This window comes from Perca fluviatilis, chromosome 4 (assembly GCF_010015445.1).
Source record: "Perca fluviatilis chromosome 4, GENO_Pfluv_1.0, whole genome shotgun sequence".
Taxonomy (NCBI): domain Eukaryota; kingdom Metazoa; phylum Chordata; class Actinopteri; order Perciformes; family Percidae; genus Perca; species Perca fluviatilis.
The window spans coordinates 12,690,499-12,754,163 of record NC_053115.1 but is presented as its reverse complement, the minus strand read 5'-3'; the positions used below and the strand labels follow the sequence as shown (position 1 = coordinate 12,754,163).

The 63,665-nt window shown below is 40.7% G+C and overlaps 8 protein-coding genes across 15 annotated transcripts; 4 read left to right on the top strand and 4 right to left on the bottom strand.

Moving 5' to 3' along the window:
* Positions 1–1,878: 1,878 nt before the first annotated feature.
* On the bottom strand, positions 1,879–4,956 carry tmem167b (transmembrane protein 167B). The gene is made up of 3 exons (XM_039799078.1): positions 4,784–4,956; positions 3,542–3,673; positions 1,879–3,017 (listed from the first exon to the last, which is right to left on the bottom strand). Exons 1-3 carry the CDS (start codon positions 4,791–4,793, stop codon positions 2,935–2,937), a joined length of 225 nt encoding a protein of 74 aa, XP_039655012.1. The 5' UTR covers positions 4,794–4,956; the 3' UTR covers positions 1,879–2,934.
* A 4,469-nt stretch (positions 4,957–9,425) lies between these two features.
* Positions 9,426–13,386, top strand: LOC120557249 (protein FAM107B). Its single transcript, XM_039797396.1, has 5 exons — positions 9,426–9,656; positions 11,734–11,767; positions 12,019–12,178; positions 12,844–12,988; positions 13,150–13,386. The coding sequence occupies exons 3-5, from the start codon at positions 12,036–12,038 to the stop codon at positions 13,246–13,248; spliced, it is 387 nt and encodes a 128-aa protein (XP_039653330.1). The 5' UTR covers positions 9,426–9,656; positions 11,734–11,767; positions 12,019–12,035; the 3' UTR covers positions 13,249–13,386.
* On the bottom strand, positions 13,116–19,638 carry b3galt6 (UDP-Gal:betaGal beta 1,3-galactosyltransferase polypeptide 6). Of its 6 annotated transcripts, XR_005638946.1 has the most exons (3): positions 17,712–18,297; positions 16,116–17,217; positions 13,116–13,244 (listed from the first exon to the last, which is right to left on the bottom strand). XR_005638946.1 is itself a non-coding variant. In XM_039797394.1 (2 exons), exons 1-2 carry the CDS (start codon positions 19,621–19,623, stop codon positions 16,188–16,190), a joined length of 1,095 nt encoding a protein of 364 aa, XP_039653328.1. In that variant the 5' UTR covers positions 19,624–19,638; the 3' UTR covers positions 15,630–16,187. The 6 variants fall into 6 exon arrangements, 5 of the variants coding, with proteins under 5 accessions (XP_039653328.1, XP_039653324.1, XP_039653325.1 ...); XM_039797394.1 differs by lacking the exons at positions 13,116–13,244; positions 17,712–18,297 and adding an exon at positions 19,559–19,638 and having other exon boundaries at positions 15,630–17,217; XM_039797390.1 differs by lacking the exon at positions 13,116–13,244 and having other exon boundaries at positions 15,630–17,217; positions 17,712–18,296.
* Positions 19,124–34,546, top strand: dnajc16l (DnaJ (Hsp40) homolog, subfamily C, member 16 like). The gene is made up of 15 exons (XM_039797389.1): positions 19,124–19,578; positions 19,770–19,836; positions 20,238–20,383; positions 24,037–24,212; positions 25,481–25,665; positions 25,953–26,057; positions 26,743–26,901; positions 27,097–27,227; positions 27,762–27,939; positions 28,249–28,431; positions 28,567–28,643; positions 28,784–28,864; positions 30,348–30,437; positions 31,271–31,441; positions 32,696–34,546. The coding sequence occupies exons 1-15, from the start codon at positions 19,385–19,387 to the stop codon at positions 33,189–33,191; spliced, it is 2,439 nt and encodes an 812-aa protein (XP_039653323.1). The 5' UTR covers positions 19,124–19,384; the 3' UTR covers positions 33,192–34,546.
* A 124-nt stretch (positions 34,547–34,670) lies between these two features.
* On the bottom strand, positions 34,671–37,986 carry cdab (cytidine deaminase b). Its single transcript, XM_039797395.1, has 4 exons — positions 37,734–37,986; positions 36,469–36,580; positions 35,227–35,284; positions 34,671–35,037 (listed from the first exon to the last, which is right to left on the bottom strand). The coding sequence occupies exons 1-4, from the start codon at positions 37,921–37,923 to the stop codon at positions 34,897–34,899; spliced, it is 501 nt and encodes a 166-aa protein (XP_039653329.1). The 5' UTR covers positions 37,924–37,986; the 3' UTR covers positions 34,671–34,896.
* Positions 37,987–38,673: 687 nt separating this feature from the next.
* LOC120557860 (anionic trypsin-like) lies at positions 38,674–42,679 on the bottom strand. Its single transcript, XM_039798509.1, has 5 exons — positions 42,619–42,679; positions 42,287–42,437; positions 41,557–41,698; positions 39,691–39,948; positions 38,674–38,823 (listed from the first exon to the last, which is right to left on the bottom strand). The coding sequence occupies exons 1-5, from the start codon at positions 42,677–42,679 to the stop codon at positions 38,674–38,676; spliced, it is 762 nt and encodes a 253-aa protein (XP_039654443.1).
* Positions 42,680–45,887: 3,208 nt separating this feature from the next.
* Positions 45,888–51,897, top strand: LOC120558158 (trypsin-like). Of its 3 annotated transcripts, none has more exons than XM_039799084.1 (5): positions 45,888–46,051; positions 46,182–46,361; positions 48,918–48,978; positions 49,960–50,226; positions 51,373–51,897. In XM_039799084.1, the coding sequence occupies exons 2-5, from the start codon at positions 46,192–46,194 to the stop codon at positions 51,541–51,543; spliced, it is 669 nt and encodes a 222-aa protein (XP_039655018.1). In that variant the 5' UTR covers positions 45,888–46,051; positions 46,182–46,191; the 3' UTR covers positions 51,544–51,897. The 3 variants fall into 3 exon arrangements, with proteins under 3 accessions (XP_039655018.1, XP_039655017.1, XP_039655016.1); XM_039799083.1 differs by lacking the exon at positions 45,888–46,051 and adding an exon at positions 47,654–47,813 and having other exon boundaries at positions 46,240–46,361; XM_039799082.1 differs by lacking the exon at positions 45,888–46,051 and adding an exon at positions 47,654–47,813 and having other exon boundaries at positions 46,240–46,361; positions 48,837–48,978.
* Positions 51,898–53,544: 1,647 nt separating this feature from the next.
* camk2n1 (calcium/calmodulin dependent protein kinase II inhibitor 1) lies at positions 53,545–56,487 on the top strand. The gene is made up of 2 exons (XM_039799081.1): positions 53,545–54,310; positions 55,212–56,487. Exons 1-2 carry the CDS (start codon positions 54,142–54,144, stop codon positions 55,283–55,285), a joined length of 243 nt encoding a protein of 80 aa, XP_039655015.1. The 5' UTR covers positions 53,545–54,141; the 3' UTR covers positions 55,286–56,487.
* Positions 56,488–63,665: the final 7,178 nt, after the last annotated feature.

The following is a 63,665-nucleotide window of genomic DNA, read 5'->3' as shown; positions in this document are numbered from 1 at the left end:
ACTAAATCACAATGATGCAATTAGGATTTAACAACACTTAAGACTATGTAATGCCAAAATAACAATATATATAACATAATTGATTGCACAAGTATCATTATTCACCCATGTATTATGGCACACAGCTAAATATGGCCAAGTGCAGTCATTTGTTTTTATTAGCTAAACAATTAGAATAAAAATCACCTGTGTAATGAAGGTGTTGCAAGCCACTGTGAGTTGATTACGAGAAGGTCCAACAGCTAATTAGCCAATTTGTAAAACTCCATCTTAAGGACAAAGGAACATGACAAAAAGGCATTTTTCCTGAGATACTTTATGGTATATCACAGTAGGAAAAGCACAGGTGTAAATAATAGATGCATGATGGCTGAATTGCATTTAGCTGCTTCCATTTCAAGGTCCTGGCATTGTGCTTACTGTGACACTTGAATGGAACAGAGCCATTGTTAATGTTATTATAACACCTGGGCTTTTTCTAATGTGATGGGTCAAAATGTGTGCTGTGAAAAATGTATATCCTAAGACAATTTCCAAAGCAGTGAAGTACAGAGTACAGTAAGGCAAAAAAATGAAATGTGAAAGTAGTTTTGTTTGTGCAGGTTTGTTTAAACTACATATGTGTTATGCAAAAATAATTTTTAAAGGGGTAGAGAAGCCAAGACATTTCCCCACCGATGGAGCCCAGACACTGGTGATGGTGGAGAAGGAACCCAAAGACCAAACAAAGGAGCTGTCTGCCAGAAGGGGACTCAGGTTGCCGTGGTTGACGATGACCAGAGGTGGAAGGGGAGGAGGAGGGTTGAACGTTTGCCTGAAAAGACAGTTGACAGCAACGGAGAGAGGACATTTAAAGCAGGATGTCATGCTGTGATTGGATCATGAATTTTGTGGCCAATTCTGGTTGGTTTACTGAAAAGTGAAGGCCTCTAAACAGCTGAATAGTTTTAGGAAGAGAGAGCAGTGATTGAAGTTATTAGAAGTCTTCCTGAAACAATTTACGCTGAGCTTCTTTAGTGGCAGAAGCCACCAAGAGGCTTGGATGTCTGGCAAGTGTAACGGAGGTACAGGGTTCATTGGGTGAGATGAGAGACACTGCATACACATACAGTTGGCTGTGCATTTCTGCGGGCACAGTTGGTCAGAAAACAACTTGAATTGACATCTGTTCTGTTTGCAAAAAGTATGTGGAAGAATGAAGAAAGAATATGGAATAAAGTTTTATGGCCTGATGGGACCAAAAAAATAAGAATAGACTATTATGCTACATGCTGTGTTCCATAGAAGTCCGAAATCAGAAATATTGAATGGCCACCATGATGCATGGTGGGGACAGCCTTATTGCTGTGGCTATTTCTATGGATTTCTCTGCAGCAGAAATACAGAGATATATTGGAGGAAAACCTGAGAGGAGTTATTCTACAGCAAGACAACAACCCCAATCATGGAGTAAACTCTGCACATAGATGGCTTTAAAAAGAACTACATCAATGACCAGGAATGACTCAGTACTAATGTGACTAGACGGAGCCTCAGCAGTTTTGCAAAGAAGCAGACAACATTTAGGGGCCATATTGGAATACAAGTACAATTCTGATGCAGATCTATCCAAAATACGAGAGACTCAAAGCTGACTCAACTAAATATTAACTTGAATAATGTGAATATGTATACATTCCATTATTTCATTTGTATTTAATTTCAATTGATTTGTGTCCTGTTGATTTGAGCAAAACAAAAAAAACAATTACACCCACTGATTAAATTTATTTTTAAACATGAAAAACATCCAAATTGACTGGGGTGAATACATTAGGCACTGAATGTTACTTGAGATGTTTTTTTTTTTTTTTTTTTAAAAGACAACAAACACAGAAATTGTGTGGTTAATGTTTTACTGAAAATTGCATTGCATCCCCTATCAAAACAATGTCTTCTTTTAAAAATATGAAATAAGGTGGCAGAATTAAACTCAGAATAACAGTATGTAATTTATAGACATGAGAAGCACCGTCCCTATTTGGCATTGCATTTAAATATTCAGGCGGGTCTGATATAGCTATTATATTTTTTTAACAGTATGTTGAGATACGACTCTTCGAAAAATTATTCTCTCTGCGATACTCTACAGTTGTGGTAGAACTTTGAATCCTACGTGTCTTACAGTTCAATTTGTAACAATTTGTGACATGTTAACTATTATTAGATGGCAATGTCGTAAATACAACATACACCTGTGCAAAATGTGTATTTCAAACCTAAAACAAAGCTTAAGAGATGCCAAACAGCACTGTTGAGGAAAAGTAAGAGATCCCAAAAAAAAGTAAAGTAGTACACAAGAACATCTTTATATATTAGCTTTGTTTATCTTCCCCTCACCCTTGACACAAGAGGTGATACAGAAAAAACAGCATAGCTGGGAGCAAGCAGAATAGATCATTTTCAGTTTGATCACACATAACCTCTGGCAAATCTCTATTGGTCATATCTTTTTCCAAATATATACAGCTAGGCTAATTTTAGGTTGTATACAGGTATACGGTACAATGCACACACTGCCCTTCAATCTTCTGCATCCTTTAATATAAATATGCATGGGGTGTGGATGGAGACAACCAACAGTGTTACCCTACAATACAATGATAAAAAGAGACCGAACTGGCTCTCTCCTCTGTAACAACTGTGGAGTTGATTCCGGATGCCCGTCATGTCTGTAGTGCAGTGTGCACACACATCAAGGGAGGAATTATGTACCCAGTCACCAGAAGGGGGAAGCACTGGCTAGTCTTTCACATGGATCCACAGGGCCAATGGGGTTTCATCAGTCACGTAATCCAAGAGGTTTCTCCCCAACAAGGATTAGTACATGACCACAGAGAGGAGTCCATCCCCCGCCTGCACCCGTCTGGTCCTTTTTAGTCCAGTCTGACTCTATCATTTCAAGAAGACAATGTAGAACGCCATGCCCAAACAGGAAATTGCCACGGCAATGTGAAGCCGCGTCCCAATTACCGCAGCTGAGAAGAGAGATGGAGGATGAAGAGGATAAGTGAATACAAGTTCAGGTCAACTACAAACATACAGAACAAGGACAATATAGCAAACCATGTAAACAGAGGTGTTATCAGTGAGGCAGGTGTTGTAGACAAAGACAAGAGTTTAACATTACAGGGTGGTCTGTAAATATTTGGGCAGTGCCACATTATCTGTTGTTTTGACAGAACACTATATTTGAAATGAAACAACGATTGAGATTAAAGTTCTGACCTAGGCCTTTTCCCAGTGTACATTCATACTTGTTATAGCAAGAAGAGCACGTGGAACTGACATTGATGATGGCTTGGTTCCATTAAAGTATCCCAGTAAGCAAGTATGCCAGTTAGACAGCTCTACCCAGAAATATACACCAACGATGTGAAAGACACCATTGACATCTTTCGCCCTTTCAGATTTCATTTTGATGAAACGACTCATTAAAGAACGAGTTCTCAAGTTTTAGGTATTCCCATAGGGAAATTTTCTGTAGAAATCATATATCTACCTTTATAGAAGACGCCCCACACTCCTTTCTTCTCTGATAGCAGCCAGTTGTTGAGGCGAGGCACCTTTTTGAGGTATGCACAAGTGCAGATGAACAGCAGGCCGAACACCAGGATGCCATCAAAAGAGTACACTATGGAAGAGGGGGAAGATAATATCACACAGTCTGCCTTACCTGCCAGTTAGCTGAATGCATTACTTGTTCACACATTACAAAACAAAATATGTTAGCTAAATTAAATTAGACAAAACAATCGCAAAAATAGAATACTCTTGAATATGAAAAAAGCATGAGATATCACCAGTCCACATTAATTTAGCATCATATAATCTAAATGTACCCTGACTACAACCAGTTGCCAAGTAATCCACTTACAATTAAATTCACTCCTTCTTGCACAGGTTAGTTTTAATTTGTGAATGTCTTACTCTTTGTAAGAAGAACAGCAAAGAGACAAACTGAAGAGAGGGTGTAAGGTAACATATACTGCTGCTCCATAAACAGTAAAAACGGTGATTTTACAAAGATATGAGTACACGTATTCTTTTTATTGTAATATCCCAAACAAACAACCTGTCACCTGACCTGATTACATCTTCGATGTACAGTGTGTCTGTGCTCTTACGTTGTTATGTCGCTGCTGCTTTATACGTCTGATATGGTCTCCACAATTGAAAGTAATTCAAACAGTAACATATAAGCCCAGTCTAGTGGTGGATTTTCACTACATGTACATTAAGTTACGTTACAAGCGGTGTTGTTGACTGGTAAAGTCCAGAGTTGCTTGCAGCCACGTTCAAAATCTCGTGTAGCCAAATCAGCGTTGAACGAGAACAGAAAAGGGTTGTTTTATTAAGGACTGACGTCAGGTTGCTTACATACTAACAATTTTTCTTGCCTATTTGAATTAGTGTTGTGGTCTAGCTAGCTATCTGGATTTTTTAGCACTGGCTAACGTTACCGATAGGCTAGCGTTAGCTAGTCAAAGCAAGTTAGCAAGAAACCTTGTAGCCTGAAGAAGAGATAACATAAGAAAAAAAAAGCTGTTCACAAACGATGGCACAACTATGCAATACATATATAACGTTAATTGTAACAAACAAGTTACGTGTTAAAATCCGTACAGACAGTGTTGTCCAGGGCCACGTCTACAGCTGACCTAACGTTAGCTAGCTTTCATGTTAGCCTTCCGTCCTAGAAGTAAAGTTAGCTAACGTTAGTTGCATAACTCAGTAAACCTACCATTTGTCATATTCGCAGTTTGCTCTCTGACGATTTATTATGACTGCTTCTTCCTTTAAATTAGCAATCCATCATGTTATATAAAGTAGCTAGAGTTATAATAATGCAGTCTCTTATTCGCTTCGCAGTCACTCGGTTGACATTTCCGGTTTCACTGGCTTCTTCTTCTTCTTCTTGTAGGATTCCGGCAGTGTAGACGCTGCTATGCGTTTTACTGCCCTCCACAGGTCAAATAATAAATAAATAAAATAAAAGTAGTTCAACTATATTCTTACATACAGTCAAATAATTTCTAACAAGGACCGGCTTTGATACAGTCCTGTATCATGCAGGAATTAATTGAAGAACTGCCTTGGATAACAGTTGATGTTTCTCACTGTGTCCAAACAAAGATAAAACAGAAAATGCTTCAACTCCAAGTCCTGTCAGTCTAACAAACAATAGCCTACTTTCTATTCTGCCTTATACTAAATTTTTACATTCTAGGAAAAAAAGCTTCACTGTCTCAAGACTCCCACATTCACACAAGCCAGAGACATGTTTTCCTAAATGCGTTTCACTGGCTTACTTCTTCTTTTACTTTTTAAAAGGTGTGTTGTTGCCATCTACTGGAATGTACGAGCGATATTCTCCCTGTACGGCAGCCTGCTGAAATGTGTCCATAAATCGCTTTATTGATAAACAATAAAAATGCACATTTTATATCTAAGTCATCTGATAGTACTTTTATTTTATGCACTCTTCCTGTAAATTTACGTTACCATTTTAACTCAGGGCAATCTTTATCTCGGTTTCTACAGTATGCTTTAGGGCGGTGGCTCCCAAAGTGGGGTCCCCAGCAAAGAGGGGAATCATTTATTTTCACTATAATTCCATCCATAAGTAACACAATGACATAATGAATGACTATTAAGGCCATAGGTTTCATACGCACACTTTCTGTAATAAAGCACTGGAACAAAATGTTATCAAATGGAAGTCTGTGATCTAATTAGTGTCAGTTTAGGGATCCTTGATGTGAAAAAGTTTGGGAACCACTGCTTCAGTGTACAGAATTAGATTTGTTGTTGGGGAAAAAAGAGAAATTGAATTGTAGCATGTTTGCATATTATATTTCTCAAAGTAAATATGACCATGGTCATCATCTATAATGAATGCATTTATATTGTTTGGGGTATGTATTGCTAAAAAATGGACAGGTAATATCAACATACTACACATTGCTCATTTTTTACAGGATGTGGCCAGCATACTGAATTCTGCCATATGACATGGAGGCAGCACCTACAGTAGAAGGGGGACAAGAGCTGGATTAACAAAGTGCTGCAGCTCTGAACCTGGACACACCTGTGCGGTACAGAGGGAAGGATGAAGATTAAACTGAGTTTACGCCCCCAATGAGCTAACACCACTGTACAGCCACCTCCACCTTATTCCCTGTGGTCCACAATGGGGGGATTTGTGCTGACAGCCATCAGTCATTCCAGAGTGCTTTCTGTCCACATAACCTCAGTCTCATCCAGTCAAAAGGGTTCTGAATCAGGGTACTGCATGTAAGACCCATTCAAACCACCTTTTGCTAATTTGCTAGAATAACGACCCCATACAGCTGCATCAACACCAGGTCAGAACCATCCTACGCAGAGTCAACGCGAGGAAAGCAGCTGGCCCAGATGGCATCACAGGAAGGATTCTCAAGGCCTGTGCAGACCAACTAGCAGAAGTATTTACCACCATCTTTAAATTCTCGCTACTACAGTCTGCAGTCCCCATCTGTCTTAAGTCAGCCACAATCATCCCAGTACCCAAGAAAACAGTGAACTGCCTTAAACCCCCATCATCCCCAAATGTTTTGAGAGACTCATCCTTTCTCACATCAAATCTGCCATCCCTGCTGACCTGGACCAACACCAGTTTGCATATCGAGCAAACAGGTCGACAGAGGATGCAGTCATCACTGCTCTCTGCACAGCCCTGACACACGAGGTGCACACCAAGGAACTTAAAGCTCTCCGCTGTCTCTACCTTCTCCCTGTGAATGTGGAGGCAGAGTGCTCGGTGCTGTCTCATTATTGTCCGTTATCAGTCCTACTATGGTGGTATCATCAGCAAATTTAACAATGGTGTTGGTAGGATGGATGGGGGAGCAGTCATGAAGAGGGAGTAGAGGAGGGGGCTAAGGACACTCCCCTGTGGTTTGCAAATGTTCAGGATGAGAGTGGATGATGTGAGATCTCCCATCCTGACGTTCTGGGGTCTGTTGCTCAGAAAGTCCAGTATGTACACAGTGAACTGCCTAAACTCAGGTTACTCAGCTTCTGAACCAGTTTGTGGGGGATAACTGTATTAAATGCTGAGCTGAAATCCACAAACAGCACTCTGGCATAGGTGTTCGCCTGATCCAAGCGGGCTGACCTCACCTGGACCACACACATCTCCCATCAGGTGAGGAAGGCCCAACAGAGGTTTTACTTCCTCAGCAAGCGGAGGCACGCTCACCTCCCTCAACACCTGCTGACCAACTTCTATCGGTCAGCAACAGAGAGCCTCCTGACCTTCTGCTGTACGGTGTGGTTCTCCAGCTGTACAGAGGAGAACAGTTGGTGAAGGCAGCAGAGCGTGTCATCGGGACAACACTATCCCCCCCCTCAGAGACATATACTGGCCGACTCCAAAAGAAAGCCAGGTGTATCATAAAGGACCCCACTCACCCTGGACATTACCTGTTCTCCCCTCTGCCTTCTGGAAAAAGACATAGGACAATCAGATCCAGAACCAACAGACTGAAAACCAGCTTTTCCCCCCAGGCAGTCAAAAGCACAAACCCTCCTCTCCATCTCCTCCCTCTATAAAGACCCCCAAAATTGAAAGTGCAGTAACATTATGTATATATGTGCCACCTCATCGTCTTTATTTATTTTGATTGTTATATTTTACTATTAAAATTTTCTATTTTTGTTGTTATTTTCTATTTTGCTATTTAAATGTTCTATTTTGTTATTTTATATTTTACTATTTATATTTTATATTTCTGTTTGTCTGTGATTTAACTGTCATATTGAGAGCTGCTGAACTGTGTTTCGTTGTTGAAAACAATGACAATAATGATCTATTCTATTCTATATTCTATTTACAATTTTCTCCAGACTAACCCATAAACCCTTTACAATTCATAGCATGTTTCAGTATATCTACCAGTTTATCTGTTATACTGGGCACATGCTCCTGTGATAAACTCACACGGGCATTGTGGTCAGTCTGAAAAAAAGGAACTGTTTCTAGAACAATATGATCCTGCATGTTCAAATGTATCGGCATTCTGTACACACTCAAATTGAGTTGTGTAATGCATATGTAATATAACATGCCAAAATCTAATAACTGAATCTATACTTTTTCTTTTTTTTGCATGTCAACATCTGTTATACATCACATATGAATGTATTAGTCTCAATATACTTATTTATTTTCACTTGTTTAATTCTGCACATATTTTGCACCACTGCCAATATTTGGAACATCCTCTTATCTTTATCATCTGCATTTACATAGTCTTTCATTGTTTCAGCGCTGCATTTACTTAATCCCTACATCTAGTAAGTAAGTAAGTAAAGTTTATTTATATAGCACCTTTCACAGATAAAAATCACAAAGTGCTTCACAATAAAATGCAATACAACACAAGAAGTCACAATACAAGCAAATTGAAATACAAATAGAAAACATAACAAACAACCATAAAACCCACTTGACTAAGTAAAAGCCTGCTTTAGTTTTAATTTTGTCACCTATTTTTAATTTAGTCTTATTCTTAGTCTTGTGCCAAAACATTTTGTTAGTCAAGTTTTAGTCGACTAAAAGTCTCATCATTTTAGTCTAGTTTTAGTCAAAAGAGAACTCAAGGTATCTTAGTCAAGTTTTAGTCGACTAAAAGTCTCGCCATTTTAGTCAAGTTTTAGTCAAAACATTTTAGTCTTTTTTTAAATAAATTATTTCTGATAACCATTTCAGACAAATAGTTATAAAAATAAATAAATGCTATATATATATATATATATATATATAGTTATATACATATTGAGCCTCTTCCTTAACGACAAAAACAACTGCATGAGGAAAGGATATTTTACAATAAAATAAATGCAGCACGAAACTGGCGAGGCGTATTTCAAGTGAACGCAACATGTGTTGTTTTTCAGACAACGGCAGCTGCAGACTGTCGTACGTCTCGTGTTGGAAATAGAGACAAACTTTTACACCGTTTAGCTGTCAGCATTTTAACTGTGTTAAATCCAACTGCTAGCTAACGGTGGGCTAACGTTACTTGCTGCCAAGTGTTAACTAGCGCCTCGTGCAGCGATGTTTCGATTGACTCTAACGTCCGTTTAGGAGCATCAGAGAGAAGCGCAGGCTATTCGGTCCGGTAGATAACGGTCGTTAGGGCACCTGTCGGTGTAGTAGCACCGGGTCTCAGTAACACCTGAATATTCTATCTCATGATGAAAAAGTAGACGATTGTAGACGAAAATGAAGAGAGATTTTATCTTAGTTTTTATTTTATGCAAAACATTTTAGTCTCGTCTTTTTTCGTCAACAATAATGCATGTTAATTTAGTCTTAGTCAGCGTTTTTGGACATTGGCGCAGTCTCGTCATCGTCTCGTCTTAGTCATGGAAAAAAAGGTCGTTGACGACCATATTTAGTCTCGTCTCGTCTGACGAAATTAACACTAGATCAGCCACACTGCAGCTTGCTGTGCACCCTGAGAACAACAGTTAGCTTATGCTCCTTCTTTTTTTCTGCATTTGCTTCTGCAAGAACAGATTTTAGCACATCTATCTTTTCAGCAATGCATCTCTGCCATAGCACAAAGGTAAGAGTGTTGTTTTACCGTGGTAAAGTTGGTTTTATATTGGACGTTGGATATTCGACACATTCGAAAAATCTATTATGCAGCTTACCCTTTCAACCTATTCATGTCAAACCACTTGTGATGAACTCAGCTAACCCCCCTACACATTGCACAAAGCTTCTTCTTTCAAAAAACCCATTCTTTAATTTTTGTTATATTTTTTTTAATGTAAATAAATGCTTTAAATCTATTATGCGGCCTGACCTTTTGACCTATTCACGTCAAACCACTTGTGATTAACTCAGCTAACCCCCCTACACATTGCACAAAGCTTCTTTTTTCAAAAAACTCATCCTTTTAATTTTTTAAATATTTTTTAATGTAAAAAAATGCCATAAATATATTATGTGGCCTCACCTCTTGACCTATTCATGTCAAACCACTTGTGATGAACTCAATTAACCCCCCTACACATTGCACAAAGCTTCTTTTTTCAAAAAACTCATCCTTTAAATAATATTAAAAAAATTAATGTAAAAAAATGCCATAAATATATTATGTGGCCTCACCTCTTGACCTATTCATGTCAAACCACTTGTGATTAACTCAGCTAACCCCCCTACACATTGCACAAAGCTTCTTTTTTCAAAAAACTCATCCTTTTAATTTTTTTAAATATTTTTTAATGTAAAAAAATGCCATAAATATATTATTGCGGCCTCACTTCCTGACTCCACTATAAATGTCAAACCTTGTGATGAACTTAATTTAACCCCTACACATTGCAGAAAGCTTTCTTTTTCAAAAAACTCATCCTTTAATTTTTTAAATATTATTTAATGTAAAAAAATGCCATAAATATATTATGTGGCCTCACCTCTTGACCTATTCATGTCAAACCACTTGTGATGAATTCAGCTAACCCCCCTACACATTGCACAAAGCTTCTTTAAAAAAAACAGGTCAAAAGGTCAGGCCACATAATAGATTTATAAAACAAAATTATATTTAAAAATATAAAAAAAATTAAAGAATGGGTTTCTTGAAAAAAAAATAGCTTTGTGCAATGTGTAGGGGGGTTAGCTGAGTTCATCACAAGTGGTTTGACGTGAATAGGTCAAAAGGTCAGGCCGCATAATAGATTTAAAGCATTTTTTTACATTAAAAAATATTTAAAAAATTAAAGGATGTTTTTTTTGAAAATAGAAGCTTCGTGCAATGTGTAGGGGGGTTAGCTGAGTTCATCACAAGTGGTTTGACGTGAATAGGTCAAAAGGTCAGGCCGCATAATAGATTTAAAGCATTTTTTTACATTAAAAAATATTAAAAAATTAAAGGATGTTTTTTTTGAAAATAGAAGCTTCGTGCAATGTGTAGTGGGGTTAGCTGAGTTCATCACAAGTGGTTTGACATGAATAGGTTGAAAGGGTAAGCTGCATAATAGATTTTTCGAATGTGTCGAATATCCAACGTCCAATATAAAACCAACTTTACCACGGTTGTTTTTTATCATTACTTCTGTGTTTTCATCGTAAGCTGAGAGGGAAAACGTTGCCTATTTAGTCATATTTGAGTTGGGTAGTGTTTTTTTTTTCTGAAGAATGGAAGAAGCGCATTGGGACTTCAGAAACCATAATAAAGTTGGAATTAAAATAATTTCCAAAACAGGAAGCTCACAATATATCCTTTGTATGTATGGCTGTAAATAGTCACAAACCATGTTGACTTTGCTTCTGGTATGGCTGTAGATAAGAGAAGTAGAATAACAAACCTCATCATTTTTATCCATTAAACATATCATAGCTTCTTGTTTTAGAAAATATTCATCATTGGGCATATATTTTAATGTAATGCTCAACTCCCTGCAGCAACTCAATGTGATACTGCTGTGTCATTTTGACGATTACTTGTCTTTGTGTGGATGTGAGCATGTCTGTTTGACAGAGTTCAATTTGATGCTTACAGTATGCTGACGAAGGGCAGAATGGTCTGTGATTGCCATTGTGATTTGCATTTTGCGTGCTAAAAAACAATCTTTGCATTATTTCATTATTACATTTAAAGGAATTTACTTGCTTGCCTGCTGTTTTTCATTCAGGAATAACAAAAAGCGGGTCTTTGAAGAAAAAGAGGTGAGATAAAATCAAATAAAAGTCAAGTTTAAAGTCAAATTTCCATTGCTTTTGGTTTCATGGTCTTCACATTTGCTCCGAAATTGTAGCCCATCACTTTAAAAGTCACTCTTATGGCAACACATATCACTTTAAAATCAGCAGCATCATTACTTAACATTTAGCTACCAACAGAAGCTCTACTCATACTGGAATGGAAGACTGCCAAAGATAAGTGACTGTGTGTGCTGGCTTGTATTAATGTGTGTCAGAGAGACATCACTGCTGGATGGTCCCACCACGCCAGCAGGTCACTGAGAGTTCACAACAGGAGGGCAGTGATGTCATCACAACCAGGAAGCAGCCAAATCCCATCCTGGCTCCTCACCAACACAGAGCCCTTCACCGAGAGCTGCTATTATGCCACAGAAGGTGAGAAAACACTGAGCTCTGTACCTGCTGTCTATGATTAGGCAGCAGGAGTCAATATTTAGAAAGTTATTTAGAGAAATATTTATCAGTTTTGTACCATAAATCGATGCACGTGAGGGGGGATTCATTTTTCCATGGGACATTTTTCAGGACTTGTTCAGGTTGTGACTTCTCTCAGAAAGCAGTAGCTGTTAGGCTTCCTCTGTTCAGCTGACGCTGCGGCCGGGGATGAGCAACATGTTTAGGTGTTGTTTATCACCGATCAAGTCAAAGGTACACCTTTGACTGAGATTACTGCTAATCTCTCTCAGAGAACCAGTGCTCTCAGTGCCTCGGCCACAGTGTATCAATGTGTGTGAATGGTTCCTGTACTATGTTAAAGCGCTTTGAGTAGTAGTAAAGGGGAAATTACAATGTTGTTATTACACACAGGTCTGAATTACACACACATGCTCAGTACCTATACATGCACTAATGGAGAGATGTCAGAGTGAGGGGGGCTGCCCACGGAAAGGCGCCCCGAGCAGTTGGTAACGGTGTCATTTCAAACTATCCGCATTGATGATTAAATAGCACTCCAGGGAAGAAGGTATGTTATTTTTGGGGTTGCTTATCTCCATCTATTGATCCATCACGTTATCAGTATTTTTTCCATGTGTCCTCAGTGGTCTACTGCCCAGAGAGAAGCCGGAGCTGCAGTGTGTGCTGGAACACAGACAGAGAGAGCAGCACAAGCAGAAGGAGGTGGCCCTCTGTCCTCCCTCCGACTTGGAAGTGAAGCTACGCACAAGACTGCAGAAAATACAAGTTGTGAGTATGCTAGTTCAGAAGAAAGACGGAAAACCACACAGCCGGAGGAATACAGCATTTATAATGATCTATTTCCTTTTTGGGCATGTGTGAGAAGCCTGCAGACATTGGTAAATCTTATTAGGGAGGATGTCCAAACACAGATGTATCCTGTCTTGCAGTACGAGCTGGAGGAGGAGAAGAAGAGCGAGAGCCTGCAGAATGTTCCGGAGTTTGTTCTTGTGAGAGGAACCCTGAAACGCATCCAAACTTTTTCCTAGTGATGAGAGAAAAGGGACAAATACGGTTACTGTGGAGTCCAGACAAGTTCCTGCTTTATGATACTGTCACTTAAAAAGGATCCTTGATTGACAACTGCATATATTTCAGATTGGAATAATAAAAATTCATCAGTATTATTTTGAGAATAATGTTTAAAAGGTCCCATGGCATGAAAATGTCACTTTACGAGGTTTTTTAACATTAATATGCGTTCCCCCAGCCTGCCTATGGTCCCCCAGTGGCTAGAAATGGTGATAGGTGTAAACCGAGCCCTGGGTATCCTGCTCTGCCTTTGAGAAAATGAAAGCTCAGATGGACCGATCTGGAATCTTGCTCCTTATGAGGTCATAAGGAGAAAGGTTACCTCCCCTTTCTCTGCTTTGCCCGCCCAGAGAATTTGGCCCACCCATGAGAGAGAGAGAGAGATATAATGGCTTTCAAACGCTCCTCAATAGCTACCGACACAGAAATGGCACATACTAAGGAAAGCTCATTGTGGGACGGGCTCTAGTGACTGTAATTCTGCACCAAGGCTGAATTTCGGGAAAGAGACTTCAGATACAGTATTAGGGGACCACTAAGGCCTATATAAAAGCATCCAAAGAGCACCATGTCATGGGACCTTTAAGTGCATTTCCTCTAAAATCTGAATTGTGTAGAGATACATAGAAAGTAGGTTATTATATCGTAGTACTGTTAAAAAACATTTGAAGACCTCTTGGTAGCAATTCTGCATATTGTAGAAGATCTTAAAACATGTATGCATTTGACTTATGTATCCTTTCAAACACTGAATATATAAGAATAGAAGTGACAAGAATACACTTAGAATTTTTAATAAAACATCCAGGGAGGCGGACCATGTACGTAAAAACAAACACTGATATTGAATCGTAATCTGCTAGTGACAACAGTGAGAAAATAGTCATGTCATTGTTCACAAAAACGTAACAGACACATAAAAACGAGAATGGACGTACAGTAGCTCTTTTTGCAGCATTCCTCAACTGTTGGTGCTCCAACATATCGCACCCTTAAATCAACACTGTAGTGTATTTCACAAGTTTCGGGACACAGCTACTGACATCACACGGTAAGTTCAGAGAGCTTAACATCAGAAAACAAAAACAAGTAATCACTGAATAATGGTTTCTGGTTTACCAAAGTGAACAAGTGGCAGCTGGTATTCTATATCAAGTTTCTCAATCTGAATCTGTGGTGTGCTGAAAACAAACATTCACAAATAACTTGATATCTGACCTAAACTTTAAAGTGTGACTGTTTCCTTGGAAATGTAATTATCCTCACATAGGCTCCAGTGTAAGGAATAAGAAGGCCTGCTGAATACACCACAATCATTTTCTCTCACACATTCTTTGCGCCTCCGAACACATGAAACCTTGTCGTACCAACGACAGTAAACACACGTTTTACATTTAAAAAGTGAACATTTCTTGCCCATTAATTCTGTGAATTATACATGACTTCTCCCAACACGTTTATAAATACAAATTTCCCTTGCAAGCAGCAACCACGGCCACTGTTCTTCTATCCCAATACCAGTGTGTTGTGTTTGCTGCAGAATAAATTAACAATAAATAAAATACAAATTAAAAAAATGCTTTCACAAATAAAATTCAGACATCACGGCAGGTTAAGATTCTCCCGTCTGCGGTTCCCTGTATTATCTACTACACTGAAATAAGCGTAAAATAAAGAGGTACAGCAGAAGAAGCACAGACAGAGGAGAGACATTGGCCACCGATGTGGTAAACTGGTGGTGACATGAGCACGGGTCCGAACAAGGCGGCAAAAGGAGTTTAATGCTAGAAGAGGACACAAGGCTGAAGTTAGCTTCCTGTTGTAGAGTTAAGGGGTAATATTTTTCAGCCCATTAAGTTACACCACTTAAAGTTGTAACACTGGTATTAGACATCATAGTAAAAGCTTTAATGTTGTTTAAAGTGCTCATATTGTGCTTTTCCCCTTTCCTTTATTGTGTTATATACCTTTTTGTGCACATTATAGGTTTACAAAGTGAAAAAGCCCAAATTCCACCCAAAGGAACTTACCATCTTCCAGAGAAAACACTGTTCACCAACTGCTCCAAACAGCTCTACTGTAGTCCAGCCTTAACTTCCGTGACAAACGTGCGTCGCTGCGTAACACGTTACAATGCTCGCCTAGCTGCTAGCATGGCACGCCCTCATACCCTGCAACTGACTAGCTAGCAGTGCTTACTGCGCATGTGCGACTCCCAACAAAGATGGAACAGAAGCGCGATGCCTCACTCTGTAGCTAAAACAGAGAGCTCAACACACAGGGTGAAAAGAGGAGCTGCAGCAATGTGCAGTACAACAAATATATGGTGTTTTCTAAAAAGTGGTTTAGAAAATTAAACCACATAAACCTATTCTGGTACAACCTCTAAATACAATTATGAACCTGAAAATGAGCATAATATGAGCACTTTAAAACATTCTATTTGCGAAAAACAGGTGGAAAAAGGTGATTTCATTACCTGCTCTGCATCACAAACGCATGACACATACCAGAGTTGAGAGACTGAAATGTCATTTCTTTTCCTCTATCCAGACCACATTGGACCAGGGCCATATTTTTTTATTTGTCAAACCTATTCTAAATTAACATTAAAACTCTAAAGACTGAGCTCAGACCTGCTCCTACGTGATGTAAAATCAGTGGAATTGTCCTTTTTTGTTTTCACAATTAGTAAAAAAGGTTTTCCAAATCTGGAATGGGGTTTCTATCAACATTAAGGCATTTGCTTTGTTTTCTGGAACCTGTTACATAACTTTAAATTGTGCATCACTAGAGAATTGGTCGAAAAACATTATTCCCTTACTTCTTTCTGACTCGGAAGAATCCATCAGACAAATCAGGAGACAACTTCAGGGCCTTGTAAAAAGGACAAACATTAAGGAATGCCATCCTTCCTTTGGCAGCACTGTGAGGGTGGCACACTCCAGTCATACACATAGGACAGCCGCAGCTTGACTTCCTCCTTGCAGAGCCTGCCATCGCGCTGCAGGGTCTGGTGTTTTTCCAACATGTCCTCCAAGCTCTGCTTATGCGTCACCAAGTATTTGTTGTTGCAACCACGCGATTTATACTCCGTGTCAAAGCGTGGGTCATGCGTCCGACGAACATCCACTGGCGCCAGCCAGGCGCCCAGTGACACATCCTCACTCTGCCACATCTTGAAGTAGCCTGCGTTAAGATGCACATAACGTACTAAGTCAGCCGAGAGGATGTAGCCCCCACCCAGTGCGTAGGGCAGGTAGTAGTCACAAAGCTCCCAAGAGCTTTCCCGCCACTTCCCAGCTGTTTTCACCCGCCCTCTCCCTGAGAAGAAGCCCCAATAGAACTGGTTGGGCTCTTTCCCCTTTAGCTCCTCCTTAAGGAGGTCCAAGCGAGCAAATGTGTCATCATCTGCTTTAAGGACAAACTTGAACTCTACATTCTGGTCCAGCCAGGTGTACATGTGCAGCAGCTTGAGTGTTAAGTTCTCGTAAGAATCTCGCAACTCAGGCAGTAAGAGCAAGTCCTTGTGCCTCCCTTGCTCTGTGTTAAGGTTCTGATGGTCCTCGTTGGAAAGTCCCTGAGTTCCCACCACAAACATAGCCAGAACATCAGAGTCCCGCTTGGCCAGCCAGGTGCTGCGGATGATACTCCGCCGCTCTGTGTACTTCGGTCCGGTTGTGATGAGGACCACGAGGAATGCTGACAATTCTTTGGATGTGGAAGGGGGATTGTGCTGCTCTGGACGGGATTGCAAAGCACTGGCATGAGGGGCTAAGCCTGGAGGATCCTGGTGGCCCTGTTTCAGGGTTTCTGAGGTACATTTGGCCAAGAAGACCAGAACGACAGCAAAGCTGCACACAGTGCCAATGACCAGGGCTGTCTTGTGGCGGCATACTAGACGTAACAGATTCATGGTGCTGAATCTGTGGTGAAAAAACACAAAAGACTGTTAGCGTTAATGCAATTCAAAATATCAGGTATCAAAACAACCCCATTAAACTGCAGCCATACTTTCTGCAAGCATTATCAGAAAACGTGTATAAGGTGGCTGACAGAGAATGAGCAAAGAGTTTGTCTTATACTGCCAAATCTGCATGTTGTGTGTTTATTATAATGATACATTACATATGTGCTTGAATGAAGGTGCAGTTAGTCGCACAGAACTAAATATTTGCTTCGGCTCGTTTTAGGCTGTACAGACAGTACAGATGTAAACAAACATAAGCACCAGAAAATATGTCTAGTATGTTGTCTAATATCAGTTTTTTTATAGTAGCAAATGACATTACATTGATCGTAGCACCTTCAATTCCTGTTTTAAAGTTTGGTTGTAGTGAGGTCACCATTTTTGCATTTGCATCACCGATTTTGCCTTGAATAACGGTAGCTATGGAGCAAGTTAGCAAAGTAACCTCACCTCAGCTGCACACCCATGACTTTGTAGCACCACCTGCTTGCTAAGCTTAGCTAGTAGTTCAACTGTAACGTTACACTGTGTGTACGTAAGCAGTAATAAATTACAGAGGATTTGTTAATTTACCGTAGCTAATTGAAAAGTACCCTTTGCCGTGATTGATACAGCCAGAGCGGGCCACAGATGGCAGCTGTGCAGGGCTAACGCTAGCTACCGAGATAAGACCCTCTGCGTACTTTGTAAGCTCACTCCTCTGAATGCAAACACACACAGGCTGCTCATATTGGTCTAAACAGGAGATGAAAAACACTACGCTTAGCGGCGTCGGTCAGGCAAGGTTACAAACAGCAGGTTAAATCGTTCGCTGGGCGAGTTGTTGAGCGGTGTCGATGTATTCTTTTTTTTTTTGTCTTTTGGTGTAACGTTGCGTTGAACCCATTGGTCGAACCGCGTTGAACCAGTCACTTTTGTGTGGCAGTGACGAAGAGGAAACGGAAGTGAAGCCCACGTAAGAAGGGAATTAAAGTTTCGCAAAATAAACACTCATATGGACAACTATTTTTGTTTTCTTTTTATAACTGATATTATTAGAACAAATATAAACCTACACAAGAGGAAATGGACTAGCTAACTCAAAGCCTAACTTTAAAAAAAAATGTACTAGCCAAGAACTGATATGAAATCACAATTACATAAAAAATAACGGAGCAAAGTGTAAAGTTTTCTTTGTTAAATATGTCATGTGTAATCAGAAAAAGTATTTGGTAAAGGAGAATGAAAAGAGGGGCAGCAGTTTGAGGACAGCTGCCGGCCAGAGCATGCGCGTTATCGCCAGTTTTTGCCTTTTACGCAGCGTCAAGTTTGGAGAATAAGACCGGATGTTAAATACCTTTGCTTCAGAATAAAAGCACACAAGTAGCCTTTTGGACTTCAGTTACGACTTTTGCCAGGTTGCTTAATTTATGTTTGTTTTTTTGTACAGTAGGTCTATTCACAACAAAAAGAATACACATTGAATCGATTAATTAAACATGAATTCATGCATCAGAGTTTTGTTCATAAATGAAAATATCAAATTACCAATTAAAGATAATAACTATTAATAATTTTGCTATATGGTTGCGAGTTTAAACTGATTCTAGATCTGCACTCACCAATCATCATTAACGAGTGTGAAATGCGTAGAAATGAGTGTGAAATGCCCACTTCAACATTGTTGAGACATTTCACACACAAATGCAAATTCGTTAAATGTAACACTTTAAATAGCCCCATCTCTTTTGTCTTTTAGCAGTGTGTGCATTATCTTAAATAGGCCCATATGTTATGACAATTTAATCGTAATTACTTGCCAAAAAATACGCAATTTACATTTGACATTCATATAGAGCTGAGGATGATTTTGTTTTGAAATATGCAAGCGGAAGTTCAATGTTTCATTGCGGATAGGGCATGACGCTAACAGATTGCAATAGCCAGAAAAATAATGGCCTCATCGTAGTTAAATACTAGCTAGTATGCCGTCTGTATTTAATTTAACATTTAAGAAGTCCACATATTAGCTTGCCATATTTGTCCGTTACAGAAAAGCTTTGTAACATTACTTCACGGGAACCTCGGTAACGTTAGCTAGCTAGCTACCTGACGTTAACGTTGGACGAGGACAGTGGCAAGCGATGACGCTTAGGAGAACCAGCCGACATCCTCCTCCTCGGACATGTCCAGTTTTGCTAGCCATCTTTCTGCTAATTTTGAGTGTGCAGTTGGTGAGAGCAGCTTCTGAATATGACCCCTACAAAGTCCTTGGTGTCAGCAGGAGTGCGAGTCAAGCAGAAATCAAAAAGGCATACAAGACCCTCGCCAAAGAATGGTAAGTAATTGACATCAAGTCCCCTGACACGGTAGGCCAGCACATCTTGGCGGCAGCAGATCAGCCATATTCAGTTGACATGGTACATTTGACACCTGAACTGGTGCTTGTCATCTTAACCCATCACGAGCCTTTTTAACTCTGCATGCCCCGGCAATGACTCATGATGTCCTGTATGGGCTTTTCTTTAGGCATCCAGATAAGAACAAGGACCCTAAAGCTGAGGACATGTTCATCAAGGTTTCTAAGTCATACGAGGTGAGTGAAAATTCATCACATTTCATACAAACTCTAGCTGACATTCAGTATGTTTTCTATGTGGCCTACTCAGTATGTTACACTTTCTGGATCATGGTCTTTGCAGTCATTAATAGACCTTTTTCACTGCAGACATGTTGACATGTCATAGTAGGAAAAGCACAGGTGTATTAGTGTATTAATGATGGCTGCATTCCATTTAGGAGAGGCCCTGGTATTGTACATGCTGACTCACTGAAATAGCTTACTGGGACACTTGATGGAATTGAGCCATCGTTAAGGTTATCAATTTCAGCTGTGATTTTCCTACTATGACAAGTCAAAATGTCTGCTGTGAAAAATGTCCATACATTAATAGCAAAGTCCTCTCACTTGTGCCTTTCATTCTCTTTTGCACACAGATTTTGTCTAATGAGGAGCGAAGGTCCAACTTTGACAACTATGGCCAGATGGATGAAAACCAGCCCTTCGGCCAGTCACAGCATCATGGTTTCCGCGGCTTCCGAAACAGCTTTTACTTTGATGAGTCTTTTTTCCATTTCCCCAGGTACAGGTTCAGATTTTTTTTTTTTTATCCATAAGTATTGTGACTGCCATTTAGTTAGGCAATAACTGGGTTAAATATGTCCTATTGTCGCACACTTGTAAAGACACTAGAGGAGTACATTCTCTGAGGACAGTCAATCCTCTTTTCAAAAATCAAAGCACCAGCATGCTTCCCTTTCTCTGGCTCCTTATTCCTCTTTCTCCACATTACCATAACTGTGTTCCTAAATATGTATTTACCAGCATGCTGCTGTGTCCAGTTCGTAGTGAGTGGTGTAGTGTTTGCTTTTGATATAATAATGACAAAAAGACCAAACTTAGACCACCCTAGGTCCAAGATTCTTAGTTGCAAATATATATTGTCCCATTTCTAGATTTCAGTAATGTTTTGCAAACTGGTATGATAAAGTTCTGTAGTGTGGAAACATTAAGTTAATTATACAGCTAATCAATCACCAGAAAATCAACGACAGATTGATTTTTAAATTACATTTGTTTGCTGGCTATTTGCTTCTTAAATGTGAGGATGTGTTAATTTTTCTCCATTTCATGTTTTTCTTTAGATTTTGAGACAAATTAGAGGAGAAAAAAATATTGCACTCTTTTGTTAGATTAAAGGTCCAATAAGTAATACTGACAGCTAGTGTTTAAAAAAAGTTCCTGCAGTACAAATTCAAAATACTGGAGAGAGTCGTCCCCTTCCTCCCCAGACTTGAAGTTCATGGAGGTTGCCAGGCTGAGACCGCAGCATCCACAACAATGTTGCTAGACGCTAGGGCTGGGCGATATATCGATATAAACAAATATATCGATATATTTTTAAATGAGATATGGAATTAGACCATATCGCATATATCGATATAGTTCAAATGTGATCCTTGCTCCCATAGATATGTCGCCGTGAGGTTCTAAACATACGTCAAAACCCGCCGCCATCTTGGAACAGGGGTCCGGAGCATTCAGATCAACGCTAAAGATGCCGGACTTTTGTACTGCTTAATTATGTTCGATAGAGGAAAAAAAGAACAAACAGCAATGGATAACATTTAACAGGTGACAATGTGTTTTATGATTATATATGCCGCTCGCCAGCAATCTGAGCTCCGGCGGCAGCGGAGGCGGGGAGCCCGTGCGCGGGGCGAGGCGTCTCTTCCCGGGCAAAAACACAGCTTCGCGCCGCTGCTGCGCCGGTCCCGCGCGATCCAGATCGGACCAGCCAAAGATAGAGTTGTGACCGGTAGGATCTTACACGTAGTCGGGGCCGAACTGTATGTCGATATCGGGCGAAAGTTCCACTAAGTTTGCCGGCGGCAGCGGACGAGAGAGGCTACAGCGGGCAGCGACCGTCTGGCGGCTGCAGGATCTGGAGCTCAGTGCCCGTTAAAATTACATGTAACGCATAAATACATACAGAAATAAATAGTGGAGGAATGAGCCTGGACATTTCAGTCTGTTTAAACTTCACCTTGAAGCAGAAACTCTTAGTTCAGAAGGGTGAAGTTTCCGTTTGGACTCAGATCTGTGAACCGATCATAATAAATTTCTTTGTTTTGTAGTCGATAGTTCATCTTAAGTTTATTTAAGTGGAAGCAGTATCAAGTGGAAGAATGGGACTATAACCTAGGCTTACAGGCATGAGGCATTACATTTTGAACAAAGTAGATTATATTAATATCTTAAAGCTTAATTGACCTTTGGAACGAATCACAAATAGCCTATGGAGCTTTGATTTTAAAAAGGTACTCCTGTTATACAGTATTTAGGTTTACATTTTATTGTTATTTGAACAGCTGAGCATTTAATCATGAACCAGGTGAAGAAACCGGTTTATTATTTATTTGATTTTGCAACTGTTTCTATGAAACTACTTGTGACATGTCATATTTGATTTGGGCTTTGACTGAACATTTGCTCTCACTTCGCGGAAAAAAATATCGGGATATATATCGTATATCGATATTCAGCCAAAATATATCGGGATATGACTTTTGGTCCATATCGCCCAGCCCTACTAGACGCGTGTCTCGCATAGCCAGATAGTACTTCACAGCACAGCGGAGTAGCTAACGTTAGATGCTAGCTATATTGACAGTCATAAAAGCCCGTTCTCACGCGGAGCTCTGTACCCAACTGACAGACACACTTTTTCAGCTTAGAATTACAGTAGGAACCGCCAAAAACCCCACAAACTCACCGTCTTCTCCACACGCCAGTCAGGCACACTTCCTCGGCTTAGAATTACAATACGAAACGCTAAAAATACGACTAGCTACCTTGCCGACGGAACACACTTCATTGGTTTAGAATTACGGCAACAATCGCTAAACGCACTGCAAACTCACAGTCCTCTCTTCCCGATTTACAGCCCCCCTCTCGTGGCTTAAAATAACTCACCGTTGTCGGCTCCGGCCGCTGAACTACACCTTGTAAACAGCCATGGCCCGCTTGCCTGGTCCTCCCGGTAATGTTAGCAGTTAACAGGGTTAGCATGGCGGCGTTAGCCAGGACCAGTCGGGATCACTTTACTGGCTGTGTCTCAATTGTTTTTGCGAGTAACCAACTCGGGTACTCTAGCTAGCTATATAATTCAATGTGAGTACACAAATGTTGAAATGACATAAAATGCCCGTCCCTAGTGGCTGTGATAAATTAGCCTGAAGCTAATGCTTACCTGTTCAGGAGGAAATAAGCCAATTCTGCGTCCTTTTGGGCTCTAAGCTGTCTCCATCTTTCAAATACATCTCCAATATTTACCAGGGGGTTGTTACGTCTCTGGTCACGCAACCGTTAGAAACATGCCGTTTTTTTTAGGTCTGGTAGAATCTATCTCCGTTGATCCTATTAATTTGTGTGCTGCTTTCATGGCTGTACTACCGTTACAGCTGTAGCGCGCTGGGTTTACGTTTTTACAGGTATATCTGGCAACCCGGCCTGGCTGTCAAACTGGGCCGTTGATAACAACCACAGACCAAAACATAAACATAAATTCCGTCACGGAACGTAAATTTCCAAAAGAAAAAATACTGACATTAGCATTGTTGTCAGAAAAGATAGTATTTCAGCTTAACCTGTTTCTTTAATATCTGATGAGGCATTGGGGTTATTTTTGGATTTATTACAGTACAAATATTACATATTGGACCTTTTTTAAAAAAAAACAAAAAAAAAAAACCAAAGGGACCTGTTAGTGGAATTGTTCTTTTTGATAATTAGTTTTTAGAGAAGGATATCTACTCAGCATGGTGCACCAAGATTTAGAATGAGTGTCCAAATTGGAGTTTGACTCCTTACTTCAGGTCATGTCCTGACAACACTCAGTAGGCTATAGCATTACATACATACACATTGTTTTTTTAATCAGGGCAGCAGTTTTCAGATTACATTATGTGCTTACATAATTGCAAAAGGGTTCTCGACTGTTGTAGAAAGAAGTGGCTGATCTACATTGCCCATTATCAGTAACCATTCATCCAATGTTCCAAAGGCACGTTCTGTTTACTAATCTGATATCATTTTAAAAGGCTAACTGAGGAAACCTTGGAGAACCCTTTTGCAATTATGTAAGCACATAATGTAATCTGAAAACTGCTGCCGTGTGTGAGTGTGTGAGTGAGTGAGTGAAGACTCACTGTCTTGCTTCCGACCCTCCTCCAGGTCCAGGGACTTTGCAGACAGCAAGTACCTGCTTCACCATGCACAGTTTAACAGCGACGTCCTTCCAGACAGCCACAAGAGGCCGTACCTAATCAAAGTGACCTCGGAGTGGTGCTTTGCATGTATCCACATTGAGCCTGTGTGGAAGGAGACTGTGCAGGAGCTGGAGCCGCTGGGTAAGTCTGCTGTCACGAGACTCTCATCAGTCCATCCCCCCACCCTCCCAGGATCAGGGTTGGTTTTTTTTAATGTTTGCTCAGTTGCAGTCCATTAGGACAAATGTTATTCCAAGTGCTAAGATGCTTCACACAGAGCCAGCCATTTAATTAGTCACATTATTATTTATTAGGGTTTATGATTTCTTCTTTGTTTCCTGGAACAAAGAGGAAAGCCAAGGGAGGAATTCAACCCAATGTAACAATTATCTGGCACTGGAGATGAATTTAAAGTTGTTGAGTCAGTTTGCTAATTAGATGTACAGTTCCCAGTGCTCTACCGACTCATTCTTAGTACAAAATGACTAAATGGCCTGCACTTGAAAAAATATCCTGCATATTAATTTACCCCATAAACCTCAAGGTTGGTTACAAAAAGTGATAAAGGGCCTTTGATTAACGGGGCAAGACATTAACAATACACTAGTCTATATCCTTGACGTTCGACTTCCGGGATTGCTAAGGTGCCGCATGAAATTCCGCCGGATGCATGTCTTTTCGTTGTTTTCCACTTTCCACTTTTTTTTTTTAAACTCCGGTGGATTTATGACGACTGTGGTTGACTACTCCTCAGATCTCTGCAGGGTAAATTGAGACCGCTAGCTAGACTATCTGTCCAATCTGAGATTTCTCTCGCTTGACTATTTTGCAGTGACTCTGTGCGGAGCTTAGCACCACCCACAACGATTGTGATTGGTTTAAAGAAATGCCAATAAACCAGAGCGCGTGTTTCTCCCATGCCGGAATGGTGTGTGGCGTAGCCAGACCCTCCTCCGCTCCGCAGCGTGTGGATGGTCTGGCAAAGCGAGACTAACGATACGCCAACGCGTATCGGCTTGAGCCTTCCTCAGGGTGTAGTGTAGGTTTCACGTTTGTCGTATCTGTATTGTTTTACTGCTCAGTTTAACATGTGAATTTCAGTCCCAATTTCAACAACATCCATTGTGATTTTGCTGGAATATAGGTGCATTTTCTGACACATTAGACTTAGACACCTTAGACTCTTTTGAATAGAAAATAACAAAGTCTATGAGCCCAAAGTTATGTCACAAGTGTCAGTAGGGAGACAGCTCTCTGTGTTAACATGTACTGCTTTAGTTGTCCTAAATCACTGGAATAACACAATGTGAAAATTGTTTTAGGATGTATTTTGCCTTCATTGTGAGAACACTTGTGTTTTGCTCTACTGTATCCAGTACAATAGCAGTCTGTTTTTACTATTACATCAGGTGTTGGCATTGGCATTGTGGACCTGGGTTATGAGCGTCGCCTGGCCAACCAGCTGGGAGCTCACCGCGCTCCCTCCATCATCGGGCTGGTGAACGGCAGGGTGACCTTCTTCCATCAGGCTGTGGTACGGGAGCACCTGCGACAGTTTATTGAAGACCTGCTGCCCCAGAAACTGGTGGAAAAGGTAAACGCAACTGACGTAAATATAATAATAATAATAATAATAATAATAATAATACTACTACTACTACTACTACTACATACTGTATGTTTGTATCTTCAAAGCTCAGATAATAGGAATTTTATTTCTCAGCTCATTATAATATATTTTTCATTATAATTTAAGATATAGGCTTGATGTATGTTAACATATTTACTAGTATTACTCATCAAGTGTAGTTTGTTAGTGTTGCGCTGGGTTATTTAATTTAGCAAGAATACATTTTGAACTAATTGCTATTGTTTCATCAGATCACAGATAACAACTACCTGGCTTTTCTGGATAGCTGGCATGTGGAAAATAAGCCCAGCGTTCTCTTGTTTGACCAAGTCCCGATTGTTCCCCTACTCTTTAAAGTAAGCAACGGACACACACACACACACACACACGCACACGTTTGGCTCTTTAAGCTTGTTGATGTTCTGAGATCTGCTGCAGTTTCCACCAATACACAAGAGAGCAGAAAGATTACCCCGGCGGCAAACTACAGAGGCATCTGTGTGAGCAGCTGTTTGCTAATAAAGCAATCTTTCCTCCTTTGTTACATGGACGTGTACCTTTTTAACCTATTGCAGTCAAATGTCCTGGCAGTATTGTTTTTAACAACTTGATATCAATACATGTGTTTGATAGAGACAGAGAGAATCATTTAAGGCCAGTTATAGGAACACAGTTTCAACCAATCAGATTTTCTGTGGGGATTTGCGTATTTGCGCTTATGCAAATAATGTTTAAATATATGCACTGCATGACAACATGTTGTGTTTTACACACCAGTAGGGTCATATTATGGTTTGTTGTATTGTATTTGAATCATGTTGTTTGTGTTTTTTATTTTTTTATGGCTGCAGCATGGGTTAGAGAAATGTCCCACCTTGTGGGACAATAAAGATCCTAGTTATAACTGTCTAATGTATACAGTTATGAGTTTCTATAAAAGCAGCTATCAGTCTGCCCAACTGTCCCGTTTTAAATCTCCTTCTCGTATTTATTTTAATGTATTTATTTTTTACACTTTCGTCTTCCCACTCCACTCTCCAGTTAACAGCTTTTGCCTTCAAAGATTATGTGCGTTTCGGCTACGTGGACCAGGGTGACACACACAACACTCGGCTACTGCGGCAGTTCAACATAAACACATACGCCCCCACCATGCTGCTGTTTAAGGAGGATACGGAAAAGCCCGTTGACATCATCCAGGTACAAAAATAAACAAGTGACCCCTCTAACCATTTTGAAACAGGAGTCTAAATATGTTTGTAATAATAAATTGTTAAATTACTGCAATGGCTTAAAAGTCTCAATTTGGTCATTTTGTTCAATTTCACACCTGCTCTACTCAAACCGTTTCTTGCTTGACGCCGTTCACACCCCCCTGCGCTTTCTCTCTTTCAGGCCAGAGGGATGAAGCGGCAGATAATGGATGAGTTTGTCTCCAACAACAAGTTCCTGCAGGTGCCACGGCTGGTCAACCAGCAGCTTTTTGATGAGCTGTGCCCTGTCAAGCAGTTCCACCGACGGAGGAAGTAAGACATTTTATGAGCGGAGTCCTTAGCCTCTGAGCCTGTACTTTTAGATTCAATTAGATTAGATTCAACTTTATTGTCATTGTGCAGAGTACAAGTACAAAGACAACGAAATGCAGTTTGCATCCAACCAGAAGTGCAAAAAGAGCAGAAAAGTGCAATGTGATATACAAGTATAGACAGGAAAAGAAATATAGTGCAGTGGAGACGGTAGTATACAGTTGGTTTACAGATGGTGGTTTAGAGTAATATAAATATCTCTCTTAAATGAATCTCATGTGTAATAAGACTAGATCAAAGGAGGCGTCTCTCTACTGCTTGTCTACTCTTGCTGAGTTGTTGTAGAAAGGAAAGGGGAAAAAAAAAGCAAAGCCTGAATTTGTCTTTTAACATAGTATAACAACTAACGTAAGAAGCTGAAATCCAAACAGAACAGTCGGGACAGGCATTACAGTGGTTGTCACTGTGAACTTAAATGTTGTTGTCTAGTTAGGCTGCTGCAGCCGGTGGATTGACTGTGTGAATGGTTTGCAGGTACTGTGTGCTGCTGATCACAGGGGAGGACCAAGCCTTTCTTCCAGGCAGTAAGGCCTTCCTGGACTTCGCATCAGTTAACAGAAAAGACGTTCTGCGGTTTGCGTACGTCTACCAGCACCAGCAGCAGCCTCTCTGTCAGGCACTGCTCCATAACCAGGCTGCACTCTCCCCTCAGGTCAGTGGCAGAAACGCATACACAGTGTACACACGTGCATCAATAGTATGCTCGTCTTGTACACAAACTCACTTAACACGAGCCTAAAATCAAATGTATGCCAAAAATGAACCCATCTGGAGAAAAATAATAATTTTTCTGTCATCCAGTACAAACTAACATCGAGGGACAACGTGCACTTGCTGGAAAACCTTTTATATCCAGAACATCCAGAATTTGATATGTGTCAGATTACCGATATGTGCATCCCGAGACTCTGCATAGCCTCAATGTACAGTCAGTAAAAGTGCGTTTGAACACCACTGACAGGTGGTGATTCTTGAGAGGCGGAGCCACGGCGGTAAGGTCATGTACCGCTCTGTGAGTGGTGGCTGGAACGGCAGTGAAGAAGATAAGTACCGCCTCCACGAACAGCTGGAGCTCCTTCAGAAAGACCCCACCTATTTGAGCTCAGACGCCACCCTGCCAGAACTCAACAACGAGATGGCCCCCGTAAGACACTGCAGACACACACTCACCTTAGTTCTGAGAGCAGTGGGCTGGGGCTGCTGAGGCTGACAAAAATTTAAACCGGAGGTATTTTTGGATTAATGTCATTGTTTTCCATCTCATTTTCCACCTCCCCAGATTTTCATTATTCAGTGGATGAATGCTGCCTATGACTACATCCTTCAAATATATGATGACCTTCTCTACTCAAACTGGTAAGACAACACTCACTCCGAGAGACTGCAGCCTTTAGTGCAAACAAGAGCGAGACAGACATGGTGGTGTTATTGGTTGATATGGGCTGCTGCGTGTTTTCTCCTGCATGTTTCAAAAATAACACTTTTCTGCACTCAAGGCGAGAGATGATGCCCATCCTTTCGTTGATCTTCTCAGCTCTCTTCATTCTTTTTGGCACCGTCATCATTCAGGCCTTCAGGTGAGAGCAGCATGACCCTTTTTTCATTCTGCAAAATCATATGCCCGAAACATTTGACTTGAAATTACTTTAACACTAGAAAAGCCAACGGGTAAAATTTACCCGCCTTGCATTTTTTACTGCACTAGCTAAAGTTATTATAAATGTATTCTTTAGTGTCGGCTCATCCAATTCAGGAAAGAAGTGTCTGTGCGTGTGTGTTTGTGTGTACTGTATGTTTTTGATCTGTGATGAAAGAGCCTAAACTGACTTTTAAATAGTTACTTTGTCAGGTCATATTTATTGTTTAAAAAAAAATAGATGAATAAATGAATAACTTAACTCTTTCAAGAAATGCCATATTTGCGAGTGCTGACGCTGTTTCGGCAGCAGGTAAATCTTACCCGCTCAGTGGTTTTAGGAGTAAGTGGATTGCTGGCCTTTCTAGTGTTAATCAAAAAATGTCTAATACCAAATGATACTGACTATATCTACAATATAAATGTGTTATTTACTAAGGGTGTGCAAAAAAATCGATTCACATTCGTATCGCGATTCAAGCTCTACAGATTCAAAATCGATTCATATTTATTTTTTATTTTATTTTTTTCGTTTTGTAATGGTGTGTATACTATTGTCCTGAAATAAGTTTAGCTCGCCATTCCCATAGATGGCGCTGTGTCGAATTCACACTGACGCCTGGGCACTCTTGTCATAATCAGAAGAAGACTAGTGCAGCAGAAGTAGTTTAGTCGGCGCAAACAATGGCAAACCTAACAGAATTATTCAACCTGCTCCATCCTCATCAAAGGCGAGAGTTTGGGCACATTTCGGCTTTTATAACCTCGAGGGGAAGACGGAACTTGACAGGAATCATGCTATATGCAGGCTTTGCAAAGCAAAAGTTAAGTATTTTGGAAACGCCACAAACTTGAGAACTCACATGGTACGCCATCACCCAGAGATTAACATTAAAGACATGGACGAAAAACAACCTGAAGTACCTAACATGCCAGTCAACCAACGCACTCTTTCAATGCTCTAAATCCCACTCCCAACGAACTCTGAACGAAAAGTTCTTTTTATTTAACAGGTTTATTTTATACTTGAATTAAATGTATTTGAACGCTGGCCAAAGCTTGGCACTTTGCAGTTTTTATTTTTGTATGAAGACATATAAAGTATATCAAACTACATTTAATTTGTGTTTCTTTTAAATTGTATGTCTTCTGTTCATGTAAATGTAGTTACTTTGAATCGAGAATCGTTTTTGAATCGAATAGTGAGCCTAAAAATCGATATTGAATCGTGACATTTTCTGAATCGTGTCCCCCTATTATTTACGATTTGCTTGTCTTATTTGTTTTCTAATTCGAAATGACTATCCCTGGTTTTGACTCCAGGTGAGGCAAATACTGGCTGGATGGCATTGCCCCAAAGGAGTCCGAGTTACTGGTGTCCACACTGATGATTTCCTTTTTGTGGTGCCTTTTTTTTTTTTTAGTGAGCCAGGTGAGAGCAAACCCCGGAAACCAAAGCCAAAGGACCAACAGCAAACTGAGGAAGACGCATCAAGTAGAGCCAGTACTTCAAGGTAATGCAGTGAAATGAATTGAACACAAGATGGACATAGAATACAGCAGATGGCACATCCGCAGCCAAAAGCCTGTTTTACGTCGGCAACCTACTTTACTCACAATATGAGACACAATAGCAGAAAATAAGGGCACCAAAGAACCGTTTAATTCCCACACAGACTGCCTGAATGATGGTTTTTAAAACCTATTTTGCAGTTGATGGCTGTTTATCAAACTGGCAGGACCTTGGAGGGGCTCTAACTTAAGCACGTCCTTGAGTTGTCTAAGCCCCATAAGAAATGTTCTCAGTAATAGTTAAACATGACCCAGCAGTATAGTGTTAATACATTTGTATTTTCTGTCATGTAGCCAACGGGCTGATGTATAGCGATTCATTGTGATGATCAGGTTTAGAGTTTCACACCCCCATCTTTGCTTTACTTGTACTCTATCCACTATGCAATATTTTAAACTCATGATATCTCAGTGAGTGATTATACTTTATCTGCTGAAGATAAAACCATATTGCCTTGATAGTCACTGTATGTATGGATCTATGGCGCAATTCATTTATGTTGTTGAGCTGGTTTGCGTTTGAGAAAAAGTGGCAGCTTTGTGCACCTCACATGGACCTGTTTATAAGCACAAGACTGACATGCCACATGTACATTAAGAGAGTTATTTCTAGCTGTAATCATTCCTCCCCTCCATACTGCCTGCGAAGCGATCCCCTCCTAACACAATTAACACAGAAAAAAAATAAGGGACAAAATCCATGTATCCATTTGAAAGTAATTCCCTCTTTTGTTTTCCCTCCCTTTTCCGTTTTCTTTCTCATTGGTCCACGCAGCCGTCCTCCTAAGAAGGACTTTGTGGAAGTGACAGAGCTGACAGACATCACGTACATCAGCAACCTGGTCAAGCTGAGGCCTGGCCACATCAACGTGGTGCTGGTGCTCACCAACACCTCCAAGAATGCCCTGCTCAGGAAATTTGCCAAGGAGGTTTTTTCTTTCTCCGGGTAAGTCTCAGCACTGCAGGACAGTTTTGTTAAAGGTCCCATGGCATGAAAATTTCACATTTTAACATTTAATATGCGTTCCCCCAGCCTGCCTATGGTCCCCCAGTAGCTAGAAATGGTGATAGGTGTAAACCGAGCCCTGGGTATCCTGCTCTGCCTTTTGAGAAAATGAAAGCTCAGATGGGCCGATCTGGAATCTTCTCCTTATGAGGTCATAAGGAGCAAGGTTACCTCCCCTTTCTCTGCTTTGCCCGCCCAGAGAATTTGACCAACCCATGAGAGAGAGACATCATGGCTTTTCAAACGAGCAAAGGGACCCTCTCTCTTCCTCAATAACTACAGACAAAGAAATGGCACATACTAAGGAAAGCTCATTGTGGGACTGGCTCTAGTGGCTGTAATTCTGCACCAAGGCTGAATTTCGGGAAAGAGACTTCAGATACAGTATTAGGGGACCACTAAGGTCTATATAAAAGCATCCAAAGAGCACCATGTCATGGGACCTTTACATTTCTATTATTTGTTTCTATTAGTTTATTCATATAAACAAAGTGCCTAAATTGTCCTTGTGAAGGCAGACTATAGCTAAACACTGTTTCTGGTTTAAAAGTACATTTGTATCTGCTTGCCTTAGGGATGTTGCAGTAACTTGCTTTGAAAAGACGGAACTAAGGATATGTCATGGAATATTATTAACATAATGTACTTCAGTATCTATCTTGCCACTAATAGTGCGTTGAATTTACCTCGGAACTCGGAAGCCGGAGCTGGGAATGACGTCACACCCGAGTTGAATCGATCCATTTACAAGCCAGACTTTTCATTGTGTGGTTAGCTCTAGCCAGGTTAGCCATTGTTAGCAATACCAGTAGTTAACAACGCATTACGCCGTTTTTGTGCATACAAACAGCGTAGCAACATGTCCACAGATAGAAGTTGGACAGGACTGTGTTTACGATTGATTAAGTGAGACACAAATAAGACAGAGGTGCTAATAACTGTATGTTACCACCGCTTTCACAGCTGTTGATGCACGGGTCAGCCATGTTGGATTTTGAACTCTGGGTACTGCGAGGTGGTCCGAGTTCTAAGCTCGGAAATCCGAGGTCATGGGGTGTGTTTCCAACTTTGACCTCGGAAAATCCGACTTCCGAGTACAAATGGAACGCTCTATAAGATGCCCTGATTGCATATTTTTCTTCTTTGACCAATTCTTGGTCCACTTAATAATTATGAACCTCTTTGCCACTACAGGACTCAGACCCTCCACTTCTCTTTCCTCAACGCTGACAAGCACCGCCACTGGATGCCATCACTCCTTCGCTCAACGTCTGACTCGATGCAGAGCGAGGGCCATTCGGACGTGGACGAGGAGTCACCGGACTACGCTGGCCACGTCCTGGCCCTCAACGGCCACAAGAAATACTTTTGCCTCTTTAGACCCGTGTTCACAGGGGACGATCCCAACGACTCCTCGTCTGAGACCTCGTTCTCCTTTGACAGCAGGAGAAAGTCCCGGTCCAGGTCCAGGTCCAGCTCCAGCTCCCACTCTCGATCCAGGTCCCATTCCAGGGAGGATGGGGTCGGACCCAAGAGGGGCTCCAGTAGGGCCACAAGCATAGAAGTCCACCACAAGCTTGACAGGCTGGGACTGTGGATGGAGAGGCTAATGGAGGGCACCCTACCCAGATTACAGGTGCCTGCATGGCCCTCTCTGGGTGAAACCACTAACTCCTCCACAGAGACCTGAGCTCAAAGTAAGAAAGGTTGGAACGCTAGTGGATACACACGTTGTGGGCTTGCCTCAAGATTAAGTTCATTAGCAAGAAAACTGCAAAACGATGATGCCATTTTCAAATAATGATTTAAGTTCTCTGTCGCAGAGGCAGGTTGCCGCGCTGAACTGTTGTGACCCGTTTACAGAATGTCTTATTTTATCTGTCAGATCTGTGAAGCAGATGGGAAATGATGGCGTAGAGTAGAGTGCTACCACAAACCTTTTAAAATGAGCTCATTGAGGCGAAGGTAAAGGCCACGCTGCATGATGCCGCTTCATGTCTTCTGTACAGAGACCGAAGGAGGCAAAAGGAGAGACTAGGAAAACGACCAAAGCTGTAGTACAAACATTAACAGTCTATCTTCACACACACAGGTGGTGTTGAAGGCGGTGTACTGTCCCTGGTTATAGGCCAATAAGCATCATGGTACAGACGTCCGCCGTGGTTAGCTGTGTGTGTGCCTATGACTTATGTGTGTGTGTTACAGATTAACTCCAGTTCCTACTGTTGTTTCCCTCTCTTTTTTTAACTCTTGTCTCTCTACATTTATTACGTGAATTCATACAGCTCGGAATAACGCAATTGATTTGCTCTACTTGAGTGCTTTGAGCCCCCAATAGCCTCTAACGTTAGCTTTGAGCCTGAACACATCTTTACAATTGACAACCCTCCTTTTACGTCCGTATGTGGAAGCAGGTTAATATGTATAAAGGTTTGGAAACAAAGCCTGATGCACTGAGTTTATAGATACATTTTTTTACTTTTAGGAGCCTTCAGTTGTTTGCTGTTATAGATCCGACACCACCTTTTTTAATTCCAGGCATTAAGATATAGAGTATTTCACAGCATTATAAGCAAATTTGTTAAGGAATTTAACATTAAATATGCTACCAGCTAAGTTTAAATTTTTTTGGATAAGTAGTACCCAAAATGTTTAAATCTGCCTTTTTTATCTTTACACTCGTTTTGTTTCTTGATTTCACTTTTTTTTTTTTCAATTGTCTGAATCAGGGTCAAAAGATAAATCCTACCATAATATACTTGCCCTTTTTAAGCCTGTGCCATAAACCACTGTAAATATCAATGCATGGGATACGTAGACCTAAAGTCACTAATAAATATTTTAGTGAATTTGCACTGGCAACTTAAATGCTTCACCCTGTCTCTCTCTTCCTTTTACTCTGTAATTGAATAATTTGCTCCTCAACAAATACTGTATGCGGTACACTGTAACTTGTAATCATTGTTCTCGTATGTCCTTTGAACTTCATTTGTGTCTATATGTCAGAAATGAAGTGTAAATTAATAAAAGAAACTGTTAAAAACATTTAAAATAATGTTGATATGAGATGTCATTTTCCGTCTTGCTTCTTCAAACTAAGAAATAATTGTATCTACAACAACCCAACATTAAATATGTTAGTGTAAGTAAATCAATCACTAAGGCACAATGAATTTTCCAGCTTATAGTCTGGCAATTGGCTTGATGCGTATATTAATAACAATACATTTAAGTACATCACACAAATCAAATCTGCAGATAACACAAGAAGAAATATTTACCATAAATAGAGCTGCTGCTAAACATGAATACGTTTTCAGCATTATGTTATACACGGTACATGTACTGGCAGTTCAAATAAGCAACACGTGTGTGTTCTGTACTACAATACAGGCTCAGTACTCATTAGGAATGTCAAACACTTTCTTTACGGACAGTTCTTCAGGGCCAAAGGAGACGGGCAGCAGCTCGTCCACCGTCTTCTTCAGGTATGAGCCGTCGGGCTTAGACAGGTACACATCGCAGTTTGATCCAAACTATGAAGGAAATTACATGAACAGAAAATGTAGACAAATCCTCTTGCAAAGCAACCCTTTTTTAATGATATGTGTGTGTGTGTGTGGTCCTGACAATGAAAAGTTATAAGAATATCATTACAGACGGACAGAAAACTAAAAGCTCCTTGGAAAAACTTCACCAAACCACTAGAGCAGCAGGAATTATACCTCTCTTATGAACTGTCTGCAACCACCACACGGGGAGATGAACTGGTCATTCATGTCACTGCAAGAAACATACGAGGACAAACGTAGAACTGTATTAATGTTGAACACAAAGACCTTGTGGCCTCTGATTGATGTTTTGGACTGATGCCAGTGTATCGCAGTGTTACTTTTTCCCCAGTTCTTTGAAACATTCCCCACTGTCTCCTAATGATTATTTACTTTAAGTCTTCTTATTTCTTCTGATTCTCTGCTCTGTTCAATACAGTTTTCTCACAGCTTACGGCTCATATAGGCCTTATCACAAGCCATTAAAGCTATACTGCGTAGTTTCTGTCTCCCCCATGAGGAATTCTAAGTAAAGACAACAACGCTGTCGGCGCGTCCACATGATACATGTTGTTTAGGTGACACGTCACAGGTCAGGGACCAAGAAGATCTATACTGCCATACTTCATTACTAAACCTGTCCTGTGTTCAAATATGAATTTTTGTCTGTCTCTAGAAGTTTAGGGAGTCGAAGCAGCTGCATGATAAGGGAATGTAGGGTTCCAGGACCGTCTCCTTTGAAGGTTAGTGGAAAACAGGCTAGAGGGCCCCACACACCTTACTGACAAACACATACACCTGCAGATATCCTATTCTCCAGAGAGAGATAGACTGAACTTTAGATATTTGCACAACAACAAGATTTAGTTGAGCACCTGTTTGCATTGCTTATGTTAGTTGGCATTAATATCCGTGCACAACCCAAACTTAACAGCTTCAGCGGAAGATAAATGCCTCATGGAAATACACACATCCTTAGAGTTGGGATGGCACTACATTGTGGTTAAACTGTACTGTTTAATCCTAAATCTCTTCATCAAATGCTTCTGTGTAAGTCATCAAAGTCTCCCGAACTTTATTCACATATCCAAAACTCAGCTGCTCCTGATTTTTCCTTGACAAAAGGACAGAAATGTATCCTTATTTGGTCTCTTGAAATGTGTTACTGATACAAAGATCCACTATCAGGATCCAACTATTTCTCTCTTCGCGTGTTAAACTGTGGAAGTTATACTTAAGACAGACATGTGTTGTGTGAAGTAATGGGGGAAGGTTTGATACGGTTTTGTGATGTACAAAATGTGAGCACAAGTTAAGTGAATTGTGGTTTTGTAACACAGAAATGATGACTAGCCAGATGGATGCTTTCGTTTAATAGGAAATACAGAGAAGTTATTACTAAGACAGAAACCTTACCTGGCAATTGCAATTGCCTTGAAACTTCTGTAGCCTTCAGAAACTGCCTTTGAGATAGCATTCCTTTCAGCACACACACCCAGGTTGTAACATGCATTCTCCACATTGCAACCTGCCCGGGGACACAGGATTAGTCATCAGTATATGTTAGTGTATTCGCTTTATTGAAATGAAACTGATAAATTAGGGGGGCGGGGGGAAGTTGGAGTTGCAGGAAGAGGCCTCATAAGGGGCTATCTATTTACTTAATCTCTCCTGGTAAAAAAGTAACTCAACAGGTCTTTGCACTCAGCTGTTTGTTTGCCAGCTATGGGCCCCCCAGACATTCCTGCTGAGGTACACGTGACTCGCTAAGCGTTGAATTGCCCAGCAACATAAACAGGAGAGTTGCATCTTTGACTTATTGTTGACAATTATTTAACATCCTTGTCAATGTGTATATAGTGCTGTTGACTCAAGTGACACAATGACAAAAGGTAAGCTCAGCAAAGTTAAGGGAAAGTTAAGATTTGTCGATCCGGAGAAATGTGATTTTATTCAACCAATAGGCCCTTTTCACAGCAGCCATTTTGACATGCCAAAGCAGTGCAAACACAGGTGAAATTGATCAAATGAATTATGGTCCCATTTTATTTAGTATGTCACAGCCATTCCAGTGAGCAGGGCCTGCATGCTAGCTCATACCGGGAACTAAATGGAACAGGGACATAATTCAGATTATTAATTACACCCTTCTTTGCCCTGCAATGGCATGTCAAAATGGCTGCTATGATAAGGGCATATTGGAACGATAAAGACTCATCCTGGGAAAGATTTAACAATGAGCAGCTGTAGGGAGACATGTTAAAATGAAACCCTTCCTCACTGAGTCTTATGTCAGGTAATCATTAACATGTAATCATTAAGTGCATTAAAATTAAACTGATCCGATAAATGATCTATTTCTTTGTACTTTGTACTAATGAAATTCTGTTTCTTCTCCCCCATATGTCAAATGATCTCAAACAGCAACAAGGCAGCAAGAAAAGACTAAGAGTCACAAACAAGTTACACAGAGCTGTGGCTCTTTCTTTTAGATGTACGGCATATCATTTTAAAGTCTACTTGCTGATAAGGGCAAATAAGTTGATAGATTAGTTTTAGGAAAAAAACCTAAACAATAAGAATGCAGAATTTAGTATTGATACGTAATAGTAGTGTACTAAACAAGCTTTCTTCATGCCAAATATGTACTCTAATAAAAAATTCAGAGACGTATGTCTTACCTGTAAACCAATAGTTGTCTGGTCTAGTCAGGAGAGCAGCTCCCACTCTGAATTTGCTGTAAGGGCAGTAGGCTTGCTGCTTTGCCTCCTGAGCCTGGTGGATCAGCTTTTTGACTGTTTCCTGGGACAAGTGTGTGGAGCCATGGTCCTTAATATGCATCACACCCTCGCTGAACTTGGCTTGGTCCATGATTGCTCTTGGGGTTTGTAAGGTTGTTTTTGAGACAGTGTATGAGTCTATTGTAGATCAGCTTTAAATGGTAATGTGTCAAAGGGAAGGGGGAGAGTAAGCAGTCACGGCCAATCACTGGGTAGGATTCCAGCATGCTGTCATGAGGCAATGGGAGGCCATCAGGCAGGATGCTGTAACTCACCTTTATGACTAAAATGTTGTGTGAAACAATTTTCCTAATTACTTTTCTAATTACTTTCCTTATCTATTGTGTATTAAGCTGTGATAGATGACCAATACCAGTGGAGACAGTTTGAGAAAATACTGTTCGTATCTTTATTGTTAAGTCCAGCTTCTATTTGAGCTCTGAGTCAGTAGAGAAATGGAGGCTTCAAAGACCAAAATGATCCCTGAAATGACCCCCAAAATCATTTCTGGAAAACATTATAAACACAGTATAATACCTATAAAATACAAAGTGCATTTAGTTGTAATATGTCAGACTTTCTTTCATAATAAACCGAGTTTTCTAGCTCAAGTGATATTCACCCAAATAAGTAACTTCACTGTGTATTCATGTAATTTTACCTGTGTGTGTCATGGGGTGTATGATACAGATAATATATTTTTAACCAATGTATTCTTGTTTATATTAAAGTACTGTATAAAAGACAACAAAAATATCCATTAAGGCCTCAGGGTCCATTAGGACCCATTCAAATCTTCATCCCAGTAGAGTATTGGGTGAGCAAGTTATTAAGAGTCTGATTAGTTGTTCTGTGTGACCCAGTTGATCCATCCGAGGTAGTTTCTGACCTTGGTGTAGACGCCGGGGTAGTAAGCATCGGCACAGCCGATGCCCCAAGATACAATGCCCTCATATTTACCATTACAAACAAGAGGTCCCCCTGAGTCACCCTGGATGCAAAAAGAAACAGATACACATTTTTGTTCAGGTTATGTGACAACTTTTAAGGTAAAATACTCCCCAAAAATGTTTCCTAACTGATCGTAGCTGAAAATGTGTGTCTTGCTAAATGGTTAGTGTAAAAAGCTTTTAAAGCTGCACTAATCAATATATATGATGTATGTATGTATGTATGTGTGTATGTATGTTTATATATATATAAAACAAAAAAAATAACGTATAAACAGCTCTTATAAACCAGCAGCAGCAGGCAGCTGTTTTCAGCAAAAAATATCTAAAAATCCATACACTATGTGCCCACCACCGAACAGCACACAGACAAAAAGCCTTATTCTTTTTCTCAGTTGGTGAGTTGGTGAAGATGAACACAGAGCTACAAGGAGAATGAAGATTGGTCTTAAATTTGTTCCACTTTCCCCAAGTGGCCAAAGAAATATATTAATGCAGCTTTTAACAGTACCAGAAAAAAATAACTCAGATGAATTGTTCTTTGCTGTCACTCAATTTTAGTGTAAGACAAGTTTCAGTCCTGTGTTTTGAATTTCGGTGGTGGAGCTGGTGGGACTCCTATGAAATATTGTAGTGAATAATACCTCCACCCTAATGTGACATCTCATCATAACAGTTCATGATCAACATGGGCTTTCATTTAAACCTTAAATATTGCCTAATAATGTTACATTAGACTCCTAAGTATTTTTCAGTATTACAGATTACAGAATCAGCCATCACATGTTTACTGCCATGTTTGTATTTCATTTTGACAACTGTAACATTACCTGGAGGTATTTGATTATCAGTTCCTATGAGAGTCAAACGAAATCTCTCGAACAAACACTTAACTTTGGATGCCTCACCTGACAGGAGTCTTTCCCACCATAGAGAGAGCCAGCACAGACCATGTTCTTAGTGATCCTGAAGTAGTAGTAGTACCAGCAGTTGTTGATGATGTCCACATCCACAGACCTCAGTACAGGTGACAACATGTAGCTGTTGAGCCAGGTTACACCCCAGCCGCTGACTGTGCACCGGGCAAGGTTGGCCAAGGGCGGTGAGTCTGGGTCTGGCAAAGAGGCTGGCTCGACCCTGGCGTTGATGATAGCTGGACGGTCCAACTGACCCACAGAGAACATATCCTTTAGTCAGTCAGTGGTGGAAGAAGTATTCAGATCCTCATACCACACTGTAAAAATACTGTTATAAGTAAAAGTCCTGCATTGAAAATGTTACTTATGTTAAATTATGTATCATCAGGAAAATGTACTTAAAGTATTAAAAGTACTCAATGCAGAAAATCTCACTGTTTAGAAACGGGAAACAAACTGTCACAGTTCTGTCAATCAACAAAGTGTTTAATCGGCTAATCATTTCAGCTATACTTGTAGGTCTATAATTTATAATAAACACATTTTATAAACTACGTGTGTTTTGTGTGCAAAAATCTTAATTGGTAAAGTAACTAGTAACTAAAGCTGCCAGATTAATGTAACAAAAAACAATATTTCCTTCTCAAATGTAGAGTAGAAGTAGAAAGTAGCACGAAAAGAAAAGACTCAAGTAAATTACCATTTCCTCATTACCATTACCTTAAGTACAGTGCTTGAGTAAATGCACTGTACTTAGTTACATTCCAACATTGCAGTCAGTCATCACAAAAAGCAAAGATGATGGTAGTATTTAACATTTTCTATTTGCATGACCCACTCTGCTGTCTGTGCTATTGAGTGATGACTCATAGAAAAGTGTCACCATATAAAACAAAATACAATGAATAAAGACGAAGGCAGAAAATGATAAATAAGTACATTAATGGGAATCAGATTATTTAATAAAGGGGTTGAATGTAACTCTATCTCAATCGGGCCACCAGTTCAACAGGTAGTAGGGATCGCATGTAGTGTGTTGCAATGGCACAATTGATACAGTGCACTGGAAATTTGGTTTAAATGAAAATATGTGCGATTAAAAGCAATGAGTCAGTGTTTACTGACTGGAAGTGAAGTGACTTAACTTCTAAAGGAGCCTTTACCAAACCCTGAAACCACCAGCTGGCTGTCAGAGACTACACATTTATAACAGACAACCTGCATTTCAGTCTGGATGTGTGGAGTTTGAAGTGCATGGGCATTACCTGGGCAGGGAAGGTCCAATTAAAAGACACTATTGAATTGTGTTATGGGAAATGCATGATTCAGCTTTTTTGAAATTTGACCTACAGTATATAGAGACCAAAAGTCTGAATATGTTGACCACTACTGGACCATTCCTTTTAACCTCTTTCCCCCGACTTTATGAAAATGCAATACTAAATGGCTTGAGTAGCCCTTTAAGTTGAATTTAGTTCTGCCAATTAGTAAGCAAGGACACTATATGGCTTATATAATTCATAAACATTTAAAATGTAATGAATTGCATACATGTTTACCATAATATGACACATCTGTGTGAAGGGTCCTATGACAGACCATGCATTATTTAGAAATGTACATATTTGTTCAGCTATTTAGGCTATTACAGAGTTTGCATGGTTTATTGTATATTCGTCATGACGTGTTTATGTATAGTTTGCCTCCGAATTGTGCTGTAGGCCACTGACTCATCAATGTCAATCAGTAACCTAATCAGTGTATGAAATTTGTTTCAACTCAGGCCCCGGATCACAGGATCTATATCAAATCCATACCTGTATCAAAACACAACCCTATGTCATAATCATCCCTTACCTTAAGCAGCATGATATCATTGTCAAATATCCAGGGTTGGTACTCGTAGTGCTTGACGACTAAAGAGACGTTGAACCTCTGTTCAAAGCCCTCCACCTCGATGATGTTGTGCTCACCCAGGGCCACTTGGATCAGCTGACTCCTAAAAGAACACAGTGGAAGGCAAAGGAGAATATTCTTCCATCAACTACAGATCAGACAATCCAACACTTTTTTTTTTTAAAAGTCGTGTAGTTTTTCCAGATCATTCTAATATTCGTTTTCTACAGCTTTGAGATTCAAGTGCAAGGTGCAGCGTGTGCTCCCATGCATAGGAGGATTACAGTATGAGACGATGGGCTCCTGGGCACGGAGGTCAGGCACTTTCCTGCCTGACCTGCAAAAAATCTGCTGTATGGCCATGCAGTTGCACTCTAGTCCTATAGATAAACTGAGGAGATAAACACTCACTTAAAATGTATCATGATATCTTCTTCAAAGTGATTGTTTAGGCTACTTCTTCAGTTTTCAGGACTTTTGGGGCTCTGTTATTGACATGTATGACAAAGCCCTTTGATTATGCGACAATAAATGCTAAGTTAATAACAGCAATTTCACAGAGGCTCTGGTTTAGGGGCCATGCTGAGCCCTTGGGCCCGGTACGCCCATTTGGTAATCCAACCATGCTTCGATGGATGTTAAGGAAATCTGGCCCTGTGAGGACCACATGTGTAAAGCTGCAGTAACTTACGGTCTCCAGCAGTGGGCAGCAGACACCACCCACTGCGGGTGGATGAGGGTGCCTCCACAGAAGTGGTAGTTCATGAACTGGAGGGAGGCTTGGTGCTTGATGGAGTAGGGCTGTACCTCTGCACCCCCGATGATTCTGTCCTCGTACGAATCTAAGAGCCGAGGAGGGGATTAGACACACAGAGACAGAGAGGTTCTATTCTATAACATAAGATAAGCTCATAGCTTTTAGTTTTTACTCAACTAGAGTTACATGAAGTCAGCCCTGTGTGACTAAAGGTTTAAAAGTTAAGAAGACAGTATGTACTTTAAATGTATTGTCAGATGCTTCACCTGATAGGTTTGCAACGAGCAGAAGGAGCAATGAGAGGTGACAGGATGGAGCCAGGCTCATTTTAGCAGCTACCAAAAAACAAACAAACAATAAACCAGTGTTTTTTTTTTTGAAGATAGTATTATCAACCACAGTAACCAAAAAGGTCAGGCAGCATAACTGTGCTCACTCCTGCACATTTGATGGGGTTTATTCTGTGGGATCCCAGCAGGACAAATCAGTGCATCTTACCGCACACCAAAATGTGTCCAGAAATTATTCTTGAACTTACAACCTTTGAACTACTACAACTAAGATCATTTTTGTTCAGTGGTTTACATTTTATAATTACAGCGCATAGTCAGAAATGCAGTATAAACAGGGGAGACTTCCTATTCATTGCATTGCTTCTTCACAGTCACTCAGAAATAAGCACAAGTTATGTTTTCCAACTGGTTTCAAGTTCCAATTGATTCATTTGAACTGATAAAACTCCTTAATCTACAATATTACACAATCAAAGTCAACTCAATTTGATACGAAGATTTCTCACCTTATCAAGAGTCAAGTGAGAAAACAGTCCAAGCATCCACACACTGGCACTCACACTCACACACTCATCTTATACCGTAAAATACAGTAAAGCTTGAGAACTCTCAGGCCTCTTTTATAGTGTAACCATAGCTGCCACTTTCATTGCTCCCATTGTCCGCCATATATCTAAGTGTTTCTCACAGACAGAAAGCCAAGACTGTGACCTAGTACATCATTTTTTTAAACAACAGTCTTCTCTTTCACTACAGCTCTCTTCCCAAGGCATATGTTCTCATAGATTCAGCCTATTGTCCAGTAGTGGAGACAAAGTGAAGCTTTACTGAGATGAAACCCAACAAGCCAGATAAATGATAGACTATACTAGCCAGACATGTTGTTAGTGTATCCAATGATGTTACAGAGACAGACAAGCAGGACAAATGATGTGTAAGTATGATATATTTGCCCCCATTGCACTATCAACCTGAGACGTAGCAGGCCAATAGCATGTATTTTTGTTGAACAAGGACAAACCTTTTCTCAGAAATCTCATTCGTTTGACTGAGAGTTAGAGTGGCTGAATATCTTTTGTACTTCTATTTTCCCCTCACGTTAACTTAACAATCAAAGCAAATAGTGTCAAATCAGTGCCACATCCTGGCCTAAATTCACACAGATAAGTCTGATCCAGCAGGGAAACACTGTCTTGTCTGCAGTGTCCTTCTTCTCCTCTCTCAGCCTTTTCCCATCTCTTCAGGTGTCACCCTCACTTAGTTTCCCAGCTGTTTGTTTTTGCCATTCTTAGTTCCCACACATAGGGGCGTTTGGTCTGTAACTCATATAACTCATAGCCTCTATACAGTTTACACTCCCAAAGGTGTCATTCCAACTGTTGGGGTGAAAGGTGATAGTGTGCCCCGCTCTCCCTCAGGTGCCCAGCTGAGATAACAAATAGGATGCCTTTGTGTTTGTGTGTGTGTGTGTGTGTGTGTGTGTGTGTGTGTGTGTGTGTGTGTGTGTGTGTGTGTGTGTGTGTGTGTGTGTGTGTGTGTGTGAGACAGAGGAAGAGAGAGATGCCTTGCACAGAACTGCATGTGCAGTATTGACGAATGAGTGGTGAGTCGGAGAGGAACGTGTCGCTGAAATAGTCAGTTCACAGAGACTTGTTTGCCACAACCAGACTTTTGGGTTGACATAGAAAAGGACTGAATATGTCTCTACTTCTCTGTTGATTTAATTTCTACTGTATATTCACATTATGTTGTGTTTTCATTGACAAAGCCACACTAAATTATGGATGCATGGTTATAAAACAGCCATTGACATTGTGAGAGTTTGAGCTCTACCAAATATAAATGCTGTGTATTTAAAGGCTTAGTTTACCCATATTGCAAAAAAAACATAGTTTCTCATTTTTTTCTATAACCATACATGCTGTAGTCTTGGAATGTCTGCATCTACTCCAAAACAGTGAATGTAATATAATTTGTTATTTGGTACTCAAAATAGCGGCAATATTTTACTTTCTATCCTGATATTGTTTCAGTACGTTTCTGTAAGATTTATACTACTCTTGCATCGGTCTGTCAAAGCTAATGGTTAGCTTAGGAAATGTGTAGTTTAGCTTAGCATAAAGACATAAAGCAAGAAGAAACTGGCCTGGTTCTGTTTTTAGGTTAAAAAAAATTCTGCCTAACAGTGTTTATCTTGTTTGTTTAATCTGTACAGAAACTTAAATGTAAAAATAACTAGTTGTGGCTTTATGGGATTTTCATGCTGTATATTTCTAGGCCAGGAGCAGTGACTTCCTGAAAATATAGAAAAACTATGAGATTGGTATAAATGTTCTCATCTAACTTTAGAAATAAAATATGCGCATTTCCCAAAATGTCAAGCTATTCATTTAAAAAAAATGTAATTGTAGTAAAGTAAGTAAAGTTAATTTACATTCTAAATTAGACGTCACAAAGTGCTTCACAATAAAAGATTGAACCAAAACATAAAGCAGAGATACAATAAAAAGGTAAAGAATAAAATAGAGATAAAAGTAAATAAAACTACACAAAAGCAGGTCTAATCAGGTGACTCTGCCAGACACATTAGTCTGGATAATCCACAGACCTGGCTGTCAACAGTTTTCATAGGGGCAACTGGTATTAAGTCATGTTTCATTGCTATAAAATGAAATTGCATTCACCCCCACTGGGGATAAGTAACTTGCTTAAACATGCTCTTAAAAATGTCTTCATATTGTAAAGACAAAATTTAGGAAAAATATTTCCATTATATTTGCATTTGTAATAACCTGATGTTTGAGGGTGATTGCCTGTTGGTCCAGGAAACACCTGACAGTGGGAGGCCACACAAAGCCGTCTCTCCCATTCTACAGGGTGAAGCATCAATTATTCAGCTCGCTCTAAATGTGGGACAATAGGAGGTCAGGCCAGATTCTCCTCCCATGCTGTGGATGATGCTGATTATAATAGTGATGATGATCAGGCTGATGATAATGAGTTATTATTATTGCGGACACGATGATTCATACTCATACAGAGGAACACGCGTGCGTCTCGGCTGCGTAGAATACCTCTGTGTTGTCTTAACTCGGAAGTGAATCTCCCCACAGCTACAAAACAAAGGCACACGCACACACACACACACACACACACACACACACCCACACACACACACACACACACACAAACACACACACACAGTGGGCTATTGAAACATTTCAGCACGGATAAGCCTGGATGATGACACCAACAGAGCGTGCTGATACAGTATAGATGAACCCGCTCAGCACAGTACTGTGTTGCCATGGCAACATCATAAGGCTTTTCGACAAGTCAGGCAGGTCAGGAGAAAGAGTTGTGATATTGCTGGGATGGCAGAAAGAAGGGGAGGTAATTTTTGAAGGTGAACTTTGTTCCTCTCTTTCCTTTTCAATCAATGCTACAGTGTTGGACCATGGTCCTGCATGTCATGGTGAAGGATGAAATTAAACTCGAGGACAAAGGTTGATGTGACTGACTCTTACTGTTTCCAGAAAGGAGTGGATGCCCAGTGCTGGGCTGGCGGACAGGAGCAGAGGACACTGGTTGTTTGGCTGCAGTGGTTCAGCTGCTGGTACAGTATGGTGTAGGATAACGACCTTAAACCTCCACAGCTATGATGAGCCTGCTCATGTGTTTATGTTGTGTGCTACTGGACCTCACAGCAGTCCACAGTGAGTACATGCTTTTTAGTTTTGCTAACAAAATATGTGTTGATTTATTTAATTTTAAATGTTTGATTCTGTTGCAGTGTAATGGTCTTAGCTTTTTATTTAAATAATATTAAAGAGGTGGCTATTTTAAAAGTTTTGAACATTTTTATTTCAAGGTAATACTTATGAAAGGAATATGACAATTTGGGAAATATGCATATTTGCTTTCTCGCTGAGAGTTAGATGAGAAGATGGATAGGCCTACCTCTCTCGTGTCTGTGCAGTGAATATGAAGCTTAAGCCAGCAGACAGTTAGCTTAGCTTAGCATAACGACTGAAAACCTCTAAATGACAATTCAACGTTTTACACAACAGTTATTTGCCAGACTTCTTGGCTGGGAGCAGTAACTTCCTGGAGTTCCCCCCCCCCCCTCCAACACACACACACAGATACAGACACACACCCCACCCCATATAATGGTAAAGTACAGTGTTTGTACAGATTCAACAAAAGAGATTGTGGCAAGAAAGCAAATAAGCAAATATGCACTAATCATTTCACAGTGTCAGTAGTTTGTGACTACTCCTTAACTGTGTTCTTAAAAACTTTAAAAAAAAATCTTATATATTTACACCAATGGTTACAGCAATGATGTATAGATATTTCCAAGAAATAGTCTTTATGGTTCCCGTCATGTCTCCTACTGTATAGTCTGAAGCCAATGTGCAGTAGTTGAGCTGTTGCATAGGGGCAGGGAGAGCCCCCCATGCTAATGTTTCAGAGCCCAAAGTGAGGTGGTGACACTTGAAGGTCAGGTTATATACGATTACCTTCTTTAAGCAGTGACCTCCCAGGTGACAGAAAATCACTAATTGTCAGCCTGGGTCAATGGGCTTGAAGGGGGGATAAGGAGGGCCTCACTCTTTATGTTCCTCTTTTGTTCACTGATGGCTCTCGCCATCTTTTATAAGATGGACTTTTTAAGCATGATTGAAATCCATACTTCTGGAGTTGGATGTTTGGAGTATTTATGAAAGCCTGAAGGAACCATTCTAGTATTTTATGAGAACATGATGACATATTTGTGACATGTTGAAAGTATGGGGAAAGTAGTTTTAATGTCCACTCTCCATCAGCTTTGTGAGCAACAACTTCAGCAATTGTCAGTCTCCACCAGTCAGTCAGAACTGAAAAGGCTTTTTCGGATGAGAGGAGAAAACATCTACAGTACAGCAATATTAAACTACTCTAAATCGATCTGCCATAGCTCCTTTTTACGCGTTGTCCTGTAAATGTTTTTGTTTCCATACAGGCCATGTGCTCATGCAGGGCCGTATAGTAGGTGGTCACACCGCTGCACCAAACTCCATCAAATACATTGTGTCACTGCAGAGCACCCGGGGCCAACATTTCTGTGGTGGATCACTGGTTCACAGGTACTGGGTGCTGACAGCAGCGCACTGTAACATCGGGTAAGATTTTTCAGCGGTCGTCATCAATAAGCTGAACATTGATCCTTTTTGCTGCTTTTGTTTGGTGAAAAATCACAAAACCATGTTTTGTCATGTTTTTCCTGTTGGGGAGGTTACATGCTTGTTTATGTTTTTTGATAAAGCATACTGGCATATTAAGATGAAGAACATGATAAACACAATACTTACAATGTTAGCATTGTCATACTGACATAATCTCTCATAAAGCTAAAATGTGACCTGACAGTGTTTGAACTTCGCTCAAGGTAAAGGTCAAACTGTTTCTGAAAACACTTTGACATTCTTCTGGCATTCTCATAGTGGACTCTGTAGAAGTCACTGTGTAGGTAAAGCGATATATTGTGAGTAGCATGATCCCATACAGGGCGAAAAGGCAAAACACATCCATTCTGCTTACGGGTAGGAAATATCAATCAACCGATGCAAAGTAAACCTGTATACAGGCCACTCAGAAGTCAAACAGCACTCAGATGCGGTCGAGTCAGCTGACCTTGGCACATTATCAGTGTGTGTGTGTGTGTGTCTATGTCTGTGTCTGTGTCTGTGTGTGTTTGTGTGTGTGTGTGTGTGTGTGTGTGTGTGCGTGCGTGCGTGCGTGTGATCTTGTCTGGATCCAGGATATTGGCCGTATTTCTGTTATAATGCCCCGGCCCTGCCTGCACACAGTAAGCCATTGTTCCCTGACGGACAAACACTTCTGGCTTTATGTGTCTTTGTGACTTTGAATCATGAGTGCCAATTTGTCATGTATATCATTTCACATCACTCCCACCTTCCCTGCCTATTAACATACAATTCAATTCAACTAAGATCCAAAAAATCTTTTTGCAAATATAAAATGTAATTAATTCATGACGTTGAAAACAGGCCTGCATGTGTTGATGTGTCTTCTCTGTCTCCCTTTAAAACTGGTGAGTAATGATCAAATATCAAGGCCCTGATCTACCTAGTTCTATATTTGTTGATATATGTGATGTAAAATGGAAACGCCCTGTCTTTTAGGGCAGAGCACATGATGATAGTGGCGGGCGACTACATTGTTAATACCTTTGAGGGTACTGAGCAGTACGCTAAACCCCACAGGCTGGTCACCCATCCCCACTACAACAGGAGCACCAACAATGCTGACATCATGCTCATTAAGGTACTGCAGACACAGTGCAGACATGTAGCCACACAGCAATGCTTATCAAACTTCACAAATCTAGAGCGTTACATTTAAAATGTATTGATTAATGTGTTTTGTAACATCTATTTGGACATATTTTGTTATTGAGCCACAGTTTGTCTTTTTGGGCTTTGTTCAATATTTTAACTGAACTTTCAACCTGGGACATTAACCTCGTATTAAGGTCTCCTAAATAAATAGTTCTAAGCTCTTATCACTAATGGTGTAAAGGTTTAAAACAGCACCAATGCAAAGGAAACAACACGTTCTGATTGCATGGTAAACCACTGATGTTGGAAACACTTTCATGCAAGGTCATGTGAGTGACAATTATGAAGACATTATTATCAAGAGGAATATTACGTCTTTACTTCATTAGTGTTCATACTCAGAGGTGGGACGATAATTTATGTTACTCATATCTCAGTGATAAAAACGCATGTCTACGGAGCGACCTCTAGATCACCCAGTAGAGTGTGCTCCCCATGTAGCCTGAGTCCTTAGCAGCGGCACAAGTTCGAATCTGACCCGCGCCCCTTTTCTGCATGTTGTCCCCCCTCTCTCTCCTCTTTCCTCTCTTCAAGCTGTCCTGTCAATTAAAGGCCATAAAAAGCCCAAAAAATAATCTTAAAAAACAAACAAACGAAAAAACACGTCCATCACACCACCACACCATTTATATTATCTTAATGACGCAATCGCAATAGATGCGGCCATGTAAAAAAGCACCTTTTGTTCTTTCTGACTCAGTTGGCAAAGCAGTGTATGTAGTGGATGATCATTTTTTGTTGGTTTGTCACTACAAACCCATTTCTTGTTGATCCACTGTTAATATAAAAATACTGTCAAAAGTTTAATAATAATCGAGATAATATAGCATATAAAAAATTATATTTCACAAGATAGTTGTGAAAATTTTTTCCTTCACATGCTGCTCTGAAACTCTCCTCTGTCCAGTTGCGGGCCCCCATGGTGCTGAACAAATACGTCTCGCTGGCACCTCTCCCCAGGCAAGGGACAGGAGTGTTTGAAGGCTTGGTGTGTCGGGTGTCCGGGTGGGGCTACAACAATCTAGATGGAGGCCAGGCCCCCTTCACCCTGAGGACGGTCACAGTACCCATTGTTTCATCTGCAAGGTGTAACAGCAGTGAATCCTTTAATGGAAACATCACGGCAAACATGATCTGTGCTGGCTACAGGACTGGAGGAAAAGATGCATGCAAGGTAAAGGGGACGAATACTATATATCATAAACTCTTTCGCTAGTACTTTTTTTTACAGTACTAGTACTTTTTTTAACAGTTTCTGCTATGAACTTCTAGTGGGCATTGCACATCATTGGCTGCCCAATCTGCCCCATTGTGACACCCATGATCATTTGATCATTGAAAGGCCATTAAATCAATTTTGAAATAATAAATTCTCCAAGGTACCAGTGTGTCCAATAACGCAGGGTGATCCTCTTTTCATCAGCTCACATCAGAGCAAAACAAATTAGACAGTTTTGGGAAGCTCATCACCATGACAGTATATGAGGATACTGTTCATCATATCAGTGTAGGTCCAGCTACAAGCTTTTATTAAGCATATGTGGCAGTCCACCCACAGGAATTGTATTAGTTATGATAGTTTCAGAAGGGATAGAAAAGCATCCTTAAAATAGCACCAGGACTGAAAACCTTGCCTTAATTTTGAGGTACAGTCATTTGCTACAGACAACAGCATGCTCTGATTTGGCTATTAGTATCATGAAAGAATTTCTGCCCCAACCTTTGATGTGAGTTGAAAATTACATGAAATCCAATGTGTGATATACCAGTAGGCTATATTTTGCCTTAAGTAAAGAGCTGAATGACTAATTAAAATGTGCTATATTTAACCCTGCCTGCAGTATGCAACTTTGTGTGTACGCATTTCCAAGTGGCAGCTAGAGATTATGATTTGGTGAATCCAATCCACACCATCCTGTGAGAAGACAGTTTTGTTTTTTACGTGTTTGTCTTTTTTCCCGTATGCGTAAAAAACGTCAATGCTGTTTGTACAAAAATGTGACAAATCCACAGTTAAGCTAATGTGATTAGAATAGCATGTCACATGATGAAGGCACATGCCATTTTATGACATTTCACATGGGAAAGATAAGATAAGATCTAATTGATTAAATGTCTTGCTTGAGACAATAAAGTAGTGACCTAACGTGGCTGGGACATCTAGACACAGGATGCAGAAATTCTTCTTAAAACTACTCTCAGTATAATTTAGTGTAGCACCAATCAAGGACATTGAAATGGCTTTTCAGTAAACTATGAGAAACTCAGATCATTCATTTTTTTATGGTAACTGATGGAGGGTGTTGTCTTGTCCTTGCAGGGAGACTCTGGCGGGCCACTTGTGTGTAGGGGGTGTGTCTACGGCGTGGTCTCCTGGGGCAACGGCTGCGGTGATGCTAAGTTTCCAGGAGTCTACACGGCTGTGTCCAAATTCCGCCGGTGGATAGACCAAACCATCTACGGGTCATATCTACGCTGTACCAAATACTGATGAAGATAATGATACAACTAAGATAATGAAAGTAGCCATTTCTGCAGAAAAAATTAGTCATTCCCCTGAAAACCTTTGTGCTGACATGGACCAAAGGTGGTTCTGTGGAAAATATGCAGAGCTTCCTCTGACTCACTGCTCTAATTATTCTGAAAATGTTTTCCATACCAATATAATGGTGATGCAGCTCATATTCTCAAATAATCTAGCTGTAGCTGGTCTCTGCCTGCTACAGCCATCGTAATATCCACTACAGTGGGCACTTTATAAGCCTTCTGTATATGTAATCCAGTAATGTGAAGTTCATAACATGTAAAAAAAATACTATTTTATTGCAATAAATGTTCAAATATAGAGAATGTGTGCAGTTGTGTCAGAGTTGACTGGTGAATGTCTACAGTCAATTTTAAGTTTGACTTTGGCACTCATAGTTCATCAATTCTTTTTAATTAATTTGTGCATCAGTGCACCCTAAAGACACTTCTTACTTTGAGCAGTGATGTCATACATTAGACAATAAGACAACACCTTCTGCCAAAGTTAGAACAGCTTTGCTTATTTTACAGTTACAGTTAGTCTGTCAGTTGTTGCCTGTAGATGCTGTCATTTGTGTATATTTTGCCAGGCTACTGTCACTCAAACCACAGCCATGCAGGCCTGATGGAGAAAATGATCAGATTTTTTGAGTATTATTCTTAGTCATGAGTATTTAATGTTATAAAGAAATACTTCAAATGGGAAACAAAGCACGTCGCCAATTGTTTTGGTAAAATATATATATATATATATATATATATATATATAAAGTAAATTAACCATGTGCATCTACAATGTTCAATATGGGCAGTTTTGTTAAGGCTTACTAATGGATTAAAGTAATTAATACAGAAGCCAATTCTTATGACAATATAACCACACATGATAATATTTGTGAAACTGAAAGAGTTGAGATCATCTGATATGAAAGGGGAGCCTCTGATAAAAATCATGGCTACTGTGAGTCCACAGGGAGTAGGTGTGTCATGTCTGCACCTCCTCTATGAATAGTCGACGGCATATCACAGTTAGTTATGCTGCAGGCTCAGATCTCACCTTTCGTTTCATTGTCAAAGTAATGAGAAAGGATAGTCTATGTCAAGACTTAATACCTGTCCATTGCTCCGTGTCCTTTACTGTAGGCTATATCTGTTTCGTAAGATCCCTTTGTGCTGCTGTTACAGAAGACAGATTTACCTAAACACAGCAGACAGCAGTGGGTGGAAAACTTAAACTGGATCCTGTGAGGTTTGTGGACATTGAACTGTCTATTGTGGATCATCATCTTGTCACTTAATGTCATTTTAGGAATAATGGAACTGATATAATCTGTTGTGTTTAAAAAAAAGAATAAAACAACTCAATAGAGTGGCCAGTTAGCTCAGTTGGTCGAGCGGGCGCACATATGCAGAAGTTTCTTCCTCGACGCAGAAGGTCCAGGGTTTGAGTCCGACCTGTGACGGTTTTCCTGCATCTCTCTCCTTTGATATGTCAGCTTTCCCATCCAATAAAGGCAGAAATGCCCAAACATTTTAAACGAAACAAAACATCTCAATATGACGTTTTACAAAGTAATCTGAATAATTTACTGAGTAAACCTGAAACATCATCAAATCCGGAACATGGATTGATCGGATTTGACAAAGCAAATATAGCCTAGAGAGAAGTTCCCTGATTCCCAGGTGTAGCATCTTCAACTCCCATCCAACACCTCCATATTGATATTACAGTTATCTAGAAACTGAGGTAAAAACAGTGCAGGCCCTCAGTATGAAACTGGAGCGCCATGGGGCCAACAGTCACATCTCGACTCATATGAAAACACTGCCATCCTCTGGTGAGCTCTGACTCAGTGGACATATGTCATGCTCAAAACCTCGCGACCAAATAAATCGCCAAATTTGTAAAATTGTAAAACAGGTTGGAAGATTTCACATCTGTAGCCTTAGCCTACTCTCCGAGTGGTGGCGCGTAAACGACGTACTCCATAGATCTGTATTGGTTTATGTATGTGCCACCCTGAATATAAAGTCGCCATTAGATTGCATCTAGACCCTGGAGAGTGGAGCATTGGTACACCGCTACTCCAACTGGAAGCTTCTCTGGGCTGCACCAGAAAACCCCCGTACAGTTCCCTCGCCAGGGCTCCCCGGGATCCGTGTTTTGCATCGCTCCTCAATTTGCATTTCTTCCTCAGATTTTCCGTGCGACCGGTTCAGCCGCTCGAATCCAGCGGGCGCTCCACGGCTCTATTGTACGTGCGCCTCCATTTCCAAAGCAATACGCGCGGAGAAAAAAACACTCTGGAAATTTTGAATAACGTTGCTGAAGCTTCACGAGTGTGGAAAATTGAGGACATTTTGATTTAGCCTACTGTCATTTCTGTTGCGTACCTGCGGAGACAGACACGTGTCTTCGGGGTAAACACAAAGGGCTCGATCGTGTCTGCAGATTGCATTATTTTCTTCACTCCTTTTGTTTGTTATAGACGACCGAGTTCTCGCTTGGCGACGAGCTATACATTTTAGTTTGTGCGCCTTGTTGATAAAGACGCATTTGGAGATGTCGGAAGTGCTGCCTTTCAACGAAGAAAAAATGAGTCATTATGGAAATGAGGGCGACGAGGGACACCTTTCCTTCACCTGTCGTCTTCAAGACACCAACAACTTCTTCAATGGATCACAGAACAAACGTCCGCCGAAACTCGGACAAATAGGCAGGAGCAAACGGGGTAATTATACAATTAAGGCGTTTTCGTTTGTATGGTGATGTGTTGAATGCGCACATAGGTTACTAGAGGACCATCGTTAAGGATGGCTCCGTGTAAAGCCAGAACGGCAACACCTTTTCCTTGACACGGTCTTCAGTATAGCGTAATTTCCTTTTGTTTGCATGCGTGTGGGATGTATAGGTTTTAAATATTCTATTCGCATTGCAACACAAGTTGGATGCGCAGTGCGTGTTGTTAAATGCCTTCTGAATGCTGCACATCATACTTGTGCTGAATGTCCCCTCCACCCTCAATGAATGGTTGGAACGATTGAGATTTATATGGTTTTTAATTATGATTTTTGTGTTTGCATGATGCATTCAGGCTGTTTGTGTTTTGGCTTTTGTGTGTCCTGCATTCCTGATAAAAAAAATCAATGAGATGGTCCTTGAACATTGAGGCTCACTTGTGGTGGCACATGCATGCACAGGCAGACGCACAAATGCACGTGTAGTGCACTGACACAACATGGACTAACATGGCAAACACACGGCAAGACGCGTAAGAATTGCATCTGTAGGTGCCCAGCAAAACCATGCGCAGAAATTGCACATTTCACAAATGTGCATCACGCACGCACGCACGTACGCACACACACACACACACACACACACACACACACACACACACACACACACACACACACACACACACACACACACACACACACACACACAATCACGCTCATGGTTATCTTTCTCTTTTTGCATACTCTTACTCTCGCATGCACACAACACTTCTGCTTATACAGTGCAGTGCTTATGGTTTTGGCCTTTAATGCCCGTCTGTCACTTTGTGGTGAATGTTGGAGACGCCACACCAAGATGAGCCTCCCTCATTAACTCTCCCCTGTCATCCACAGTTGTGATTGAGGATGAGAATGGCGACAATGAAGCACTGAAAAATGGAACAGAGAAGACCCCGGCAGAGGCTTAGAGCGCTCAGCTCAACACCCCCCCCCCCAAAAGACACTCTTGAAATTTTTTATGGCGATATTTACCAGTTTTAATCCAAAGACACTGTATATAAGCACTTTCTCTCTTGTGGCAGCAAGCAGCACTTCCACGCCCTCCTCTCCCAGTCAGTCACGGCCATCCGGGTGACACACACTGGCAGGGGCGGGAGATGGCAGCGAAGGAGACCCCCAGGTGGACCCCCCCCCCGACACACACAACACACACACAAACACACCCTCGATTGCAGGGTTTCGCCATAAATCCAAAAGTGGGAGAAAACAACAAGAGGGGGGTAATAAGGTGGTGGAAGGAGGGGATGCTGTCGAAATGCAGAAATCAGGGACAGGATACAGAAATGAATCTAATATAAAAACTAAAGCACACACTTCTCCTATATCTTATCAATCAAACAAATGGTACCATTATTTCTGCTCTTCATTTTGATCGAGGGCAAATGAATAACAGAGTTTGTAAATATGGAAAGGGTAGCCCATATTTTCTTGCACAAAGTGGAAAGCGGTAAACTGGTTTGTTCTCTGTGTTGAAGACTTTATTTATTGATCCTTTGGAATATGTCTTTTGCAGTGACTTAAAGCCAGAGGGAGTGGTCTTTTGTATGTCGAGAAAACTTGAGTGAATGGGAGTGACATTTTTTTTCACTTAACAATTCTTGATGTTGCCTGGGTGTTTTTTGTTAACATACTTTGCAGCTAACGAGTCATTTATATACAGTGTCCCCCAACTGTTTGTAAGCTTCCCAGGCGTTTACCTGGATTGGTTGATACTGTAACTTGACTGTGTACACACCCTATTGATAAACTATTTATATTGCATTGTGCATTATCGTGTGTGCCAAATCTCATGAGGAATTATACTGTACCAGACAACTTGTTCGTTTTTTGTGCTTTATACATTTAGTCATACAATTCAGTTGTTTTGTTGGGTCGCCATTTTTTAGGGCTCTTTCTTAAAACACTGAGATACCAACTCATGCATGGCAAATATGAAATCATGCATGCACGGCAGAAGTTCTGAAACTCTTGTGTATTCTTGAAGCACCTCGTATACAGCTTTGAATGACAAACCTCAAGAAACAGTCTTAATTCTGCATTGTACTGTATGATTCACACTGATTTGTACAGTGGCCTAATATCTTGTAATAAAGATTATGATAAAGTACTATTTACTGTTTAGTGTTGATTGTGGTGTAAGGAATAATGTACTTGATGTTGCTTTTTTTTTAACTGTTTTAAAAACTGTAGCAAAAACACGAAAATATAGTTTTGTATCAGAAAGGTGAATACACTAGCAAATAGCTTGGCTGACCTTTTGCATATGTACTTTGTACATTTTCTGCTGTTGTTATTAGATTGGCTATCTAGCTGCCAAGGAAGGTCAGGCAGCAGTTTCCACTGTGAGAAAGTAGCATCCCATTCTTTGGAAATATCGCATATGGAAGGAGACAGAAAATGGGAAGAAAGATGAGCAAATAATCCCATCAAGAATTTGAAATTCACACTCCTGATTTGTTTAAAGGAGAGTTAAGACACTTGGCTTGGACAACTGCGCAACAGACTACGATCTCAGAAAGTACAGTATTGCAAATGATTCTGGGGGCGGGGGGATGTACAACACTGCTTCCCAATGCAATAAATGTCTGTTTGCATCTAAAATCTCAGCTCTTCTCTTTAATCAAGTCCTCTCTTTAACTTCGTTGCTAGAGATGCAAATGGTGCAGGGGCACCAAGGCGTGAGGAACACTAATGAGACGTGACATTTCCAACTCTGCTGTGGTGAGTAAATGATTCATGTTGTGTGACGAGCCTCTGTCAGTGTACGACATCTTAAACCCGGACTGCCGGGATGTGTGCTGGGAACATACATGCCGCAAACACACACACACACACACACACACACACACACACACACACACACACACACACACACACACACACACACACACACACACAACACACACACACACACACATCTGTTTTAGCTCCAACTGCAGGCGAGACTAACATATTGCTAGTCTCTTTCCCTCCCCAGTCTTGACAGACATGAAAGGGGCTGCCTGGGCTGGGTACCATGGTAACAGATGCACCTTGCACAGTCAATGGGTGCTGCGGTGGGTTTCGGTGCAGAATAGTCTTCCCTGAGCCTCGGCTTGATACCATCGCTATCTTTAATGGAATGTTCTCCTTTCTCTTATCTCTGCCCTCTTCTCTCAAGACCCCCTATTCACTCAGTGGCGTGACCGCATTATCCTGCCAAAATAGTCCCCTCTTCCAAGACAGCAGTCGAGCATGACGATGGTGCCTACTGCAGTCCCTCACACAGAATGAGAGGATGTTACATTTATGGAGTGATATGTTCTCTGTGTGGTAGATCCTTTAATCCAAAATGTTGAAGTGAAGGCGTGATGTGATCGGACCGAGCTTGGCTCTGATCAGACTTGGGTCTCACGGTCAGATAGTATTCACATACAGGCAAACCTGTAGGACGTCACCAGTAACAATGCAGAAAATCACAAAAACACATTATAGTATTAGTCCTACCAGAATTATCCTTTTGAAATGCTATTTGTGCTGCACATATAATTTACATTTATTTGCCTTTCAATCAATTTAAAGGTGCACTGTTTGTTTAAGTTCTGTGGCATTTGTCGTTAAGTCCTCAAGATTTTTGAAAATCTTCTCCTTTCTACATTGCGTAATTGTTTCAAGCCAATTCTGTCCTTTCATGATAAGGGAAAAGTAGTTAATGCCTTCATTACATCCAGGCTGGACTATTGCAACTCCCTTTATCACAGCCTTCCCCAGTCTTCTTAGGTCGCCTATAGATGGTCCAAAATGCAGCTGCAAGGATGTTGACTGGTATACTAAAAAATGTAAGGACATCACCCCAGTGCTAGCCTCTCTTCATTGGCTCCCCGTCAACTTTAGAATCCAGTTTAAGACCCTGCTGATTGCTTTCAAGGATCGTAATGGTCAGTCACCACCTTATATCACAGATCTTATTCAAAGGCACTCAGCCCCGAGGTCTCTTAGATCTGAGGACAAATCTCTCCTGTACGTCCCCCGATCTCGACTCCAACTAAAAGGTGACCGAGCCTTTGCAGCTGCTGCTCCACGACTGTGCAACCTGCTGCCTTTATATGTACTCCCTCCATTTCTGTTTTTAAATCTAGGCTAAAGGCTAAAGGCTCTAGGCTTTTTACTCACAGGCCTTTTTAACACATATCTTGTTCTGTTATCATGTCTATAATTCTGTAATTGTAAATTGCTGCTTGTTGTTGTCATATCAAAAGTATTTTTCTTTAATTTTTTTACATCCCCTTAGTGCTTCTTGGCACAGCACTTTGGTCAGCCTAAGCTGTTTTTAAATGTGCACTAGAAATAAACTTGATTTACTTACTTACTAAAGTTCATCACAGAGTATCCAAAAGTGCAGCTCTTCATTTCTGCCTGAGCCACAATCTGCTTATCTATTTTATGATATCCATTTACATTTTATTGATAAACAGGTCTAAGTGTCAAAGTGCTGAGTCAACTTCACAAAGACCTCCTAGCTGTCACATCTCCCTCACTGTTGACAGCCTCCTCGTGCATTTTATCAGTGATAAACCAGGAAGACATATTTCTCAGTTCATTTAGATAATATAGCACATATCCAGCTGACATACACAACACGTTCATAGATAAACATACAGAGGTCTCAAATGCAGGTTATGTGTTTATCACACAAACCCCCAGACAGTAGCTGCACACTTACATGCTCGAGTCCTAATGCTGTTATCACAGAGATGCAGCAGATGTTGCTCACCTCAGGCTAAACAAATAAGTTCAAATTCAAGCTCAGACTTGGGCCGGGTGCCCATCTCTGCGAGAAGAGGCTCAAAATTACACTGAAAAGTGAAGCGATCCCCATTATTGTAATTTATGTAAAGGGAAGCTCTCTATTACCATGGTCAGTCACTGTTTGGATAATTTTGTGGCAAATGGGTTTTGTAGTGAGGACTGATGAGAGGCTAATTACTGGTGCTGTGAAAGGGGGCAGACGGAAGTCAAGATCTGGGTAGCTGTTGGTTACATAAGCTCTGACAGGTGTAGAAGAAGAGAAAGAAAGAGGAAGGATGAAAAGGAGAAATATGAAGGATTGAAAGAGACAAGGGAGATAGAGAGGTGATACCATTCATTGGTCGCTGACACAAGGGGGGAAAACCCCACCCTGCTAGTCCCTGTTAGCTGCACATACACACAAGCTAAGACGCTGACTGTTCACACAGTTGTCATTGAGAAAACCCAGTGCTATCACTTCTTAGAATCCTGAATCTGACCTTTGTGTTGCCGCAGGGAAATACCCGCAGTGACCTCACATGCTGAACCACTCTCTGGGAAAACCACCTCCTCTCTTTCTTGGCTCGGATCAATGGGCTTTATATGATGCAGTAATAATATGTGTACAGCATGCAAATGGTGAGGCAACATTTGCATTTCATTCCACTACATATGTGCATTTTGTGTGTGTGCGTACATGTGAAGATGTTAGTGTATTTATTCAGATTTTTTGTGTGTGTGTGTGTGTATGTAAACTCAATTGGCATTGGGATCAGGTATTCTCTTGCTGATTCAGACTCTGCTGGGAATTCACAAGGGCGACAGCTGATAAGAGGGAAAAGGGAAATGCAGTCTTGGTTGCAGTACTGGTTGGAAAAATAAACGAATATCCCTTGATATCCATTTACATTTTATGGATGAACAGGTCTAAGTGTAGACGCCACACCAGAATATTTTCTGTGCTCCTGTGTGGGGTTTTTCCCCGTCAAGTTTGTTTGGGCAGAGATGAATCAGAGAGTTTGACCAAAAAAACAACCCGCCTATGATATGATGGTAAAACCCACTTTTGTTGCAGCTAAATCGTGATTGCAGATGACGTCAATCTTTCAAGCAAGTTCCCTCTCAGATATCAGTCCAGCTTTTACTTATCTCCAAAGACCCGAACGCCACCCACATTTTGGCACTGTCCTCATTGTTCCTGTCTGAAAAAGGTTAAGAGTCCAGGTTTAACAGATGGGACTCTCAGGAAAGAATTATGAAAACGGACAAACAGACAAAAAGACAGGGGGCACTCCACATTAACATTAAACACACACTCTCTCTCTCTCTCTCTCTCTCTCTTCCTCACTGTTTTCCAAGGAAAGTAAAGAGAGCTGGAGGATGGAGGAGGAAGGGCAGCAGGCAGACTGATCGGAAGAGAGTGGGAGAGCGGCACGAGAGGGAGATGAGGAGATAAGAGAGATGCAGAGCCAGGAGAGAAGGAGGAAAAGAGAGGGATAAACAAAAGTGAGAGTAGAGAAAGAGAGAGGAAGAGAGACAGAGGCTCACTGTGATGAAATGAATGCCAGGGAGAAACAGTTCAGACCCACCTGATGGTTACTATAGCAACCACATCCCCAGTCTCTCTCCTTCTCTCTCTCTCTCTCTTTCTTTCTCTTTCTTTCTCTCTCTCTCTCTCTCTCTCTCTCTCTCTCTGCCTAGTTGCTTTGGTGCTGCTTTAAGTCTGTGGAGGGAAACCAACGGCTGAGAAAGACAGCCTTTTACATTTTGGTGCAGTGGCATTGTAAAGCCTGATAACCAACTTTACGTACTTGTGTGCCCACTTGTGTACATTCAGTATGATGTTATTTATTGCCCCCTGGTTGTTGATTTCTGTCACAAATACCAACTGATGCAGTGGTTTCCTCCCATGGAATAATTCCCTGCAAAAGCTTATGTATGTCGGGGCGACGTCTAGCTCACCCGACAGAGCACCCCACGTAGGCTGAGTCCTTTGCAGCGGCCTTGGTTCGAATCCGACCTGCGGCCCTTTGCTGTGTGTCTCTTCTCTCTCTCTCTTTCTTCCGATTTTCCTCTCTATCTGCACTATCTAACAAAATGAAAAATGCCCCCCAAACATTCTTTAAAATATATTTTGAAGTGTTAGGAATGATTAGCCATGCATTGCAGTGTATTGCAGCAGTGCATGCACGTGAACAGTTCAAGGAAAAGGCACCATGCAGCAGGAGTCTCGTGTGACCAATGCCATGTTTTACCTATATGACCCTGCCTTACTCACAGACACACAGGCATCTACTGTATGAACAAATGTGTAGGGTTTGTATTGCGTGTGCATTGCTGTAACCACAGCAGACAGATTGAGATGCTATAAGCGTTCTCCTCAAGCTCAGCAGCAGCACACTACAGTTTCATACACAGAATGGGCATCGGATGTCTCCATTGAGATCGTATTCGCCCCTGCAACGAGCAAAAAACCCAATTAAACACACTCAGGCATATGCATGTTTACAAATGCAAGCCTGGCACCGCGCATGCACACACTGCACACACTCACACACATTCACAGACACTGGCTGGGAAATATCCAAACTGGGATACACAACAAAGGGAAGAGCTTGTGGGCCCCCCAGCTAATCTCATGCATGGAGATCATTTTCAAAACAGAACAAAATGGTGGGCCATCTCTCGGTGGCAGAGTGGGTCTCCGCAGGGCCCCCGGGGCGGGATAGCATGTAACTGTGTACGCGTGCCTCCTGAATAAAAGATGCTGACCTAGATGGAAATCAGCCATTGGTCACTTAATTTGTCCTACATGTGTGATTGGCTCGTGCTCATACACACACTATAGCTGCCCAATCGGCCGAGAGCGGAGGTCATGTATGTGTCGTAAAAATGTCGCAAACTTCTCTTTACAGGTTTGCACAGAAATACTGTCTTTAAGATACAAAATAAAAAATTGAATAATGTGGGAGATAGATTTAAGAATGTATCATATATATTGTTAATGTTTCACACTTTGTAGTGTAGGCTATATGTTGTTCTCTCCCAGCCCAACCTATTAAAAGCTTAATTTTTCACCTGCTCAAATTTTCCAAAGACAGAATCACAAGATGAAGCATGATAAGCATTTATAGTTGCTCCATCATCAACTAACATACACAGCTCACTGATGCAGATTGGATTCATGCAATGTGCCAGCACCGGACCACATGGGACTAAGTACATATGTCTGCAGGTCTGTGAGCATGAATGAGCCCGACTGAAAGGGTGTTTTGTATCAACATTGTACTGAGTCCTTCTACATTATTGATATGCAATTTGACTGCCCGCCATTAATAAATTATTAAGGAATTGAAAATTGTTGAGCTGGGGCTTGACAGCCTTGAAGCTCTTTGGCCCCGGCCTGATAGATGAATGAACACGTCCTTGTGATCATCAATGACTGTTGAACTCCAAACTGCATGAGAAAAGGCCTGCTTAATCTTTTCTTTTTCAGATTGTTCAAAGGACTCAGGGCTATTTAGCCCCCACCTTGTGTTATGTAATAATACAGCTGTTTACTGAGGGAATTGGTTGGGTTTAGTAAGAGCTGGGTCTCCCCCGGAGAAAGGAGGGAGGCTGGTTCCAGATGCTCATGGTTGCCTGGCCGACCTTGGGACTGAAACTGTTTTCAATCCTGGAGGCTCAGCCTGTGTGAGTCCCAACATTACTTCTTACATCTGGAACCTTAATATAACCATATAAACTGATCTTTGGGCTCATTCAATAGAAATGTTTAGAGGAACTCACTAGTGAGTTATTCAAATGGACCACTGACAAATTTCTTTTGTGTAAACATTTACTACAATGACCTAACATGACGCGATATCTAACCCTTATGTTTGACAGTCACTCAAAGACCAACAGGTGTGCCCAAACCTGCAGAGCAGTTATAAACCTTCAAAAAGAGATCCATATGTATAACAATACTCTGCCAATAATTGTAGCAAAATAAGCTACTCAATAGTTGAACATAATTAATGTTGCCCTTTAGCAGAACATTGTGAAGGTACACATTTGTAGAGATGGTCCGATACCATTTTTTGCTTCCCGATACCGATTCCGATACCTGAACTTGCGTATCGGCCGATACCGAGTACTGATCCGATACTAGTGTGTCATATATTTTATTATGTTTTAACAAGTGTATACTACTATCCCTGTATGGATGTGATATGATTTCTATCTTTGTTGTCGGTCTGGCTCAGGTTAAACTCTTTGTGAAACATGAACAAACAGAAAAAAATGAATGCCACAGAACTTTCTTTTATTATCCAGTTTGACAGTAAATAGACATAAATAAACTACTTTAATGTAGATTTTCTTTAGGGCTTTATTACGTGGTATCGGATTGGTGCATAAACTCCAGTACTTCCCGATACCGATACTAGCGTTTTAGGCTGGTATTGGTATCGATACCGGTATCGGTATCGGAACATCTCTACAAATTTGTAAACAGGACTTATAGGCAGATGTTGGTCT

Coding starts and splice junctions, on each gene's coding strand:
- LOC120557860 (XM_039798509.1), bottom strand. CDS start 42,679: ATGAGCCTGGCTCCATCCTGTCACCTCTCATTGCTCCTTCTGCTCGTT. Junction 42,438..42,618: donor GCTCGTTGCAAACCTATCAG/GTGAAGCATCTG, acceptor CTCGGCTCTTAG/ATTCGTACGAGGACAGAATC. Junction 38,824..39,690: donor GTGGGAAAGACTCCTGTCAG/GTGAGGCATCCA, acceptor TTTTGCATCCAG/GGTGACTCAGGGGGACCTCT.
- cdab (XM_039797395.1), bottom strand. CDS start 37,923: ATGGACCAAGCCAAGTTCAGCGAGGGTGTGATGCATATTAAGGACCAT. Junction 36,581..37,733: donor AGACAACTATTGGTTTACAG/GTAAGACATACG, acceptor GTCCCCGGGCAG/GTTGCAATGTGGAGAATGCA. Junction 35,285..36,468: donor AAGGCAATTGCAATTGCCAG/GTAAGGTTTCTG, acceptor TGTTTCTTGCAG/TGACATGAATGACCAGTTCA.
- camk2n1 (XM_039799081.1), top strand. CDS start 54,142: ATGTCGGAAGTGCTGCCTTTCAACGAAGAAAAAATGAGTCATTATGGA. Junction 54,311..55,211: donor AATAGGCAGGAGCAAACGGG/GTAATTATACAA, acceptor TGTCATCCACAG/TTGTGATTGAGGATGAGAAT.
- LOC120558158 (XM_039799082.1), top strand. CDS start 46,304: ATGATGAGCCTGCTCATGTGTTTATGTTGTGTGCTACTGGACCTCACA. Junction 46,362..47,653: donor GGACCTCACAGCAGTCCACA/GTGAGTACATGC, acceptor GTTTCCATACAG/GCCATGTGCTCATGCAGGGC. Junction 47,814..48,836: donor GCAGCGCACTGTAACATCGG/GTAAGATTTTTC, acceptor CCTGTCTTTTAG/GGCAGAGCACATGATGATAG.
- b3galt6 (XM_039797394.1), bottom strand. CDS start 19,623: ATGTGCTGGCCTACCGTGTCAGGGGACTTGATGTCAATTACTTACCAT. Junction 17,218..19,558: donor CATTCTTTGGCGAGGGTCTT/GTATGCCTTTTT, acceptor TTTTCACCACAG/ATTCAGCACCATGAATCTGT.
- tmem167b (XM_039799078.1), bottom strand. Junction 3,018..3,541: donor GTGGGGCGTCTTCTATAAAG/GTAGATATATGA, acceptor CTCTCTTCTCAG/CTGCGGTAATTGGGACGCGG.
- LOC120557249 (XM_039797396.1), top strand. CDS start 12,036: ATGGTCCCACCACGCCAGCAGGTCACTGAGAGTTCACAACAGGAGGGC. Junction 12,179..12,843: donor CTGCTATTATGCCACAGAAG/GTGAGAAAACAC, acceptor ATGTGTCCTCAG/TGGTCTACTGCCCAGAGAGA. Junction 12,989..13,149: donor GACTGCAGAAAATACAAGTT/GTGAGTATGCTA, acceptor CCTGTCTTGCAG/TACGAGCTGGAGGAGGAGAA.
- dnajc16l (XM_039797389.1), top strand. CDS start 19,385: ATGACGCTTAGGAGAACCAGCCGACATCCTCCTCCTCGGACATGTCCA. Junction 27,940..28,248: donor AGGCTGCACTCTCCCCTCAG/GTCAGTGGCAGA, acceptor CACCACTGACAG/GTGGTGATTCTTGAGAGGCG. Junction 31,442..32,695: donor GAGGTTTTTTCTTTCTCCGG/GTAAGTCTCAGC, acceptor TTGCCACTACAG/GACTCAGACCCTCCACTTCT.